The sequence below is a fragment of the Carcharodon carcharias genome, chromosome 22, assembly GCF_017639515.1.
Source record: "Carcharodon carcharias isolate sCarCar2 chromosome 22, sCarCar2.pri, whole genome shotgun sequence".
Lineage (NCBI taxonomy): Eukaryota > Metazoa > Chordata > Chondrichthyes > Lamniformes > Lamnidae > Carcharodon > Carcharodon carcharias.
The window spans coordinates 3154567-3226655 of NC_054488.1; the positions used below are offsets into that span (position 1 = coordinate 3154567).

Genomic DNA, 72089 nt, shown 5'->3' on the forward strand with positions numbered 1-72089 from the left:
TGAACCCACCCAGATTACAGGTATCTCCGGGACATAAAACGTTTCTCGGACTGCTGTTCCCGTCACATTCTGAAATCCACACTCAGAGCCATGCGCCGCCATATGAACACACTCAACCTCTCCCTCCAGCAGCACCGCCGTACCCTTTTTCAAAGCTGCGCGTGCCCCCATTTCATTTTATCCTTCGGCTCATCCCGACGCCTCAACAAGAAACTTTTCTCTTTCTCTCAAGTGCTAAGGAACGCAAGCTGCAACAACTCATCGACACCAACACCCATCTAGGACCCTCCACCCCTGCCTGTCCCTCTGTCCCCACCCCATCTTCCAATCCCAACCCCAGCCGTGTATTCACTATACCCCCTGACCTTCCCCTCTCCGATGCTGAACGTTCAGTGCTCAGCAAAGGACTTAGCTTCATACCCTACGCCCTCACCTCAATGAATTTCGGGCTCGGCATGATACTGAACTCTTCTTCCGCCGTCTTCGTCTCTGGGCTCACTTCTTTGGGCAGGAGTCCTCTCCCAGTTCAACGGATCCTTTTACCCATCTCCAATATTCTCCCTCCACCTGGACCCTTCCCTCTGGATTCTTACCTTCTCTCGATCTTTTCATTGAGAACTGTCGGCGCGACATTAGTCGTCTCAATTTCTCTGCTCCTCTCACCCATTCTAACCTGTCTCTCTCTGAACTTACTGCACTCCATTCTCTCAGGTCCAACCCTGACATTGTCATCAAACCCGCTGACAAGGGTGGTGCTGTTGTTGTCTGGCGCACTGACCTCTACCTTGCGGAGGCTGAGCGTCAACTCGCAGACACTTCCTCCTACCTCTCCCTGGACCATGACCCCACCACTGAACATCAAGCCATTGTTTCCAGGACTGTCACTGACCTCATCTCCTCTGGGATCTCCCTCCCACAGCTTCCAACCTGATAGTCGCCCAACCTCGGACGGCCCGCTTCTATCTCCTACCCAAATCCACAAACAGAACTGCCCCAGTAGACCGATCGTCTCAGCTTGCTCCTGCCCCACAGAACTCATTTCTCGTTATCTTGACTCCCTTCTCTCTCCCCTTGTCCAGTCCCTTCCCACCTACATCTGTGATTCCTCTGACACCTTACGTCACATCAACAATTTCCAGTTCCCTGGCCCCAACCGCTTCCTCTTCACCATGGACGTCCAATCCCTCTACACCTCCATCCCCCACCAGGATGGTCTGAGGGCCCTTAGCTTCTTCCTCGAACAGAGGGCCGAACAATCCCCATCCACCACTACTCTCCTCCGTCTGGCTGAACTTGTTCTCACGCTGAACAATTTCTCCTTCAACTCCTCTCTCTTCCTCCAAATAAAAGGTGTGGCTATGGGTACCTGCATGGGCCCCAGCTATGCCTGTCTCTTTATGGGTATGTGGAACATTCCTTGTTGCAGTCCTACTCCAGCCCCCTTCCACAACTCTTTCTCCGGTACATCGATGATTACTTCGGTGCTGCTTCATGCTCTCGTCGGGACTTGGAAAAATCTATTAATTTTGCTTCCAATCTCCACCCCTCCATCATTTTCACGTGGTCCATCTCTGACACTTCCCTTCCTTCTTTGACCTCTCTGTCTCAATCTCTGATGATAGACTGTCCACCAATATCCATTACAAACCCACCGACTCCCACAGCTATCTCGACTACAGCTCCTCACACCCCCCTTCCTGTAATGACTCCATCCCGTTCACTCAGTTCCTTCGCCTCCGTCGCATCTGTTCCAATGATGCTACCTTCAAAAACAGTTCCTCTGACATGTCCTCCTTCTTCCTTAACCGAGGTTTTCCACCCACGGTCGTTGACAGGGCCCTCAACCGTGTCCGGCCCATCTCCCGCTCATCCGCCCTCACGCCTTCTCCTCCCTCCCAGAAACATGATATGGTCCCCCTTGTCCTCACTTATCACCCCACCAGCCTCCGCATTCAAAGGATCATCCTCCTCCATTTCCGCCAACTCCAGCATGATGCCACCACCAAACACATCTTCCCTTCACCCCCCTTATTGGCATTCCGTAGGGATCGCTCCCTCCGGGACACCCTGGTCCACTCCTCCATCACCCCCTACTCCTCAACCCCCTCCTATGGCACCACCCCATGCCCACGCAAAAGATGCAACACCTGCCCCTTCACTTCCTCTCTCCTCACCGTCCAAGGACCCAAACACTCCTTTCAAGTGAAGCAGCATTTCACTTGCATTTCCCCCAACTTAGTCTATTGCATTCGTTGCTCCCAATGTGGTCTCCTCTCCATTGGAGAGACCAAACGTAAACTGGGCGACTGCTTTGCAGAACACGTGCGGTCTGTCCGCAAGAATGACCCAAACCTCCCTGTCGCTTGCCATTTTAACACTCCACCCTGCTCTCTTGCCCACATGTCTGTCCTTGGCTTGCTGCATTGTTCCAGTGAAGCCCAACGCAAACTGGAGGAACAACACCTCATCTTCCGACTGGGGACTTTACAGCCTTCTGGACTGAATATTGAATTCAACAACTTTAGGTCATGAGCTCCCTCCCCCACCCCCACCCCCTTTCTGTTTCCCCCTTCCCTTTTTTTTCCAATAAATTATAAATATTTTCCTTTTCCCACCTATTTCCATTATAAAAAAAAATAAATAAAAAAAAAACACCCCCACTAGAGCTATACCTTGAGTGCCCTACCATCCATTCTTAATTAGCACATTCGTTTAGATAATATCACCAACTTTAACACCTATGTGTTCTATTGTACTATTGTCGTTGACATCTTTTGATGATCTGCTTCTATCACTGCTTGTTTGTCCCTACAACCACACCCCCCCCCCCACCTCTCTCTCTCTCTATCTCTCCGACCCCCACACACACACCTTAAACCAGCTTATATTTCAACTCTTTCTTGACTCGAACTCAAGTTCTGTCGAAGGGTCACGAGGACTCGAAACGTCAACTCTTTTCTTCTCCGCCGATGCTGCCAGACCTGCTGAGTTTTTCCAGGTAATTCTGTTATTGTTAAAATGTTTGCCTGTCATTAAGTCTTTTCAGTCAATCCCACTCCCTTCAGTCATTCCTATGTGCTGTGATTGATGCTTGCAAAGGTGAACAGATAGAGGTGAAACTGACCAGACTCTGAAACTCAGTCTAGTTCAACAGATGAAAACAATCCCTCAGTGGTCAAGGACTTGTTGATTGCAATCCACTTTGTCTCCGGCATTCTTATGTAAGCCATGGCTTGAGCCAATTTCAACTGACTACAAACTTCCTTAAAGAATAGTTGCACTGGATACTTTTTGGATTCCATGTTGAAAATAGAATCTGTTCCACTCTGGTTTGTACTGCATGCAGGGATAGCATGAGGAAAAATCAAGTTGATGCAGTGAATTAATGATTCAGGATGTACACAACCATAAATAATAATCACTGATATAAGAAGCCCTGATGCGGGGCCATGTTCAAGGTGTAAGCTGGTCCCAGGCACCAGCTTCCTTCTCAACAACATCAAATCCACTAAAACGCTAAATACAGGAATTGAAACTCACCAAATGTTAAAGATTGCAACCCAGAATCTGCCATCTGCAGGAACAGAGGGACCTCGGTGTACATAGGTCATTGAAGATGGCAGGACATGTTGAAGAGCAGTGAATAAAGCACATAACATCTTAGGCTTTATTAATAGGGACATTGAGTACAAGAGTAAGGAGGTCATGTTGAACTTGTATAAGACATTAGTTAGGTCTCATCTGGAGTACTGCATCCAGTTCTGGGTGCCATACTTGAGTAAGGATGTGAAGGCATTGGAGAGAGTACAGAGTAGATTCACAAGAATGATTCCTGGGATGAAGAACTGTAGCTTTGAGGAAAGATTGGAGAGGTTGGGACTGTTTTCCTTGGAGAAAAAAGGCTGAGAGGAGACTTGATAGAGGTATTCAAGATCCTGAGGGATACGGACATGGTAAACAGTGACAAACTGTTCCCATTCAACAGAACCTCAAGAACTAGAGGGCACAGTTTCAAAATAATTGGCAAAAGGAGTAAATGTGATGTGAGGAAAAATTTTTCACCCAGAGGGTGGTTGGAATCTGGAACAAGCTTCCAGAGAGGGTGGTGGAGGCAGGTTCGATCGAGGTATTCAAAAAGTAATTGGATTGCTACCTGAAAAGAGAGAATGTTCAAGGTTACGGGGATAAGGCAGGGGAGTGGGACCAGGTGGAATGCTCTTTCAGAAAGCCAGTGCAGACTTGATGGGCTGAATGGCCTCCTCCTGCACTGTAAAGATTCTGTGATCTTGTTGTACTGCTCCGTTACTGTAGTTAAATAGCTGTCCTGAGTTGAAATGACTTGCCTTCACTGGCCACCACACATAGCAGGTAAGCTGCATTGTGGCTAGAGAGCTGTGACATTAGTGGTAGTGTGCAAATGAGCAGCTATGGTTATACTGCTGCCTTGCACTCTATTGATTAGTGTGAAGTCTGATTGAAATCCGTACACTGAGCTCTCCTCATTCACCTGCCTCTGTCACTGAGGTTCTGATTTTAAATCAATGATGGAAATTTCATTCCATGGATCAGCTGAGATATTTATTAAAAGTTAGATGTGGTTTGAAATGTGAGTTGAGGTACTGGAGGTCTATTGGGCCATGTAAACATTGTCTTGTTCTTAAATGTTTTTGAATTGAACTTTGTTTTTGAAAGGTCAAAGCACAGGAGCTGGCCACACTCAGCTAATCGAGCCTAAGCTGGCCATCTGCAAGAACAATTTAGCGAGTCCCACTCCCCTGCCCTGTCTCTGTAGCCCTGCCCATTTTTCCCCCCTTCAGGTGCTTATCCAATTGTTTTGAAACCCAAGATTGAATCTGCTTCCATCGCACTTTCAGGCAGTGCATTCAGTTACTAACCACTCACTGCGTATGAAAGATTTTTCCTCATGTTGCCATTAATTCTTTTGCCAATCACCTTAAATCGTTGTCCTCTGGTTCTTGACCTTTCTGCCAATGGGAACAGTTTCTCTCTCAATCTACTCTGTCTAGACCCCTGACAATTTTGAACACCACATCAAATCTCCTCTTAACCTTTTTCAAGGAGAACAACCCCAGCTTCACCAATCTAATCATGTAACTAACATCTCCCATCACTGGAACCAATCTTTTCTGCACCCTCACTAAAGCTTCTACATCCTTCCTAAAGTGCCCAGAATTGGACACAATACTCCAGTTGGGGCTGCACCAATGTTTTATAAAGTTTCAACATTGCTTCCTTTCTTTATAAAGCACAGAATCCTGTGTGCCTTTTTAACCTCAATGTGCCATGCCAGTGTACACATGTATCCCCAGGTCCCTCTGCCCCTGCAGCCCCTTTGAAATTGTATCCTTTAGTCTATATTGCCTCTCACTCTTCTTCCTACCAAAATGTATCATTTCATGCATCAAATTTCATTTGCATTGATGTAGCGACGCTCCTGTCTCTCACAGCTATGTATCAGGGAATGTGGAATGCAAAATGTACATATCCTGTTTGCAAGCTGTGTATTCCTGGTAAAATTCTCAATACTTTCTTTTCAGCAATTTTGAAAGGCTTGAAGAAGAAGGGGATTTTACACCCGACACCCATTCAGATCCAGGGAATTCCAACTGTGTGAGTACTGGAATTTTACACCTGACACCTATTCAGATCCATGGATTTCCAGCAGAGGGAGCACTGTAGCCCCTGTCGTGTGTAGACACTATTGCTGGGCTGTCTGCTAGTACAAGAGCTGATGGAGGTAATGGATTGGAAATTTGAATTTATGGTGTTAACTTGCTTCTGAATCTGTAAATCTCAGCAGGGAGCCTTATACTGGGAACCTGTTTCAATGATGAAGTGAACTTTCTTGGTAAATGTTTTAACTCTTAATGTTCCCACAATCTTAAGCTCTTGGGATAGGTGCTAGAAAATGAGGCAGATCCTGAGTGCCCTCCAGCAGCTCCTGATAAGAAGGATGTGTAAATATTGGCTGCAGAGGGCACTAGGCTTTGTCTCATTGTAGTACATGATATGGAAATCAAAGGGGAAAGAATTAGCATTTGAAAACATATAATGCTGCACACATATATTGTTCTGTAACCATTTGATCTCATTCATATTCTCTGCACTCTGAGTCCAGCCCTCTGCTGTTTGAATACTGGGTAGGAATGTAACAAAACCTCGCCTTTACTTTTGTACTTTTGTTAGCCTTTGTGCTTAATGCTTATAGTGGTAACTAGCTCTCAGAGGTACCCATCCATGTTTACTGCCTGATGAACAGTATTGACTATAGGGTCAACTCTTTTCTTCTCCGCCAATGCTGCCAGACCTGCTGAGTTTTTCCAGGTAATTCTGTTTTTGTTTTGATTTCCAGCATCCGCAGTTTTTTTGTTTTTATTTTTGACTATAGGGTGTTGTTTGCGATTAGTAAAGGGCACATCGCAGGGGTATTTCCATGATCTTAGCTGGCATAGTGAGAGCTGCAAATGTCCTGCAGCTCCCTTACTCTGCAGTGTTGGATGTTCTCACACCTGCCTGTCTGTTGCAGTTTGGCTGGCAGGGATATGATCGGGATTGCGTTCTCTGGCTCTGGTAAGACACTGGTATTCACTTGTGCCAATGATCATGTTCTGCCAGGAGCAGGAGAAAAGGGCTGCCATTTTCCAAGAGAGAAGGTCCCTATGGACTCATCATCTGCCCATCTGTAAGTACCACTCTGCTGTTCCCAGAGAGCACCTAACTCCCCTACCGGGATTTATTTTTAGAGGATCATCAAGTGGAGGGAATTCACATTGGGATATATTTCAAATCGTCACCAGGAGCATGTAACCATAAATTAGAGGGAGGCGGGTGGCATTGTGGTAATGTCACTGGACTAATATTCCAGAGACCCAAGGTAATGCTCAGGGGCCCAGGGTTCGAATCCACCACGGCAGATGGTGGAAGTTTAAATTCAATATAAAATCTGTAATTAAAAGCTTGATGATGACCATTGGAACCTTGTCGATTGTCACAAAAACTCAATCTGGTCACCAATGCCCTTTAGAGAAGGAAATCTGCTGTCCTTAACTGCTCTGGCCTACATGTGACTCCAAACCCATGTGGTTAACTCTTAAATGCCCTCTGAACGTAGGACAACTAAGGATGGGCAATAAATGCTGCCTAGCCAGTGATTGCCCACATCCCATGAACGAATAAAAAAAAAAGAATAAAATTGGATGAGTTTCGAATTAACTTCTCTATGAAAAGGCTGGTGAATGTGTGGGAGCAGTGGGGGCTAACTTCACAGTATTACATACAGCACAGAAATAGGCCCCACTATTCTGCACTGGTATTTATAATGCTATGTGAGTCTCCTCCTATTCTGTCTCCCTCAGCTCAGCCTTCAGCATATCTTCTATCCTCTCTTTCTTTCATATATTTGCCTCAGGCCTGTTTTCTGTCTTGACCAAATTTGATATTCTGACCATTCTCTTGTATGAAGAAACTCTTCCTTAATTCCCTACTAGATTTTATTAGTGACAATCTTGTAATTATGGTCCCTTGTTTTAGATTCTCCACTAATAGAAACATTCTCTCCATGTTTACCCAGCCCAACCCATTGATAATTTTCAAGCTCTCAATGGGTCTTCGTGTTTAACTAATCTGTTAGAGTTTTTTGATGAACTAACATTCAAGGTGGCTAAAGGGAACTGGTAGATGTGGTGTAGTTGGATTTCCAAAAGGCATTTGATGAGGTACTACATCAAAGGTTACTACACAAGATAAGAGTGTAGGGGGTAACGTATTAGCATGGGTAGAGGATTGGTTGGCTAACAGGAAGCAAAGTGTGGGGATGCATGGGTCTTTTTCAGATTAGCAAGCTGTAACTAGTGGAGTGCCACAGGTATCAGTGCTGGGCCCTCAGCTATTTACAATCTAAATCAATGACATGGATGGAGGCAGTGAATGTATGATAGCTAAATTTGCTGATGACACCAAGATAGGTAGGAAAGTAAGCTGTCAGAGGAGATAGACAGCCTTCAAAGGGGCTATAGGGCAGGTTAAGTGAGTGGCAAAAATTTGGCAGATAGAGTTATAACATGGGTAAATGTGAACTTGTTCACTTTGGCAGGAAGAATAGAAAAGCAGTGTACTATTTAAGTGAAGCAAGATTGCTGAAGCCAGTGGTACAGAGGGATCTAGGTATCCTGGTACATGAATCACATGAAGTTAGGAGGCAGGTTCAGCAAGTGGATTAAGAAGGAGAATGGAACGTTGGTGTTTATTGTAAGAGGAAAGGAATATACAAGTAGGGAAGTTTTACTACAGCTGTCCAGGGCCTTGATGAGACCACATCTGGAGTACTGTGTGAACCTTTGATCTTCTTAATTAAAAACAGATAAAATTGCTTTAGAAGCTGCGCAGAGAAGGCTCAGATGACCTATTCCTGAGATGAAGGGGTTGTCTTATGAAGAAAGATTGAACAGGTTAGGTCTATACCCATTGGAGTTCAGAAGAATGAGAGATGATCTTATTGAAACATATAAGATCCTGTGGGGACTTGATAGGGTGCTACCAGATGATGTTTCCTCTTGTGGGGGAGACTAAAACTAGAGGACACAGTTTAAAAATAAGAGGTCTCCCTCTTTAAGACAGAGATGAGGAGAGGGCTTTTCTTTCCAAAGGGTCATTGGTGGTGTGGATTTCTTTTCTCCAGTAAGTATTGGAGGCTGCGTCTTTGAATGTATTTAAGGGAGATCTAGACAGATTTTTGTTAGGTAAGGGAACAAGGACTGTGAGGGGCAGACAGGAAGGTGGAGCTGAGGTCACAACCAGATCAGCCATGATTGGTGGTGGAGCAAGCTTGAAGGGGCCAAATGGCCTACTCCTGCTCCTATGTTCCTATGTCGTCTCCGTTTTCTCTTTCTAAAGACGTGTTCAGTTGCTCTTGATAGCTGTAACCTTTTGAGTTCTAGTACCGTACTTGTAAACCTCTGGTGTACTTTCTCCAAGGCTCCTATCTTTTTCGTAATAATATGGTGACCAAAACTGTACGTTCGACATACGAATTTGGAGCAGGAAAAAGACCCCTTGGCCTCTTGAGCCTGCTCCTCATTCAATAAGATGGTGGCTGACCTGATGGTAATCTCAACTCCACTTTCTTGCCTACCCCCTGAAAACTTTCATCCCCTTGCTTATCAAGAATCTATCTACTTCTGCCTTAAAAATATTCAAAGACCCTGCTTCCACTGCCTTTTGAGGATGAAGGTTCCTTTGAGAGAAAAATTTTCTCCTCATCTCTGTCTTAAATGGGCAGCCCCTTATTTTTAAACTGTGATCCCCTAGTTCTAGATTCTCCCATAAGAGGAAACACCCTCTCCACATCCACCCCGTCAAGGCTCCTCAGGATCTTATATGTTTCAATCAAGTTGCCTCTCAATCTTCTAAACTCAAGCGGATACAAGCCCAGCTTGTCCAACCCTTTCCTCATCAGACAACCCGTTCCAGTATTAGTCCAGGTAAACCTTCTCTGAACTCCTTCCAACGCATTTACATCCTTAAATAATGAGACCAATACTGTACAAGTACTCTCCTGATCTGCCTCACCATGTCCTGTATAACTGAAGCACAACCTCCACTGCTTTTGTATTCAATTTCCCTTGCAATATAGCATTCTCTTAGCTTTCCTAATTACTTGCGGTGCCTGCATATCCCTCTGCACCTCAGAGCTGCACACCGTATTCTCGCAATCCTACTAGAGTCCCTAATACAAGTTTAACATGCTTCACTACTTTGTAAATCATATCACTCAGAAAATAATCCCCACTGCCTTGTTAACATTTTTAATTGCTTTGCTGACCTACAATGCTGCTTCTAATAGTATATGTTCACATTGCATTCTCCTAAATCGCTTTACTCTTCTATTCCATTCAGTTTCTTATATTTCTAAGATGTAAGTGATGTTTCTATTTCTCCCTATCAAATACATCACTTCACTAATATACTGACATATAAGTTTCTTTGCCACTCAAATGTCCAGTCCTGCAAATTTTCCTCATGCTGCCCTTGTTTGGTGTTAGTGTTAGCTATATCCCCTGCAAAATTTGATAAGGAGTTCATTTTCATAAATCCAAATTATGATTGCAGATGAATGAATAACAGTGCTCCCAGTACTGATCCTGAAGGAACTTATAACATTTCTACCTTCTCCTCTAATCTGAGTAACTACCTATTTCCTGCAGCCCTCAGCTTTCTGGTTCCCGATCAACTTGTACCAGCCAATACCAGAGGTTAAATCCAGCAAATCCCTGGGATGGCCACACCCCTCATGTTCTAAAAGAGATAGTGGGGTGTGCTAGCCATGATTTTCCAAATTTCTTAGATTCAGTAATGGTCCAATTAGATTGGAAGTTGGCAAATGGTTACAGCACTTTTGTAGAAAGGAGGGCAGAGAAAATGGTGAACTACAGACCAGTTAGCCGAACATCAGTTGTTGGTAAAATGCTAGAAGCTATTGTTAAGGAAGTCTTAACAATGTACTTAGAAAAGCATAGTATGATTAGAACAAGTCAAATATGGTTTTACAAATTGAATGAAATTGCTGACCTTAAGGATAGTTAGACAATAAAGACCCATCAGCAACAAGAACTGAATGAGGACCCTTACAGCAAATTGACAGAGACTTCTGTCTCCATCAGGTGCAGCTTGAATTCAAACAAGAGCCAAAACCCACGATGTCACAGGGCCTACCCTGGTGTTGCCAGTGACTACACCTCCCTTGCCACAGTAGCCTGGCTGTGAAAATCAGTACACATGATTTTAATTTTGTGTTGCTCAGCAGAGTTTATACTGACATTACTGAGGTGACATTGCTGTATTTTTTGTGACGAGAAATGTGATATAGATATTAGGTGTGTGCACATGGGCTGAAGGAAATGTTGCCTTTCTTCCCATACAGAGAGAATTAGCGAGACAGACCCATGGATTATCGATTATTACTGCCGTCTGCTGGAAGAGGATGGCTTCTTTCCCCAGCTTCGTTGCGCACTCTGCATTGGTGGCATGTCCATTAAGGAGCAGATGGAAGTTGTCAAACGGTACATGCAATTTTTTGATTGTCTGATATCAACTCTTCCTGTTCCTGCCTTTCCCAAATGCAGAACGACAACATCACTGGATCGCTGCCTTGTGGCCCGTGTCATTCTCCTCTATGAATCAATAGGGAAAGGTAGACTGATAGATCCCTGTGAAAGAGTGCAACTCAGCTGTGCATTTTGTAGATGGCCCCTGAGGGAAACCTGGCAGCTAATTGTACACAGCAAGATCCCACCAACGCCCTGAGATAAATGGCCAGATAATGTGTTTTCAGTGATGTTGATTGAGGGATGAATATTGGTCACAAATGCTGAATCACAGTTTAAGGAGAATACTGTTTTCTTTTTCTATTATTGCTGTTCTTTACTTTGTGAACATTTATGCGTACTGTGAATTTTTGTTGATTCTCCGGGTCACTAATAATAGTATAAACATGTTGCAAAAAATGCACCAATTTCTGGAAGGAATGCAATGAATAATGGGAATGAATAATGAATGTAAAGAGACTGAAAAACATGAGCATGGGAGACGTATTGGGATAAGAGTACTTCTGAGGATAATAGTATATCAAACCATCAAAAACGGCAGGAGAATTTTAGAGCTTTTAATAGAGCCATTGGATGCCAGAGTAAAAACATTGATCAAGTTGCAGAGCAGGTTGGTGAGGTCACATTGAGAGTACTGTGTACAGCTTTAGGTGCCTCATTATAAAAATGACATTAAATCCAGAGAGAGTGTATGGCGTACATTCTTCAGGATAGTACCAGGGTTGGGAATCTACAGTTATTTGAAAACACTTGGATACTGGATTGTTTCCATTGGAGCCTAGGAGTCAATTTAGATAAAGGTTTTAAAATGATGAAGGGTGTTGATAGAGTGAATAAGGAAAGATAATTTCCTTTGTTTTGAGAGGAATCGTCAATTTAAAGCTGTCACTACTAGAGTCAGGAGAGAGGTTTAAGGAGATCTCCTTACATGGAGGGTTGCTTTGATTGGAATGATTGTCATGGAGCAGGTGACCAAGGATCATTACATCAGGATAAATATAACAAATATTTGGAGCAGACAAAAATTGCCGCAGCTAGACACACGTGCCAAATGACCACTCTGGACTGTAATCTGGCATGATCCTAACTGGTAGCTGTCTCAAATTCAAAGGCAAAGGACTTTTGTAGGGGACTAGAGTTTAAATAAATTAACCCTGTGTTTTCATCAAAGCTGCTGCCTAGACATTGGGTGGGGTAAGAGGGTGAAGGGTCCTCAATCTCAGCCAGTGATCTGGGCAAGGGCAAATAGAGTGGGTCAGCTACCTCAAGTGAAGGGCCAAATAGTCACTGCTGGATCACACTTCCTGCAGTGATGGTTGCAGGAAACTGACTTGGATTTGGTCCTGGTGAAGAAGTATCTCAATACAAATATCTATAGGTGTAATATTTTAAAACCAACCATCTGTCATTCCTCAGGGGTGTGCACATGATGGTCGCCACTCCCTGGTCGTCTGATGGATCTCCTACAGAAAAAAATGATTGGTTTGGACATCTGTCGGTACCTGGCATTGGATGAAGCAGATAGGATGATTGACATGGGTTTTGAAGAGGACATTCGCACCATCTTCTCCTACTTTAAGGTGACCATTGACTGCAGCACTTTCTCCAACTATCTTTGAGAAAGGGTGTTGTGGCACTGGGATTAGTTCAGGTAGAGATCACAGTCTTCCTGATCTGGAACTGGCTGAATGAAGTGAACCAGGAGAAACCTGCAAACATTGTAATTAAATCAAAACAGGAGCGCTGAGTTATACCTACCCTCCCACGCCCTCCAAATCCTCAATCCATTCCTCAACCGAGACCTGGTGGTGTCAGTGAAGTATCTCTTTTCCCTCTGCTTGCTCTCCCCTTCCTTCCCCCTACACTTACCGGTGCTGGTTAACACCTATTGCCTGAGCCTAGGTGGATGATGTTGGCAGATTATTCGACCAGGTGAGGGAATCAGAACAGTATTTGACCATGCTCTCACTTTATGCTTTCTCGGGGGGAGTTGCTAGATATTCATCAGGAGTGGCATCCTTGATAATTTCCCCTCTCAGTTATTAAGTCCTCCATTACCCAGGGCCCTGGAACAGGTCTTCTCCCCCCCCCCCCCCCCCCCGCCCCCCACAGCCCTGCCATTGCTTGGGGTATTGCCCCCAGTCCTGACCCCTGACTGGGTTGGTTATGGGAGTGAGTTTAATTATCTAGTCAAGGATTATTGTCCTTTGCCCCTGGGAGAGGGAAAATTAGAGCAAAAAATTCCCCTCGACTTCCCAGAACAGGTCTTATGGACATAACGGCAATGAATATGGGTCAGTTGCTGCTGGAGTTACAAGGCTCAAACCCTGAAAGGAGATGTTGATATTCAGTTGGAGTGGGAGGGGAGTTCCAATCTGTGCCCAGAGATGGAAAGCTTTGACTTTCTATTTGCCTCTGTGTGAGGGCTCTGTCCAGTTTGATGTTTTTTATGGCTCATATTCACCGAACTTTACATTTTCCCACAGGGCCAACGCCAGACTCTGCTTTTCAGTGCTACCATGCCGAAAAAGATTCAGAACTTTGCCAAGAGTGCCCTAGTGAAGCCCATCACCATCAACGTAGGCCGAGCAGGAGCTGCCAGCCTAGATGTGATCCAGGTGAGATGGAAAGAATAAAATTCATCGAGATACTCTGAGATATATTGAACCCATGGACAACCAAGGGCTTCAAAGTAATTTTTCAACATAAGACTAAAAAACAGCTTTATCCTGAGCTCCAGCTGAAAAATTTTGATTAACAAACACTTACACAGTCCCTTATTGCTTTCTGTACAACTCCAAATTGTGTATATGAACATACGGATTCAGAGTAGGCCACTCGCACTTTGAACCTGCACCACCACCCACTAAGATCATGGCTGATCTGATTGTAATCTCAACTCCATATTCCCATCTACCCCTGATAACCTTTCACCCTCTTTCTTATCATGAATCTATCTACCTCTGCCTTGAAAATATTCAAAGACTCTGCTTTGCTGTCTTTTGAGGAAGAGAGTTCCAAAGACTCAACCCTCAGAGAAAAGAATTTCTCCTCATCTCTGTCCTAAATGATCGACCCCTTATTTTTAAACAGTGGCCTCAAGTACTAGATTCGCTCAAGAGGAAACATCCTCTTCAGATCTACCTTGTCAAGACTCCTCAGGATCCTGCATGTTTTCACCAAGTCACTTACTCCACTAAACTCCAGCGGATACAAGCCCAGTCTGTCCAACCTTTACCCATAAAACAACCCGCCCAATCCAGGTATTAGTCTAGTAAACCTTCTCTGAACTGCTTCTAACGCATCTACATCCTTCCTCAAATAAAGAGACCAATACTGTACACAGCACTCCAGATGTGATCTCACCAATGCCCTGTATAACTGAGGATTAACCTCCCTACTTTTGTAATCAATTCCCCTTGCAATAAATGATAACATTCTGTTAGCTTTGCTAATTACTTGCTGTACCTGCATACTAGCCTTTTGCGAGTCATGCACTAGGACCATAAGCCCATAAGTCATAGGAGCAGAAATTAGGCCATTCGGCCCATCGAGTTTCCTCCACCATTCAATCATGGCTGATAAGCTTCTCAACCCCATTCTCCTGCCTTCTCCCCGTAACCATTGATCCCCTTACCAATCAAGAACCTGTCTATCTCGGTCTTAAATACACTCAATGACCTGGCCTCCACAGCCTTCTGTGGCAATGAATTCCATAGATTCACCACTCTCTGGCTAAAGAAGTTTCTCCTCATCTCTGTTCTAAAAGGTCTTCCCTTTACTCTGAGACTGTGCCCTCGGGTCCTAGTCTCTCCTACTAATGGAAACATCTTCCCCAAGTCCACTCTATCCAGGCCTTTCAGTATTCTGTAAGTTTCAATCAGATCCCCCCTCATCCTTCTAAACTCCATTGAGTATAGACCCAGAGTCTCAAACGTTCCTCATATGTTAAGCCTTTCATTCCTGGGATCGTTCTCGTGAACCTCCTCTGGACCCTCTCCAGGGCCAGCACATCCTTCCTGAGATACGGGGCCCAAAATTGCTCATAATATTCTAAATGTGGTCTGACCAGAGCCTTATAAAGCCTCAGCAGCACATCCCTGCTTTTATATTCTAGTCCTCTCGAAATAAATGCCAACATTGCATTTGCCTTCCTAACTACCGACTCAACCTGCAAGTTAACCTTAAGAGAATCCTGGACTAAGACTCCCATGTCCCTTTGCACACCAGATTTCTGAATTCTCTCCCCATTTAGAAAATAGTCTATGCCTCTATTCTTCCTACCAAAGTGCATGACCTCACACTTCCTCCTGTTGTATTCCATCTGCCACTTCTTTGCCCATTCTCCTAACCTGTCCAAATCCTTCTGCAGCCTCCCTGCCTACTCAATACTACCTGTCCCTCCACCTATCTTTGTATCATCTGCAAACTTAGCCAGGATGCCCTCAGTTCCTTCATCTAGATCATTAATGTATAAAATGAAAAGTTGTGGTCCCAACACTGACCCCTGCGGAACTCCACTAGTCACCGGCCGCCAAGACCTTAGATCCCTCTGCATCTCAGAGCTCTGCAATCTCTCTCCATTTACACGCTTCTTTCTTATTTTCCTTGCCAAGATGGACAATTTCACACTTTCCCACATTATACTCCTTTTGCCAGGTCTTTGCCCACTCACTTTAAATCCCTTTGTAGCCCTCCTTGAGTTTCTTCACATCTTACTATCCTACCTAGCTTTGTGCCATCAGCAGATTTACCTACCATAACTTTGGTCCCATTATCCAAGTCATTTATCTAAAACGTAAAATGTTGAGGCTCCTGCACTGACTTCTGTAGCACACCACTCATTACACCTTGCCAATCAGTAAAAGACCTATTTATACTTACTCTCTTACTATTTCACAAGCCAATCTTCTATCCATGCCAATATGTTACCCTCTACACCATGAGCTTTTATTTTTTCAATAACCTTTGATGTGGTAACATCCTTCTCGAAATCTAAATACCATACATCCCCGGTTCCCCTTTATCTACAGCATATGTTACTTCAAAGAACTCCAATAAATTGTTTAAGCATGATTTCCCTTTCACAAGACCATTTTGACTCTGCCTGATTCCTCTGAATTTTTTCCAACTGCCCTCCCATGACATGTTTAATGATAGCTTCTAACATTTTCCCTGTGACGGATGTTACGCTAACTGGCCTGTAGTTTTCCGCTTTCTGTCTTTCACCCTTTTTGGACAATCGCTATTTTCCGATCTAATGGAACTGTCCCCGAATCTAAAGAGTTTTGGAAAATTAAAGCCAATGCATCAACCATCTCTCTAGCCACTCAGTCCATTAGGCCCCAGGACTTGTCAGCCTGCACCTCCAACAATTTTCTCAGTACCACTTGCCTGGTGATTGTAATTTTTTCGAGTTCCTCCCTCCCTTCCATTTCCTGATTTACAACTGATTCTGGGATGTTATTTGTATCCTCTTATAGTGAAGACTGATGCAAAATACTGGCTGAATTCATCTGCCACCTCCTTATTTTCCATTATTAATTCCCCAGACTCACTTTGTATAGGATCAACACTCACTTTGTTAACTCTTCCTTTTTTTAAAATTTCTGTAGAAACTCTTACTATCTGCCTTTATATTTCTAGTTGTCCATTGTGCTCTAATTCTTCTTTCCTTATCAATCTTTTGGTCATTCTTTGCTGTTATTAATATTCTGTCCAATTTTCTGACCTGCCACCCACTATCACATGCTTTTTCTTTAAGTTTGATACTATCCTTCGTTTTTTTAGTTACCATGTAAGTGGCCAAAGAAGGTTCCAATAGTTTGTAAAGCAGAGTCCTGCAGATGCTGGAAATCTGTAATAAAAACAGAAAGTGCTGGAAATACTCAGCAGGTCAGCAGAGGAGAGTCTAATGAAAGCTCCTTGATGTGAAATATTAATTCTGTTTCTATCTCCATAAATGCTGCGTGACCTGCTGAGTGTCTCTTGTATTATCTGTTTTAATTGCAGAAAATCCTCCTGTTTTCATCCCAGTGTAATTTGAAAAATAAAAGGAGAATTATATTATTTGAGTGCTAGTTGTGTCCATTGTATCAATAGGCTTTTAATTTTACCTCTTCTGACAATAACATCCTTTGATTCCACCAATTTTATTAGTAATGAAGACAAAAAATAAACACTATTGCTTGGCGTCTTCTAGCCGGTGTAAGATTTCACCCATTCTTTTGAATGGTTTATTTAAAAATGCAAATTTCCCCCTTGACACCCGTGTTTCTGAACTTCCCCATGTTTATCCAATTACCATTTCAAACCTACTTCTTTCTATACATCAAAGCCTCCAGACCACTGGCTTTAATCCAGTTAAGGTGCACCCACAGACACCACTACACTCTATTTTAAAATATAATCTCCAATAACATTATAGACATTAATATCTGTTCATGACAGGTATGAACCCATGACGTTTTACACTCATCCTGAGTCTGAAGATCATGGGATCAAGCTCCATTCCAGAGTCTTGAGCACTAGGTCTAGACAGCCATCCCTAGTATCGTGGAGTGCTGCACTGTCAAGAGTGCTGTCATATGGATAACATATTAAACCTACAGCTGTCTTCTCTCAAATGACCATGAAAGATCCCTTGGCACTATTTCAGAGTAGTCCAGGCCAAATTTTATTCCACAATCAACATCACTGAAATAGATTGTCTAATCATATATCTAATTGATGTGTATAAGTTGCCTTTTGCACTCATTTACAAAACAAGAGTAACTACATTTTGAGAGTCATTCCTTGAATCTTTTCCATTCTTTTTTCTTTCATTCTTTGCTGTTCTTTCCACATCCTCTTTCTTTCCTGTCCCACACTCCCCATTTTTATTCATTTATTGGATGTGGGTGTTGCTGGCCTGGCCAGCATTTATTGCCCATTCATAATTGCCCTTGGGAAGATGGAGGTGAGCTGCCTTCTTGAACCATTGCAGTCCCTGTGGTTTACGTACACCCACAGTGCTGTTGGGAGGGAGTTCCAGGATTTTGAACCAGCGATAGTGAAGGAACAGCGATATAGTCCTAAGTCAGGATGGTGAGCAGCTTGGAGGGGAACTTGTATGTGTTCCCATTTGCCTGCTACCCTTGATCCTTCTAGATGGTAGCAGTTGTGGGTTTGGAAGGTGCTGCCTAATGAGCCTTGGTGAACTTCTGCAGTGCATCTTGTAGATGGTACACACTGTTGCCACTGTTCGTTGGTGGTAGAGGGAGTGAATGTTTGTGAAAGAGGTGTCAGTCAAGCGGGCAGCTTTGTCCTGAATGGTGTCAAGCTTCTTGAATGTTGTGGGAGCTGCACTCATCCAGACAACTGTGGAGTATTCCATCACGCTCCTGACTTGTGCCTTGTAGGTGGTGGATAGGCTTTGGGGAGGTCAGGAGGTGAGTTACTCTCTGCAGGATTCCTAGCCTCTGACCTGCTCTTGTAGCCACAGTATTTATATGGCTAGACCAGTTCAGTTTCTGGTCAATGGTAACCCTCCCTGCCCCCCAGGATGTTGATCGTGGGGTATTCAGCGATGGTAATGCCATTGAATGTCATGGGGCGATGGTTAGATTCTCTCTTGTTGGAGATGGTCATTGCCTGGCACTTGTGTGGTGTGAATGTTACTTGCCACTTGTCAGCCCAAGCCTGGATATTGTCCATGTCTTGCTGCATTTGGACATGGACTGCTTCAGTATCTGAGAAGCCACAAATGGTGCTGAACATTGTGCAATCATCAGCGAACATCCCCACATCTGACCTTATAATGGAAGGAAGGTCATTGATGAAGCAGCTGAAGATGGTTGGGCCAAGGACTCATAGGTATGACTCCAACTAACAGAGTTTTCCCCCTGATTCCCATTGAATCCAGTTTAGCTGGGGCTCCTTGATGCACACTTGGTAAAATGCTGCCTTGATGTCAAGGGCAGTCACTCTCACTTCCCACTCCCTTCCCCCTGTCCTTCATCCTCTTTGTTGTCCAGCGCACTGCACACCCTCATCTTGCGCTACCCCCCCCCACCCCATACACTCCCAGATTCCGCACGTTCTCCCCTTTGTCCTCCATCACCCCCCAAGCCCCATCATTTTTGTCTTTGTTACCTTCTGTCTGCCCTTGCGTGTACTTTGCTACCTTTTGATTGTAATGTCTGGTTGTTCCTCAGCTATGTGTTTCTGTTTTCGAATCTCCATCCCACGACTTTGCCAGCCTCTTACAGGTCATTGTTTGATAGACCTTGCCTTTCTCTGGTCATTTCTTCAAGTATATCCTTTTACAGTGTGGCTCTGTAACCAGTCCCTGAAGGTGACCCCCCTCCCATCCCTAACCACGTAATTCACACCTATACATTCCCTGAAGCCACTGTGATTACTTGTGTTCACTCTAAGATTGTTGAAAGGATTTATATTGCTGTATGTGAGATTAACTGAGCTCTTTGAGCAACCTGTGGTTCTGCAATGTTGTACATAACATGGGTTGGTGCTAAAGGTTTCTCCTTTTTGAGTTGATGGTGGGACTCAAAAGATTGTGAGTGAATTGGATGGTGTGATGTTCATGCTGAAAACTTTAAGCAATTTTGATGTGTCACCCCTTCCCTCAGAGGATGTTTTTAGAGTGTTGATCAACATGAATGAAATGCTAATTTTCTCTTATGTTTAGGAAGTGGAATATGTGAAGGAAGAAGCTAAGATGGTGTACTTGCTGGAATGCCTGCAGAAGACTCCACCTCCGGTAAAGAACTTCACTTCAGTCTAGTCCAGTTTGACTGTTTGGCCACTTTGTGTAATGAGGCAATACACCCAGTACATGATGGACTTTATGGGACATTACACAAACTGTCCTTTTGTACATAGTGTGAGAACGTCAGTCATCTCTCAGGTGTGTGACGAGTATGTTGCTGACCCATGGTCTTCAGTATCCAACCTGTGCTGTACCTGTCCTGGGAGTATTTGACATGACAGTGTAGAGGGATCTTTACTCTGTATCTATGCTGTGTTGTACCTGTCCTTGGAGTGTTTGATGGGACAGTGTAGGGGGAGCTTTACTCTGTACTTAACATATGCTTCTGCACCTGCCCAAGGAGTGCCACCGACAGTTAGGAACAGGGACAGAGAGACCTGGGGGGTTCATGTGCCTAGTCCTTTGAAAGTGGCAGGACACTTTGAGAAAGTGGTTAGCAAAACATATGGGATCTTGAACTTCATAAATAGAGGTATTGATACAAAAGCAGAGAAGTTATGCTGAACCTTTACAAAGCTCTGGTTAGGCCACAAGTAGACCATTGCATCCAATTCTGGTTAACACATTCTAGGAAAAGATGTGAAGGTCCTTGAAAGGGTGCAGAGCAGATTTACCGGAATGGTTCCAGGGATGGGAGATTTTATCTACAAGGTTAGGCTGGAGAAGCTGGTGTTGTTCTCCTTGGAACAAGGAAAGTTGAGGGGAGATTTGGTAGAGGTATAGAAGATTATGACCGGTTTAGATAAGGTAGACAAAGAAAGGCTGTTCCCATTTACCAATGGCACAAGGACTAGGGAACCCAGATTAAAGGTTTTGGGCAAGAGATGTTGGGCAGTTGATGGGGATGTGAGGAAGAATTTTTTTAACGTAGTAAATGATAATGACCTGGAACTCGATGCCTATGAAAGTGATGGAAGCAGAGACAATCAGTGATTTTAAAAGAAAATTGGATGGCACTTGAAGGAAAGAAACCTGCAAAGCTGTGGGGATAGAGCTGGGGAATGGGATTGATTGCTCTTCAGAGAGGCAGCATGGACTCGATGGGCTGAATGGCCTTCTGTTCTGTATGACTCCCTGGCCCTACCCTATAAAATCTTTTAAACATCTTAAAAACTTTAATTAAGCATCTCAGCTTAGTCTTTAAGGCAATGCCAGCCTTATATGAGCAACCTGTTCTCATAATCTAACCCTTTTAGCTTTGGCATCCTTCTGGTGAATCTGCCCTGCAGCCCCTTAACATTTAGCATATTCCTCCAGCACAGTGACCAGAATTGAGTGTAGATGCCTCAATCGGGTCTAACTGTAGCTTTATACATTTGCAGTCATATATTGTAGGATATGTTTCAATATACTTAGTAGGTTTTCAACTAAAATAAATAAATAAATAGTATTTTTAGGCTTGTAAAGTGCTTCCAAAAGATTTGTGTAACCTGTGTTTTGTGGGCCTATAATTCACACATGTGGATGAGATAACCATTGTGCTCTGAAACCTGCCTCCAAAGGGTCATTGTGAGCAGTGGGGGAAGAGTTTTACACTACCCAATCCCTCTTTATGGAGACCAGCTTCTGATCAGTAATTGTGCATGTGTTTGTGCTGTGCCTTCGCTTGCGTGTGCCCAAAGCTCTGGAATTCTCTCCCTAACCTCTCCACCTCTTTACCTCTGTTCTTTTAAGGCACTTTTTAAAACCTATTTCTTTGACTCAGCTTTATGGCAAATTTTAGAAAATCCTCCATACATGGCTCGGTGCCATATTTTGTTTGACAGCGCCTGTGAAGCTCCTTGTGGTGTTTTACTATGTTAAAGGTGTTACAAAATGCAATGCATGCACCTGTTTGTGTAAATATGCGCATTGGTCTGGTCTGTGTCATTTCTATGTGCAGACGTGTTGTTTGTGCACACGAGCTTGTACTTGCGTGCATGTTTGTATGCACCCTTATGTATTTGCGTGTTTTTTTATGTGTATGGGCCTGTGTTTGCGCATGTATTTTTTTGATTCATCCTTTGGATATAGGTGTCACAGGGCAAGGCCAGCATTTATCGCCCATCCCTAATTACTCTTGAGGAGGTGGTGATGAGCTACTTTCTTGTACCTCTGCAGACCATGTGGTACATATACAGTGCTGTTAGGAAGGGGAGTTCCAGGATTTTGACCCAGCGACGGTAAAGGGGCAGGAGGTTTAGGGGGGATGTGAGGAAAAACTTTTTTTACCCAGAGGATGGTGAGTCTGGAATGCGCTGTCTGGGAGGGTGGTGGAGGCAGGTTGCCTCACATCCTTTAAAAAATACCTGGATGAGCACTTGGCACATCATAACATTCAAGGCTATGGGCCAAGTGCTGGTAAATGGGATTAGGTAGGTAGGTCAGGTGTTTCTCACGTGTCGGTGCAGACTCGATGGGACAAAGGGCCTCTTCTGCACTTTGTGATTCTGTGATAAAGGAGCGATGATATAATTTGATAGCATCGGATGGTATGTAACTTGGAGGTTGGTGGTGTTTCCAGGCACCAGCTGCCCTTGTCCTTCTAGGCTGTAGAGGTCATGGGTTTGAAAGGTGCTGTTGAAGGAGGCTTAGCTAGTTGCTGCAGCACACCTTATAGATGTGTGTGTGTGTGTTTGTACTTACTTGTGTGCACTTGGATGTGCACATATGTGGTTATCTGTTTCTTTGTATGTTCGTGTGTGGGCATATGTGTTTGTGTGTCCCATGTATGTGTATTTGTGAAAATGTGTGTGGATGGGTGTGTGTATATGCACTTGTGTGCGCAAGCTTCTGACACCGTATGAGATGTGACCATTGCCTTCTGGGAGTGGAGCAGTGAAGGTTTCAGATAGTGAGCAGTTCATGTACCCTAACCAGTAGTCTGAGGTTTCTCTCAATGACAGAGAGTGTCTGAGAAGCCTCTGTTTCTGATTAGGAAATTTCTCTTCTGCTTTTAGCTGAGAAGGGGCTTTTGTAGGCTGTGAAACTCAACTATAAGATTGGTATCTAATGGCCAGCCTTGATATACCTTTCAGGTGTTAATATTTGCAGAGAAGAAAGCTGATGTAGATGCAATCCATGAATACCTGCTCTTGAAGGGTGTGGAGGCTGTTGCCATACACGGGGGGAAAGGTAAGCTGCAACACAAACTGTCAGCCCTCACATCTGTACCCTTACCACCTGGCATCACCTTCAGGAGAGATGGGGAGAACGATGAGTAGGTTTAGCCCATACTGCCAAATAAGGAGACTCTGCCTGGGAGTGTAACATCTTGCTTAAATAAGAGAGATTCTTGACTCTTAAATACTTTGATGTATGTGTGTGTGTTGTATAAAGGGTGTACGTTATACAGGGGTGAGAAATTTCCATTATGCGGTGGAATCCTGACTTTTAGATAAGGAAATTCCACCCTTTTAATTTTTTTGTGACCTCTGCCTTTCCTTAACTGCTGTCTCCAACCAGGCCAAAGCCAGGAGGAGAGAATCTCAGAAAGACTGGAAAATCTCTTCCAATAATGAGGCCAGGAGCTCATCCCACTGGGAGGCCAGGCTCTGCTGCTGGCTACTTGGTGGAACTGTGGGGCTCGGCAGAGGGAGAGGGGAAGAGAGGCGGGGCTCAGCTGGCTGGGGAAGGGGGCTGGGGAACAAGGCTGCTGAGTGAGTGAGGTGGGTTGGAGAGAGGGGTGTGTGTGTGTGTGTGTGTGTGTGTGTGTGTGTGTGTGTGTGTGTGTGTGTGTGTGTGTGTGTGTGTGTGTGTGTGTGTGTGTGTGTGTGTGTGTGTGTGTGTGTGTGTGTGTGTGTGTGTGTGTGTGTGTGGTTAGGGGGAGAGGGGCTGATTACAATGTGTGTGTGAGGGGCTCAGGGAGAGGGGCTTCACTTCTGTCAATATGGAGAACCTGGCTGAAACCTACATGAGCATGTGAAATACTATTTTTACAAAGTACTTTAAAAACACTGACTTTCATATTTACATGATGTATTTTTATTTGTTCATCTAGAATATGTTAACTCTAACAATTATCTACTGAATGCTGTTTTATTGCTGTTTTGTTTTTGCTGGCATCTGGAGTCCTGTTAATTTTCAAGAGTTTTTCTTTATATGTTCCTTCATGGGATGGGGGGACATCGCTGGCAAGGCTAGTATTTGTTGCATATCCCTAATGGCCCTTGAGATGGTGGTGGTGAGTTAAAATGGGGTCACATTGGAAAATAGTTTACTAAGCACTGCCATAGTCCTTTGCTTCACCTTGCATGTACATAATCTGCATGGTCACGTTCTGTTGTTATTTTGGACTTCATTCTGTAATACATGCACTAACAGCATTGAATGCTGAAATACTGAGGTCACTGGTGATTTGGTCCACATTCTTGATGGTACCGGAAGGCAAACAAAGGGAAAGCTACTACTTCTACCCACTTGAAGTCTAATAATTCCACCCATTTGAAGTCGCCTGGAAGTATTTGCATTCATTGCAGAGCATAGAAAGTGCAATAACTTCATTCCTTGTAACAAAAATCTTCAGAACTTCTTGTCTTTGGCCACCCTTATCCCTGGTTATAGGTATTGTATAGTATGCTATCTATACATGACTATCTGATAATGTACATTTATATTATAAATTTATGGTCATATTCTAAATAATGTAATATATATTATCAATATTGTAGTTATGCTATCGACAGTAGTTGTATGTTATGAATGATGGTTGGAAATTTCCTGGGGTTCTTTCGATAGCCCTCTGTAACTTCAAAGGAAGATGGTTGGAAGTTCCGTTTACACATCTATCTGGGGTTTCTGTGGTGATTGTGCATATTACAGATAGTGTGTAAAATAGTGACCATGTGTGGATATTATAGAAGAAGATATATTATAAGTAGTGTGTATAATGTGACACTCAGTGAAGATTGAACCTATTGTTTTCGACTTCCACTACAGACTCCAATCTTTTTTCTTCTCCCTGGCCACTGTTTGAGACTGAACCTTACTGCTTGCAACTGTGGCATTCTATTTGACCCTGAGCTGAGTTTAAATCCCATATTCTCTCAATCCCCAAGGCCACCTACTCCCCTTTCTGTATTATCACCCATCTCCACTCCAGTCCCGTCTCAGCTTTTTGGCTGCTGAAACCCTCATGCCTTTGTTACCTCTAGACTTGATTATTTCAATGCTTTTCTGGCCAGATCTTCCACCTTTTATAAACTTGCGTTAAAAAAAGTCCTGCTACTGGTAACCTAACTTTCACTAAATAAAAACAAAAAAACTGCGGATGCTGGAAGTCCAAAACAAAAACAGAATTACCTGGAAAAACTCAGCAGGTCTGGCAGCATCGGCGGAGAAGAAAAGAGTTGACGTTTCGAGTCCTCATGACCCTTCGACAGAACTTGAGTTCGAGTCCAGGAAAGAGCTGAAATATAAGCTGGTTTAAGGTGTGTGTGTGGGGGGCGGAGAGATAGAGAGACAGAGAGGTGGAGGGGGTTGGTGTGGTTGTAGGGACAAACAAGCAGTGATAGAAGCAGATCATCAAAAGGTGTCAACCACAATAGTACAATAGAACACATAGGTGTTAAAGTTAAAGTTGGTGATATTATCTAAACGAATGTGCTAATTAAGAATGGATGGTAGGGCACTCAAGGTATAGCTCTAGTGGGTTTTTTTTTAATATTTTTTTTTTATTTTTTTTATATAATGGAAATAGGTGGGAAAAGGAAAATCTTTATAATTTATTGGGGAAAAAAAAGAGGAAGGGGGAAACAGAAAGGGGGTGGGGATGGGGGAGGGAGCTCACGACCTAAAGTTGTTGAATTCAATATTCAGTCCGGAAGGCTGTAAAGTCCCTAGTCGGAAGATGAGGTGTTGTTCCTCCAGTTTGCGTTGGGCTTCACTGGAACAATGCAGCAAGCCAAGGACAGACATGTGGGCAAGAGAGCAGGGTGGAGTGTTAAAATGGCAAGCGACAGGGAGGTTTGGGTCATTCTTGCGGACAGACCGCAGGTGTTCTGCAAAGCGGTCGCCCAGTTTACGTTTGGTCTCTCCAATGTAGAGGAGACCACATTGGGAGCAACGAATACAGTAGACTAAGTTGGGGGAAATGCAAGTGAAATGCTGCTTCACTTGAAAGGAGTGTTTGGGTCCTTGGACGGTGAGGAGAGAGGAAGTGAAGGGGCAGGTGTTGCATCTTTTGCGTGGGCAAGGGGTTGTGCCATAGGAGGGGGTTGAGGAGTAGGGGGTGATGGAGGAGTGGACCAGGGTGTCCCGGAGGGAGCGATCCCTACGGAATGCCGATAAGGGGGGTGAAGGGAAGATGTGTTTGGTAGTGGCATCATGCTGAAGTTGGCGGAAATGGCGGAGGATGATCCTTTGAATGCGGAGGCTGGTGGGGTGATAAGTGAGGACAAGGGGGACCCTATCATGTTTCATGTTTCAATATTGTTTGATAACACATCTTGGGATTAAAAAAAATTCATTCATGGATTGTGGGTGGACAGCATTTATTGACCATCCCTAATGATTTTCTATGTTACAAATGCAAGTTGTTGTGGCTGAGTGTGAAAATCTTCCATTTCTCAACCCAGTGGAGCTTAGGGTTTGATTTATTTTTATTCTTGTTGAAGGAAGTTTGGATTGTGTCGGATAAAATGTGCTACTGAAGGTTGGTGTTTAGTATGAGTTGATCCTAATACCACAGCTTTGTACCAATCAGTTGAACAGTTTAATGTGATTTGTTCCTATTCTGGTTCATTGCAGACCAGGAGGAGCGAACTAAAGCCATTGAGGCATTCCGAGAGGGAAAGAAGGATGTACTTGTGGCAACTGATGTAGCATCAAAAGGCTTGGACTTCCCAAATATCCAGCATGTTATTAACTATGATATGCCTGAAGAGATTGAGAATTACGGTAAGAAAAGTCCCTTCATCTGTAGGTGTATCAGTGAACACGAGGTATGGGCCCCTTTGAATCTGGTGTTGATCTGGTTGACTGCATCAGTGTATGGTCTACTCTTCAATTGTACCTTAGGAACAGGAAGAGGCCATTTGGCCCCTCGGACCTGTTCCATCATTTGGTTACATCATGGTTGCACCACAATTCAATTTTCCTGCCTTTGCTCCGTATCTCTTGATACCCTTACCAAACAAAACCTATCGAGCTCAGTCTGAAAATTTAATTCATCCAGTATCAAATTGATAAATGAAGGAAATGGAATCTGAGAGTAACTAGCTAGCAATAAAAAAGCAGATTGCAAGAGCTTCTATCAGTAAAAAGGAAGAGATTAGCAAAAGAAAGTGTGGTCCTTAAAGGCAAAGACAGGAGAAATGGTAATGGGGAATAAGAAAATGGCAGGACATGGAACAGTGTAGGAGACACAAAGAAGGAGTGGGTGAACCAAGGGTCTAATGAGACCGAGGAACTTAAAGCAGTTAATATTATTAAAGAAAAGGTACTGGAGAAGTTAAAGGGATTAAAAGCTGACAAACCGCCTTGGATCTTTTAGAAAAACTTGAGCAAACATTCCCACAGTGCAGCACTCAAGGAGAGCTGCACTGTTGGAGCAGCTGCCTTTCAGATGAAATGTTATAACAAGATCCGTCTGCTCTCTCATGTTGGTGTATAAGATTCCATTGAACTTTTTCAAAGAAGAGCAGAGAAGCTCTGCTGTCCTGGGTAACATTTACCCCTTAGTCAATGTCAGTAAAAAGATTTTCTAGTCATATCACATTGCTGACTGTGGGAACAAATTAGCTGCCCTCTTTCCTACAACAATGATTATACTTCAACAAGTACTTTATTGACTGTCAAGTGCTTGGGGCGTTGGGAGATCACAAAAGGCACTATGTAAATGCAAGTCTTTATTGCATTTAAAATTGGCGGCTGGAGAGATGTAATGACTTTGATCTTCTGGAACTGCCTCTGTGACTCTAGAAACCCTCTGTGGATTGGGAGATAGCAAGTGTAAACTCTCTGTTCAAGAAGGAAGAGAGAGAGAAAACAAGGAACTACAGGCCAGCTCGATATCAGTAGTAGGGAAAATGACAGAATCTTTAGTAAGAATATGGTAATAGGGCAGATGGAAAATCACAGTGTGGTTAAACTGAGTCAACATGGCTTATGAAAAGGAAATCATGTTTGAAAAATCTGTTAGAGTATTTTGAAGTTGTAACTTGTAGGATGGAAAAAGAGGAACCAGTGGACATTGTATATTTGGACATTCAGAAGTCATTCAATGAATTGCAACACAAGAGGTTTGTCATACTCATGGGATTGTGGGATAATATTAAGATTGCTTAATATCAGAAAACAGAGTAGAAATTATCAAGTCATTTTCAGGAAGACAGGGTGTAATTAGTAGAGTGCCACAGGGATTGGTGCATGGGTCTCAAGTAATTATAATCTATATCATTGATTTAGATGAGGGGACCAAGTGTAATGTATCCAAGTTTGCTGATGATATAAAGGTGGGAAGCTGTGAGGAGGACACTAGTAGTATCAAAGGGTTATAGACAATTGAGTGGACAAGAAGGTAGCAGATGGACTATAATGTGGAGAAGTGTGAATTTATTCACATAAATAAAAGCAAAATGCTGCAGATACTAGAAATCTGAAATTATAATAGAAAGCGCTGGAAAACTCAGCAGATCTGGCAGCATCTGTGGAGAGAGAAACAGAGTTGACATTTCGAGTTGAATATGACTCTTGTTTGGACTGTTCCAAGAATAAGGATGTCTTGCTGCAATTATATAGGGCTTTGGTGAGACCACACTTGGAATAGCATATACAGTTTTAGCTCTGTACCTAAGGAAGGGTACACTTGCCTCACAGGAGTTGCAGTGAAGGTTCACTAGGTTGATTTCTGTGATTAGAGAGCTGTCCAATGAGGGAAGGTTGAATAGAATGGACATATAGTTTTTGGAGTTGAGAAGAATGAAAGATTATTTTATTGAACCATGCAAAATTCTTAAGAGGGCTTGACAGGGTAACCATTGTGAGACTTTCTCCTGGCTGGGAAATCTGGAACATGGAGTGACAATCTCAGGAAAAGGGACCTCCTTCTTGTGGGTCTTTGGAATTCTCTATCATGGAGAACTCCGGATGATCAGTCATTGAGTATATCCATGGTGGAGAAAGATTTTTAGGGCAAAGGAATCAAGGGCTTTGGGGATTGGGCAGGGAAGTGAAGTTGAGGTTGAAGATCAGCCATAATCCTAGTTAACAGTGCTCCCATTTCCTATGTTCTTAGGTCTTGGGGTTTTGTCTATCTTAAGTCCCATTATTTCCTCCATTGACATTTTTTAAACTTGCATTAAAATCGATAAATTCTTCCCTTGACTTATTTTTAGATTTCCTTGTACTATCCATTCCAGGAGTGTATCTACTCTTTTTTTTCTTAATATTTATAAAAACTTTAATGTTAGCTTTGATAACCCTTTTCTTTAGATTCACTTTCTGCACCTCTTATTACTTCATTTTTTAACCCTTTTTTGCATTTTATAACTCTTTCAGTCTCTTGGATTTCAGTTTTTGCTTTTATTCGTGTAAAGCGTTTAACTTGATACTGTCTGTTGTCTTATTTGTTGACCATGGTTACTTACCGCATGTGCTGGTTTGGTATTCTGTCAGTTACTTCCTCAAATACTCCCCGCTGTCTGTATGATTGCACGTTAACAGCTCAGCTCAATTTACTGTTAGCAATTCATTTCTCATCTCTTCGAAGTTTGCCTTGCTTAAATTTAAAGTTGTTGTTTTCTCACTTCTTCTCAAACCTAATATCAAATGTAGTCACCTCTGGTTTTTGTTCAGGAACAGGGGAAAATTGAAGAGCAGAAGATCATTGTGTTTAGTGGTTTAAGTTGAGCTTGATGCACATCTCCATGAAGTTACAGCTCAACCAGTCCCTGAATTAATAGACGTGTATTCAAAATATAATGCCCTAGACTCCAGTGTGTGGCAAGTCAAATCCATGTAAATCCTTTCCTTTACTCAGTTCACTTTCCCAGTATGATACCTGGTCTTTGTGTTGCTGATGAATTTGGCTACTGTCTGCGGGGCTCTGTTTCTGCAAGTCCCTTAAATCTGAGCACTTTCTCTATGTTCAGTTCACAGAATTGGACGTACCGGTCGATCAGGGAAAACAGGGATAGCCACAACATTCATCAACAAAGCTTGTGGTAAGTTTTTTTTTTTAATTCCTTCATGGAATGTGGACATGGCTGGCAAGCCCAGTATTTGTTGCCCATCCCTAACTGCCCTTGAGAAGGTGGCGGCGAACTGCCTTCTTAAGTCCATGTGATGCCGCTACATCCACAGTGCTGTTATGGAGGGAGTTCCAGGACTTTGATCTAGTGACAGTGAAGGAACAGCGATATAGTTCCAAGTCAGGATGATGTGTGGCTTGGAGGGCAACTTGCAGTTGGTGGTGTTCTCATGTGTCTACTACCCTTGTCCTGTATGTGTTAGGGATTGTTGGATTGGAAGGTGCTGTTGAAGGAGTCTTGGTGAATTGCTGCAGTGCATCTTGTAGATGGTACACACACAGCTGCCATTGCATCATAGGAACATATGACTTGGGAGCAGGCCATTCAGCTCTTTGAGCTGTTCCACCATTCAGTAAGATCATGGCTGATCTGATTGTGGTCTCAACTCCACCTCCTGTCTCCACCCATAACCCTTGACTCCCTTGTCAATTAAAAATCTGTCTAACTCTGCCTTGAATAAATTCAATGACCCAGCCTCCCCAGCTTTCTGTGCAAGAGAATTCCACAGACCAAAGACACTATGAGGGAAAATATTTGTCCTCATCTCAGTCTTAAAAAGATCTCTTATTCTTAAGCTGTGTCCCCTAGTTCTAGTCTCTCCCACAAGTGGAAACATCCTCCCAGTATTTATCCTATCAGGTGCCCTCAGGATCTTGTATGTTTCAATAAAATCACCTCTCATTCTTCTAAATTGCAGTGGGTATAAGCCCAACCTGTTTGACCTTTTTTTCATAGGATAAACCCTTCATCCCAGGGTTGAGTTGAGTGAGCCTTCTCTGCACTGCTAATGAAACTTTTCAAATAGAGGCCAAAACTGTGCACAGAATTCCAGATGTGGTCTCACTGAAACCCTGCCCAGTTGCAGTAAAACTTCTCTACTTTTATATTCCATTCCTGTAATAAATGGCAACATTCCATTTGCCTTTCTAGCCAATGCTGTACCTCCATTCAAACTTTTTGTGATTCATGTACCAGGGCACCCTCTGTACCATCAAGTTCTGCAGTCACTCTCCATTTAAATAGTACACTGCTCTTCTATTCTTCCTGCCAAAGTGAACAAGTTCACATTTACCTACATTATACTCCATCTGCCAAATCTTTGCCCACTCACTTAACCTGTCTATATGCCTTTGCAGACTCTCTAGCTTCTCTTGACAACACACTTTCCTACCTATCTTGGTGTCATTGGCAAACTTAGCTATCATACATTCAGTCCTTTCATCCAAATCATTGATGTAGATTGTAAATAGTTGAGAAATCAGTGATGGAGGCGATGAATGTTTAAGTTGGTGGATGGGTTGCCAATCAAACAGACTGCTTTGTCCTGGATGGTGACTAGTGGAGTTCTGCAAGGGTCAGTGTTGGGACTACAACTTTTCATTTTATACATTAATGATCTAGATGAAGAAACTGAGGGCATTCTGGCTAAGTTTGTAGATGATACAAAGATAGGTGGCAGGACAGGTGGTATTGAGGAGGCAGGGAGGCTGCAGAAGGATTTGGACAGGTTAGGAGAATGGGCAAAGAAGTAGCAGATGGAATACAATGTGGGGAAGTGTGAGGTCAGGCACTTTGGTAGGAAGAATAGAGGCAGAGACTATTTTCTAAATGGGGAGAGAATTCAGAAATCTGGAGTGCAATGGGACTTGGGAGTCCTAGTCCAGGATTCTCTTAAGGTTAACTTGCAGGATGAGTCAGTAGTTAGGAAGGCAAATGCAATGTTGGCATTTATTTCGAGAGGACTAGAATATAAAAGCAGGGATGTGCTGCTGAGGCTTTATAAGGCTCTGGTCAGACCACATTTAGAATATTGTAAGCAATTTTGGGCCCCGTATCTCAGGAAGGATGTGCTGGCCCTGGAGAGGGTCCAGAGGAGGTTCATGAGAATGATCCCAGCAATGAAAGGCTTAACATATGAGGAACGTTTGAGACTCTGGGTCTATACTCGATGGAGTTTAGAAGGATGAGGAGGGATCTGATTGAAGCTTACAGAATACTGAAAGGCCTGGATAGAGTGGACGTGGGGAAGATGTTTTCATTAGTAGGAGAGACTAGGGGATCAAAGGTTACGGGGAGAAGGCGGGAGAATTGGGTTGAGAAACTTATCAGCCATGATTGAATGGCAGAGCAGACTCGATGGGCCGAATGGCCTAATTTCTGCTCCTATGTCTTATGGATGGTGTTGAGCTTCTTAAGTGTTGTTGGAATTGCACTCACCCAGTCAAGTGGAGAATATTCCATCACACTCCTGACTTGTTCCTTATAGATGGTGGACATGCTTTGGGGAGTCAGGGGTGGGTTACTCTCCTCAGAATTTCCAGCCTTGGACCTGCTCTTGTAGCCACAGTATTTATGTGGCTGGTTCAGTTCAGTTTCTGGTGAATGGTAACCCCCAGGATGTTGATAGTTGGGAATTCAGCAGTGGTAATGCCATTCAATATCATGGGGCGATGGTTAGATTTTCACTTGTTGGAGATGGTCATTGCCTGGCACTTGTGTTGGGTGAATGTTATCAGCTGAAGCCTGAATGTTGTCCATGCCTTGCTGTATTTCAACACAGACTGCAAATTATAGGGAACTGGAAGACTGTAGTAAACTGGCTTATGAATTTACAGTAGATGTTATGGTGACTGCATCTTTGAGTTCCTAACTGAAACAGGGTGAGAGGAACTTTATTTGGCAACAACTACAAATCAAGGTGCTGTTAAATGGGTGTTTTCCTTCCCCCTGTTCCCCATCTCTATTTCTGTGAATATCTGAGTCTGAGTTTAGGACAGAATTTTGCTGTCAGTGAGCAGGAGGTGGGGCCCGCTCGCTGATGTGTAAAATGATGCGGGATGATGTCGGGTGGAACCCCCAACCTCACCGCTCACCATTTAAATTTTCAGGAAGATGGGGGCGCAGCAAAATCAGCTGTGGTCCCGCCGACCTGTCAATGGCCAGTTGAGGCCATTGACAGGATCATTGAAACAATTAAAGGAACTGCCCATCCGACCTTAAGGCCAGGAGCCCCAGCAGTGAATAGAGAACCCCGGCAGGATGAGGTTTCATGCAGGGGTCTAAAAAGTTTAATAAAGTTTTACTGTAATTTATAACATGTGCCATCTCATGTGACAGGGGGACATGTTAGGGAATTTTTTTTCTTCTATTTTTAATTTTTTTAAAAGTGTAAGTGATCTCCCTGAGGCAGCACTTAGCCTCGGGGAGATGTGCGTTCTGTCGTGCACATGCCTGAAAGAGCGCACTCTCACTTTTGGGGAATCCCCCCCGCTTGCACAGGGAGTGCATAGCGCTTCCTGCCAAACTTCACGCTGGACGGGCCTTAATTAGCCCACCCACTTAATAAGGTGGCGAGGACCCACTTGTCTGGCGGGGATCGGCTCCCCACCGGAGACTGGGTTGGGCCGCCCGCCCAGCCGGCAGAACATTCTGCCCTCAGAGTTACTCTGGGCAATAAACACACACTCTGGGCTGTACGGCTAACAGGATGTGGGTGAACACGGCACTTGGAAACGATTGAACGTACTTAACTTGGCTCTCACGGAAGGTAGAATTGTGTATTTTATTTGAAACCCTTCTTTCATTTAATCGTGGTTCTCCTTAGTGAATTTTCTCTCTGAGCTGAGTTATCTGACCTTGGTCTGGCTGGTAGGCGGGGAACTTCCATTAGATGCAATATCCTTAGGCTCAGGAAGGAAAAGATTTCTACTCTGGCCCTTTGTGCCATGTCTCGCATTGCAAAGTGCGTGTGTGAATACTAGGCATGGACAGAATCAATTTTGGTTGGGATGTGAGCCAGGATCAGGTAGCCTGCAGACACTCGTATCCAGATTGATGGGAAGAATGGTCACTTGTGAAAAATGCTTGTTGCTGGACCTCAGCCAGTTTCTGTGAAGCTGTTCTATGGCCAAGAGTAACCGGCTTCAGGTGTGGGTGTGCAAATATGTAAAAATCTGTGGGTAGCACATACTGTTGCTTTGTTCAATTGCTGCTAGGGCTATTGTGTTGGACAGACTTGTATTCATATTTGGTACTTTAAATGTAAACTATGAGAAATAAACTGTTGCATTGCATTTTAGTGTTTTTGAGGTTCACTAACGCATGTTTCCCTTACAGACGAATCGGTGTTGATGGATTTGAAGGCTCTGTTACTGGAAGCTAAGCAGAAAGTCCCACCTGTTCTCCAGGTCCTCCAGACAGGAGATGAGACAATGCTGGATATTGGAGGTACACTGACAATGGCCATCAGCTTAACCCTTCTACTTTCAGATGCCTGACTTTGAAAAGCGGAATAGGAAGCCTTGTGCCATACCACACCTCACATCTGTCGAAGTGCAGGGAAATAAAGCAGTCATTCTGTGCATAGCAAGATTACAAGAAGGGCTGGGCTTTGGGTGGTGCAGTGTTAGGCTGCACTGAGACCAGCTTATTTCTGGATGATATGTAGCATTTTTGTTTAACGCTTCAGAAGATCACTGAGTTTTTCAAAATTAAATTTCTCCCCGATATCTACACTTCTCCACACACCTGACAGTGAGGTGCACAGGTGACTGACTGCCTGGTTTGTGTTAATGTCAGTGAAACCAGGTTTAAAAGATTGCTTGTTTCTTTTGTTTTCCTCTGTCTCTCTTGCAGAAAGCACCTAGGCCTCTGCTCTAAGGATTTCCCTGCACCCCTCACCTAAAACCAGGCTAAAACTGGGAACACTATTGTAGGCCTTCATAAATGCTGGCACTGTTTGAAACAGTGCATTCTCTGCAGACTGGGTGGGTTTAATGCTATACTCTCTACCTGGTTGATGAGATATATTCTGCCTGTACAAGCAAATTCACAGACTTATCTACCTTATAATGTTTATTTAACTTGATTTCCCTCTCTTGACCTGGTGGACTGGGAACAAACGATGAGATGTTCCATATATTTGTTTTCATAAAAGCATGTTTCAGCTGTGCATTTTTCCTCTGCTTGTGTGATCATGCCCGCTGGATATGTTGGGGTCTGTACTCTGTAGTAGACATGCATCAGTGAGAAACCTTATTTATACAAGAGCTGCTAATAAATCCCTCCCATACAACCACACCCCTCCACCCTATGTCCTCTCCAACCCCACCTTTGCATGCACTCCCAATCTCTGCAGCCCCTCCCAGCCCGCTGCACTACCACCGGCTGCTCTTCCTGCTTCTCCCCTCTCCCACCAGTATGCTCTTCCTTATGTCCTCCCCCTGGCTCCCCTCACTGCATGCTCTGCTCCCCAGCCCAACCCAGCTGTTTAGTTTGCTTGGGGCCTCATACAATTTGAGTTTGTTGGATAAATGTTGGCATTGATCATTGAATGACTTATTCAGCAAAGTGGGTAAAGGGCCTGATGGTTGTTTGTAACAACTGTATTACTTAAACAGCTAGTGGCAAGTATCCCTGTGAAGGGCTTTGTGATGTAGGCACTGCAAGAACTGAGGCCACCTGAGGTCTGGTGGAAATGTGTTTGCTATTTTGTGTGTAATTCTGGTTCTTTGTGCAGGTGAAAGAGGCTGCACCTTTTGTGGTGGTTTGGGCCATCGTATCACAGACTGTCCGAAACTGGAGGCCATGCAGACGAAGCAGGTCAGCAACATCGGGCGCAAGGACTACCTGGCTCACAGCTCAATGGACTTCTAACCTCACACCTCCCCAGTGGAACCAGCAGCTCCTGGACCAAATGTGTGCACCACAGAGAGAGAGAGAGAGAGAGAAACCAGGTGTGAGATTCTGTGGTCAGCTCCATGCATTTCCCAAAGTTCATGTTTTCTTGACCAGCTGAAAGCACTTTTACCTATAATTTTAGAAAGGAGCATCTCATTGTTGCAGAAAACTCCAGCTTGTAATGCAGTTTGCTACCTTATTTGGATGTTAAGAGCCTGATGAACAAGCGTCGGCTTTTGTCAACCTGCATCTCAACAGTGGACTTCAGTAAATGGAATATATCCTTGCACAATCCTCAATATTTGATGAATGTTCTTGGTTTGGTGATCTTCATTGATGTGTCCAACGCTCAACTGACCAAGAAAGTAATTGTATTTGTTGAAAATAAAGTATTATTTCTGAAGCAATTTGTTTAGTGCCTCTCTCTACCCTTCCCACGTCTTATAAAATTGCTCCTGACTCCAGGATCCTCCTGAAATGCAAAGGTGACCCCAACTTCTCCATTAGCCACCCCCATTGCACATACATTCATAGGCAGAGACCCGTCCTTTGCAGGCAAAAGGAACATGTCCAGGCATTGTGTCTTTTGAATTAACAAAACTTTGGGGGACAATAGCTCCCTGGTGCAATCTCCATGGCAGTGCCTCAACCAAAGTCAACTTCCAACCATTCAGTACTCTTTCCTCATGCAGTAGAAATTGTTGCTCGCTTTGGAATTTGGCATTTTTGTGTCTCCCCTTGTGTGCAAGATGAAAAGCTTTGAAAACATGCCTCTTTTTTCAGCAATATCAGAATTACATAAATGGTTACGGAAGGAAAAGTAAATTAAACAGCCTTATTTGAAAGTATTGATAATTCTGTGGCCAACACAGAAAATAACAAAGTAAACAGAGGAACTGGAGGGTGAGAAAGCATGAGGCAGAATAAGAGTAGGTTGTGTGAGGTTGAATAGAAGTCAGAGGACACAAAGCAGCTTTGAGAGTCTCTGTCTGAATCAATATCTTATTTACAGCCTGAGAATAGTGATAAAATCAGAAAGGTGAGGCAGAGCTGGGAGAATGGATCTTGTGTATAGAATAGTACCAAAGTAAAACTGATGAACTGGGTGCTGCCCAAGGGGTGTTCTTAAGCAGTAAATGGAAGACCAGAAAACTGCTAGAAAGGGAAGCAATCACAAGATGTATAAAGACCAGATACAGGAACTGAAACAAGAGCAAATGGATGCTGGAAACCTGAAATAAAAACAGAAAATGCTGGAGATACTCCGCAGGTCAGGCAGCATCTTTGGAAAGAGAAACAGAATTAACGTTTCAGGCCTGTGACCTTTCATCAGAACTGGGTAAAGTTAGAAATGTAATGTTTTGAGCAAGTGAAAGGAGGGGTGGGAAGAAGAACAAAAGGAAAGGTCTGTGATAAGATGCAAAAACCAAAGGTAGAGGGAACAAGACAAGCAAAGACACAAAAGATGTGTCTAGAGGAAGTGTGATTGGCAAGATAGCAGCTGTCTGAAGCAGAGAGAAGAAAAAAATAACCAGCAAAGAAACACAAAACAAAATGGGGACAGAGGTCACAATGTAAAATTGAGACTCAATATTGAGTTCAAAAGTCTGCAAAGTGCCTATCTGAAAGATGAAATGCTGTTCTTCAGGCTTGTGTTGAGTTTCATTGGAACACTGTAGCAGGGTAAGGACAGAAAGGTCAGAATGTGAGCAAGGTTGAGAATTAAAATGACAGGTGAGTAGAAGCTCAATGTTATGCTTACGGACTGAATGGAGGTGTTCTGCAAAGCAATCACATTGTGCGTTGATCTCCCCACATCATAAACAGTGACACATGTAAATGCTAAGTTGAAAGAAGTACAATCACAGTTCCACTTCGAAGGGGCGTTTGGGGCCTTGAACTGAGAGAAGGGAGGAGGTAAAGGGATTGATAGATCATTTTAAGATTAACGTTCATTAGGAGGGAATTTGCTTTGAGTTCTAGCAAAGTTAATCACATGAACACAAGGATTTGTATTAACATCGAAGGTTAGCTGGGACAATGGAATTTCCTCAGCCAGTCATAACATTATCTATCTGGGTTGCCCAGGACATCTGTCCCTTTTTGAATTTGTTCTTGGGAAGTGGGCTTCACTAGCAAGGCCAGCATTTATTGACCATCCCTAATTTCCCTTGAGAAGGTGGCAGTGAGGTGCCACCTTAACCCCTGCAATCCATGTGGTGTTGGTACATCATCGGTGCTATTAGGAAGAGAGTTACAGGATTTTGGCACAGTGATGGTGAAGGAACAGTGACATAGTTCCAGCTCAGGATGGTATGTGGCTTAGAGGGGAACTTGCAATTGGTGGTGTTCCCATATATCTGTTGCCTTTGTCCTTCTAAGTGTTAGAGGTCGCAGGTTTAGAAGGTGCTGTTGAATCCAAAACTAGGGCCCTGAATCTAAAGAGAACTACGAGGGTGAGGTGCGAGTTGGCAATGATGGGTTGGGGAACCTTACTAAAAGGGTTGACAGTGGAAAGGCAATGGCTAATATTTAAGAAAGCATGCATGAATTACAACAATTATTCATTCCTGTCTGGTGCAAAAATATAACAGGAAAGGTGGCTCAACCATAGCTTACAAAAGAAGTTAGGGATAGCATTAAATCCAAAGAGGAGACATAAAATTGACAGAAAAAGCAGCAAGCCTGAGGATTGGGAGCAGTTTAGAATTCAGCAAAAGTGGACTAAAAGATTGATCAAGAAGGGGAAAATGGAGCACGAGAGTAAACTTGCAAGGAACATAAAAAATGACTGTAAAAGCTTCTACAAATATGTGAAGAGAAAAAGATTAGTGAAGACAAACGTAGGTCCCTTACAGTCAGAAACGGGGAAATTATAATGGGGAACAAAGAAGTGGCAGAAGAATTGAACACATATTTGGGTTCTGTCTTCCCAAAAGAGGACACATACAATTTGTCAGAAATGTTAGGGAGCCAATGGCCTAGTGAGAGGGAGAAATTGAAGAAAATCAGTATTAGTAAAAAAATTGTGCTAGAGAAATAGTGCTGGGGGTGCCGTTCCTTTGCTGTCGCTGGTTCCAAATCCTGGAACTCGCTAACAGCACTGTGGGTGTATCTACATCACATGGACTGCAGTGGTTCAAGAAGGCAGCTCACCACCATCTTCTCAAGGGCAATTAGGGATGGACAATAAATGCTGGCCCAGCCAGCCAAGCCCACATCCCGTGAACGAATAAAACAAATAATGGGGTTAAAGGCTGATTATCCCCAGGGCCTGATAATCTACATCCCAAAGTACTAAAGGAAATGGCCCTGGGAATATTGGATGCAATGGTGATCGTCTTTCAAAATTCTATAGCTTCTGGAGCAGTTCCTACAGACTGGAGGGTGGCAAATGTAACCCCACTATATAAAAAAGGAGGGAGAGAAAGAACAGAGAATCACAGACCAGTTAGCCTAACATCAATAGTGGGGAAAATGCTTGTGTCTATTATAAAAGACGTGGTAACAGAACACTTGGAAAGCATTAACAGGATTAGACAAAGTCAGCATGGGTTTATGAAAGGGAAATCATGCTTAACCAATCTACTGGAGCTTTTTGAGGATGTAACTAGTAGAATAGATAAGGGGCAACCAGTGGATGTGATGTATTTGGATTTCAAGTAGGCTTTACATTATTAGGTCTACATCTGAACTTGAGTGGGACTAACATCCTTGCGAGCAGGTTTGCTGGTGCTGTTGGGAGTTTAAACTAATTCAGCAGGGGGACGCGACACAGAATGTTAGCAGAATAGGGACACATCATAATACAGTAGAACAATCAAGTCAGAGGGAGTACAGCTGCATTAAGTTTCAAGGGAGTAAGGCAAGGCTGGATGGCCTCTACTTTAATGCCAGGAGTATTACAGGTAAAACGGATGAGTTAAGGCTGAGGATTGACATGTGGAATTGTGATATAGTAGCCATCACAGAGACGTGGTTGAGGGAGGAGCAGGATTGGCAGTTCAACATTCCAGGATATAGAATCCTCAGGCGATGCAGGAGAGTGGGTAAAAGAGGAGGAGGCATTGTGTTATTAGTTAAGGAGTCAGTTACTGCAGTAAGGAGAGATGATATCTTGGAGGGGGCATCGAATGAAGCTTTGTGGGTAGAGTTTAGGAATCAAAAAGGGGCAACCACATTGTTAGGTGTTTATTATAGGCCCCCAGATCATCAGCGGGGAATTGAGGAGCAAATATGTGCACAATTTGCAGAGGTGTGTAAAAACAATAACAGGGTAATTATATTAGGTGATTTCAACTTTCCAACATTAATTGGGATATACATAGTGTTAAGGGCTTGGATGGAGTGGATTTCTTGAAATGTGTACAGGAGAACTTTTTAGGTCAATATGTAGAGGGTTCAACAAGGGACAGTGCATTGCTGGATCTAATTCTGGGGAATGAAGCCGGACAGGTGGCTGAGGTGGTGGTGGGGGAGCATTTTATTGATAGTGACCACAACATGGTACAGTTTAAGTTTGTCATGGACAAAGAAATAGACAAGTTGTAAAAAAATGTTTTGGATTGGGGGAGAGTGGATTTTAGCAAAATAAGGCAGGATCTGGCCAAGGTAAAGTGGGAACAGCTACTTGTGGGGAAATCTACAGAGGAGCAGTGGGGGACGTTCAGAATGGAAATGGGGAGGGTACAGGTTCAACATGTTCCCTCTAGTGTGATAGGAAGGAGTAACAGGCCCAGAGAACCATGGATAACCAGAGATATTCAGGTTACGATGAGAAGGAAAAGAGAGGCTTTTAGCAGGTACAAGGGAAGCAAATCAGCGGGGGCATTAGTGGAGTACAGACAGTGCAGGGTGGAGCTTAAGAAAGCAATTAGGAAGGCAAAGAGGGGATATGAGAAAGCTCTGGCTGGTAAAAGGAGGGAAAATCCCAAGATATCCTATAAGTATATCAGTGGGAAGAGGCTAACCAGGGAAAGAGTAGGACCCATAAGGGACCAAGGGGACAATCTATGGGTGAAGCCAGAGGACATCGCTAGAGTGTTGAATGAATACTTCACATCCATCTTCACCCAAGAGAATGAGAATGAAGGTATCGAACTCAGGGAGAGAGACTGTGAGGTTCTTAAGCAAATTGATATAGGGAGTGACAAGCTATTGATGGTATTGGCAGGCTTAAAAGTGGACAAATCTCCAGGTCCAGATGATTTGTGTCCCAGACTGCTGAGGGAGGCAAGGGAGGAGATTGCAGGAGCTATGACCCAAATTTTTAATTCCTCTCTGGCCACGGGGGAGGTGCTAATATGGTTCCGCTATTTAAGAAGGGTTGTAGAGAGAAGCCAGGGAACTACAGGCCAGTGAGTCTCACGTCAGTGGTAGGGAAACTATTGGAAAAAATTCTGAAGGAGAGAATCTATCTCCACCTGGAGAGGCAAGGTTTGATCAGGGATAGTCAGCATGGCTTTGTCAGAGGGAAGTCATGCCTAACAAATTTGATTGAATTTTTTCAGGAGGTGACCAGGTGTGTAGATGAGGGAGTGCAGTTGATGTAGTTGATATGGATTTCAGCAAAGCCTTTGACAAGGTCCCACATGGGAGACTTATAAAGAAGGCAAATGCACATGGAATACAGGGTAATTTGATAAGGTGGATTCAAAATTGGCTTAGTTGTAGGAGATAGAGGGTGATGACAGAAGGATGCTTTAGTGACTGGAAGCCAGTGTCCAGTGGCGTACTTCAGGGATCTCTGCTCGGTCCCCTACTATTTGTCATTTATATAAACGACATAGATGACTATGTGGGGGGTAGGATTAGTAAGTTTGTGGATGACATAAAGATTGGCCGGGTGGTTAACAGTGATGTTAAGTGTCTTGGGCTACAGGAAGATATAGACGGGTTGGTAAAATGGGCAGATAAGTGGCAGATGGAATTTAACCCTAAAAAGTGTGAGATGATACACTTTGGAAGGAGTAATTTGACAAGGAAGTATTCAATGAATGGCATGAGACTAGGAAGTTCTGAGGAACAAAGGGACCTTGGCGTGTGTGTCTATAGATTCCTGAAGACAGAGGAGCATGTTAGTGGGGTGATGAAAAAGGCATATGGGACATTTGCTTTTATCAATCGAGGCATAGATTACAAAAGTAGGGAGGTCATGTTGGAGTTGTATAGAACCTTGGTGAGGCCACAGCTGGAGTACTGTGTGCAGTTCTGCTCCCCACATTATAGGAAGGATGTGATTGCACTGGAGGGGGTGCAGAAGAGATTCACCAGGATGTTGCCCGGGATGAAACATTTAAGTTATGAAGAGAGGTTGGATAGACGTGGGTTATTTTCGTTGGAGCAGAGAAGACTGAGGGGTGACCTGATCGAGGTGTACAAGATTATGAGGGACATGGACAGGGTGGATAGGGAGCAGCTGTTCCCCTTAGTTGAAGGGTCAGTCACAAGGGGGCATAAGTTCAAGGTGAGGGGCAGGAGGTTTAGGGGGGATGTGAGGAAAAACTTTTTTTACCCAGAAGGTGGTGATGGTCTGGAATGCGCTGCCTGGGAGGGTGGTGGAGGTGGGTTGCCTCACATCCTTTAAAAAGTACCTGGATGAGCACTTGGCACATCATAACATTCAAGGCTATGGGCCAAGTGCTGGTAAATGGGATTAGGTAGGTAGGTCAGGTGTTTCTCATGTGTCGGTGCAGACTCGATGGGCTGAAGGGCCTCTTCTGCACTGTGATTCTGTGATTTTGATAAGGTCTCACATAAGACACTAGTGGGCAAAATTAAAGCTCATGGGATTGGGGGTAATATACTGGAATGGATTGAGAATTGGTTGACAGGCTGGAAACAGAAAGTGGGAATAAATGGGTCTTTTTCCGGGTGGCAGGCAGTGACTAGTGGTGTACTGCAGGGATCAGTGCTTGGGGCCCCAGCTATTCATGATATATATAAATTACTTGGATGAGGGAACCAAATGCAGTATTTCCAAGTTTGGTGATGACACAAAATTGGGTGGGGTTGTGAGGAGGAAGCAAGGAGGCTTCAGGGTGATTTAGACAAGTTGTGTGTGTGAGCAAACACATGGCAGATGCTGTATAACGTGGATAAATGTGAAGTTATATGCTTCAGTGTGAAAAATAAAAAGGCAGAGTATTATTTAAATGGTGATATATTGGGAAATGTGGATGTACAAAGGGATCTGGGTGTCCTTGTACACCAGTCACTGGAAGTAAATAGACAGGTACAGCAAGTAATTAGGAAGGCAAATGGTATGTTGACCTTCATTGCGAGAGGATTTAAGTTCAGAAGTAGGGATGTCTCACTGCAGTTGTACAGGGCCTTGGTGAGACCACACCTGGAGGATTGTGCACAGTTTTGGTCTCCCTACCTAAGAAAGGATATACTTGCCATAGAGGGAGTGCAGCAAAGGGTCACTAGGCTGATATCAGGGATGGCAGGACTGTTGTATGAGGAGAGATTGGTTCGACTGGGTCTGTATTCACTAGAGTTTAGAAGAATGAGAGGGGATCAGATGGAAACGTATAAAATTCTAACAGGACTACACAGACTGGATGCAGGAAGGATGTTTCCCCTGGTTGGGGAGTCTAGAACCAGGGGCCACAGTCTCAGGATACAGGGCAGGACATGTAGGATTAAGATGAGGAAACATTTCTTCACTCAGAGGGTGGTCAACCACAGAGGCTGTGGAGGCCGGGTCACTTGAGTATATTCAAGAAAGAAATTGATAATTTTTTGGCTATTAGCGGCGTCAAGGAGTATGGAGAGAAAGCGGGAATATGGCGTTGAGATAGAGGATCAGCCATGATCATATTGAATGGCGGAGCAGACTTGAGGGGTTGAATGGCCTACTCCTGCTCCTAGTTTCTATGTTCAGTGTAGGAGCCTTGGTGAGTTGCTGCAGTGCATTCCTGCATGGTGTACACTGTTGCACAGAGTTGCCAGTGGTGGAGGGAGTGAATGTTTAAGGTGGTGGATGGATGTTGATCAAATGAGCTGCTTGAGTGTTGTTGGAGCTGCACTTATCCAGGAAAGTGGAGTGTATTGCATCACACACCTTATTTGTGTCTTATAGATGGTAGATAAACTTTGGGGAATCAGGTGAGTTACTTGATGCAAAATTCGCCCTGCTCTTGGAGCTACAGTATTTATATAGCTAGTCCAGTTCAGTTTCTGGTTAATGGTAACCCCCAGGATGTTGATAATGGGGGAATTCAGGATGGAAGAACCATTGACTGTCAAGGTTAGATGGTTAGATTCTCTCGCTGGAGATGGTCATTGCCTGGGACTTGTGTGGCACGAATGTCACTTATCAGTCCAAGCCTCAATGTTGTCCAGGTCTTGCTGTTTGCAGGCATAAACTGCTTCAGTAATTTCAGTAACTGAGGAGTTGTGAATGGTGTTGAACATTGTGCAATCATCAGTGAACACCCTCACTTCTGGCCTTCTGGACAGAGTCAAATGGGAAAAAAACTAAGATCAAGAACAAGAGGGCACAGATTTAAGGCAAATGGCAAAAGAAGCATTGCAGACATAAGAAGAAACTTTTTCATGCAGCCAGTGGTTAAGATCCGGAATGTACTGCCGGACAGTGTGGTGGAGGCAGGTTCAATCGAGGCATTCAAGATAGAAATAGATTATCGGAAAAGGAAAAAAAAATGTGCTGGGTTATGGGGAGAAGAGAGGGGGATGGCACTGGGTGAATTGCTCGTTTGGAAAGCAGGTGCAGGCACGATGGGCCGAATGGCCTCCTTTAATGCTGGAACAGTTCTGTGATTCTGATGGAGGGAAGGTCATGGATGAAGCAGCTGAAAATGGTTGGGCTGGGGAGACTACCCTGATGATCTCCTGCAGCGCTGGCCTGGGACTAAGATGATTGGCGTCCCACAATCACAATCATCTCGGTTCGTGCGGACTATGACTCCAGCAGAGCAGGGGAGATTCCCCCAACAGTGGGGTGCAACATCAGGGGCTGGATCTGATACAGGGTAGGGGTTGCAGTGGAATTCTGACTGACAGTCTGGAGCGGTGATGTTTGCAATAATCTGTGCTTTGCAATGCAAAAGAAAAGGCTTCTGACACTAGGGTAGCTTTTTGCAAACTTCCGGGATTGTGCTTTGCTTTCCCGGACGCTGTTGTATTACGGTTGGCGGAGTTTCTTTTCGCATCGTTCTGACCACAGCTTTTCCCAAAACTCCCGCGCGGCTGGGCTTGCGAGGCTATTCCGCTGATTTAATACAGTGCTTTCATTGGCGCTGTGCATTATGGGTACACGGAGGCACCATTTCCTCCTCACATTTTTTGATATAGATGGAGATTCATCCATAGGGAGGGTGTTCAGTTCGATGTTCATTGTCAGCTCTGGTGCAGCGGATACCACTGACATCTGAGTCAGTAGGTTGTGGGTTTGAATCCTACTTCAAGGACTTAAGCACAAAAATTTAGGCTAACAATCTAGTGTCTTAAGGGAGTTCAATACTATTGTAGTTGCCCTCTATTAGATGAGACATCAAACCGAGGTTCTGCCTGCCCTGATTGAAGAAGACCAGTTTAATTCCCTGGTCAATATTTATCCTTCAACCAACATCACTAAAGCAGATTATCTAGTCATTTTATCTTTGCTGATGTGGAATTGACCAATTTGTTCTTTCTGCTGTTGACATCCTTTCTATGCTGAGAGCTGGCCTTTTATTGCAACCTCACTCTATCTTAATTCTATCATTACTGCTGTTTGGCCTGCACACTTTCTTCACTGGCATTGTATTTCTCAGAATTTCTCATAATATAACTGCTGGTAAAGAACTGCAGACAGATACTGAACCACAGGAAATCCAATCTTCAAACAACATTTACCAAGAGTGAACAAGTATCCTCTGAGTAGACACCACATGACCAGACACCAGAAACATGTTTGAGAATTGGCAAACTCTAGTAGAGGGATGCCTTGGGTCTTGTGTAAAGTTAAGATACTGTGTTGGTAGTGAGAAGAGTTGTTTGAGGCCAGATTCAAGGAAGAAAGTTATCATGGGGAGAACAGTAGGCATACTGAGCTGGGAAGAATAGTAGCAGATCAATATTTCCATAAGCTGTGGCAATTAATGTTTCAGGGCAAGAACCAGGATATGAGAAGAAAAGTTAAGAAGTCATTAAATGATAAAACAAATCAGCTGATGTTCTCACAGGTAGAGGCAGAACATAGTAGCTCAGATTTTGTGGCCTGTGGCCAACTGGCACTTGCTGCTGACCTCAAAGAAAGCTGTCAAGAAAAATCAAGCAATCTTGGGGATGTGGATTTCACCTTTCCTGATGTAATTTTGATTCTGATGCCATGTCAAGGGAATCTCCAGCTGCCTAAAAATCATGATTTATCAAGCACAATAAATAACCAATGTCATTGAAGCATTCACAAAGACAGCAAACAAGGAAGTAAAATGTGCTGATTGGCCTTAATTTCTTACAAATTTTACAGAGCATAATGAATGATTGAAACATACGCATTAGAAGCTGAAAAGCATAAACTTTAAAAAATATATTAGAAATCTTGGAATTTATATCAGAATAGAAAAAAAATGACAATACAAAAATATAAAATTTGTTTTGCAGGGCCAGAGAGTTTCTTCAACAGGATTATAAATTAATATGCTGTTAATATGTTGTTAAAGAACTTGTTACACGTCATTTAAAAAGATGCAACTTTTTGGGGTTTTAACATGATAAAAGGGAAGTTGTCAGTGATTTCTAATTATCTTTTTCATTCATGGGCTGTGGGCTTCGCTGCCTGGGCCAGCATTTATTGCCCATCCCAAGTTGCCCTTGAGAAGGTGGTGGTGAGCTGCCTTCTTGAACAGCTACAGTCCATGTGGTGCAGGTACACCCACAGTGCTGTTAGGAAGGGAGTTCCAGGGTTTTGACCCAGTGACAGTGAGGGAACAGCTATATATTTCCAAGTTAGGATGGTGAGCAACTTGGAGGGGAACTTCCAAGTGGCGGTGTTCCCATCTTTCTGCTGACCTTGACCTTCTAGATGGTGGTGGTCATGGGTTTGGAAACTGTTGTCTAAGGAGCCTTGGTGAATTCCTGCAGTGCATCTTGTAGATGGTACACACTGCTGCTACTGTGTGTCAGTGGTGGAGGGAGTGAATGTTAGTAGATGTGGTGCCAATCAAGTAGGCTGTTTTGTCCTGGACAGTGTCAAGCTTCTTAAGTGTTTTTGGAGCTGCACTCATCCAGGCAAGTGGGGAGTATTCCATCACACTCCTGACTTGTGCCTTGTAGATGGTGGACAGGCTTTGGGGAGTCAGGAGGTGAGTTGCTCGTCGCACTATTCCTAACCTCTGATCTGCTCTTGTAGTCACAGTATTTATGTGGGCTAGTCCAGTTCAGTTTCTGGTCAATGGTAACCCCAAGATGTTGATAAGTGGGGTATTCAGTGATGGTAATGCCATTGAACATCAAGGGGCAATGTTTAGATTCTCTCTTGTTGGAGATGGTCATTGCCTGATACTTGTGTGGCACGAATGTTACTTGCCACTTGTCAGCGCAAGTCTGGATATTGTCCAGGGTTTGCTGCATTTGGACATGGACTGATTCAGTATCTGAGCAGCCATGAATGATGCTGAATGATGCAATCATCAGTGAACATCCCCACTTCTGACCTAATGATGGAAGGAAGACCATTGATGAAGCAGTTGAAGATGGTTGGGCTGAGGACATTACCCTGAGGAACTCGGAACAATTGATTGCAGACTGGGGTAACTTCAACAATGCACTCGATGGCGAAGTGTCATCACTGACATCAACTCCTGGATATGTGTATTGAGCTGCAGGAAGTTGCTGCTGGTTTCAGAGAGGTGATGAGAGTGAGTGCTGGCAGTAAACTGGTAATTCCCGCCCCAAGATTTGCCTCAGCAACTTCCATGAAAAACCCAAGCCCATTGTCATATGTGCTAATATACATTTATGTACAAATTACTTGGTTGTGTTCATTTCTGTTACATATTGATATATATAGTACAAATTATATATATGTCTCTCTCTATATTTAAATCTGTATAGTGTATGTGTGTCCTGTACAAATTATATATATGGCTCTATATTTATTACTGTATAGTGTATATGTGTCCTGCACAAATTATATATATGTCTCTATATTTATACCTGTATAGTGTAAGTGTGTCCTGTACAAATTATATATATGTCTCTCTCTATATTTATATCTGTATAGTGTATATGTGTCCTGTACAAATTATATATATGTCTCTCTCTATATTTATATCTGTATAGTGTATGTGTGTTCTGTACAAATTATATATATGTCTCTATATTTATATCTGTACATTGTCTGTGTCCAGCTCAAATTATATATATGTATCTCTCTATATTTATATCTGTATAGTGTGTGTGTGTGTGTCCTGTACAAATTATATATATGTCTCTATATTTATATCTGTATAGTGTATGTGTGTCCTGTACAAATTATATATCTGTCTCTATATTTATATCTGTATAATGTATGTGTGTCCTGTACGAATTATATATATGTCTCCATATTTATATCTGTATAGTGTATGTGTGTCCTGTACAAATTATATATATGTATCTCTCTATATTTATATCTGTATAGTGTACGTGTGTTCTGTACAAATTATATACATGTCTCTATATTTATATCTGTATAGTGTCTGTGTCCAGCACAAATTATATATATGTATCTCTCTATATTTATATCTGTATAGTATGCGTGTGTCCTGTACAAATTATATATATGTCTCTATATTTATATCTGTATAGTGTGTGTGTGTGTCCTGTACAAATTATATATATGTCTCTATATTTATATCTGTATAGTGTATGTGTGTCCTTTACAAATTATATATATATCTCTATATTTAAAACTGTATAGTGGGTGTGTGTCCTGTACAAATTATATATATGTGTGTATATTTATATCTATATAGTGTGTGTGTGTCCTGTACAAATTATATACATGTATCTATATTTATATCTGTATAGTGTATGTGTGTCCCGTACAAATTATATATATGTATATATATTTGTATCTGTATAGTGTATGTGTGTCCTGTACAAATTATATATATATCTCTATATTTATATCTGTATAGTGCGTGTGTGTGTCCTGTACAAATTATATATATATCTCTATATTTATATCTGTATAGTGTATGTGTGTCCTGTACAAATTATATATATATATCTCTATATTTATAACTGTATAGTGTGTGTGTGTCCTGTACAAGTTATATATATGTCTCTATATTTATATCTGTATAGTGTATGTGAGTCCCGTACAAATTATATATATGTATCTAAATTTATATCTGTATAGAGTTTGCGTGTCCCGTACAAATTATATATATGTCTCTATATTTATTTCTGCATAGCGTGTGTGTTTCCTGTACAAAAGATATATATGTCACTAAATTTATATCTGTATAGCGTGTGTGTGTCCTGTACAAATTATATATATGTCTCTATATTTATATCTGTATAGTGTGTGTGTGTCCTTTACAAATTATATATATGTCTCTATATTTATATCTGTATAGTGTGTGTGTGTCCTGTACAAATTATATATATGTCTCTATATTTATATCTGTATAGTGTGTGTGTGTCCTTTACAAATTATATATACGTCTCTATATTTATATCTATATAGCGTGTGTGTGTCCTGTACAAATTATATATATGTCTCTATATTTATATCTGTATAGTGTATGTGTGTCCCGTACAAATTATATATATGTCTGTATATTTATATCTGTATAGTGTGTGTGTCCTGTACAAATTATATATATGTCTGTATATTTATATCTGTATAGTGTATGTGTGTGTCCTGTACAAATTATATATATGTATCTATATTTATATCTGTATAGTGTGTGTGTGTCCTGTACAAATTATATATATGTATCTATACTTATATCTGTATAGTGTATGTGTGTCCTGTACAAATTATATATATGTCTGTATATTAATATCTGTATAGTGTGTGTGTCCTGTACAAATTATATATATGTCTGTATATTTATATCTGTATAGTGTGTGTGTGTCCTTTACAAATTATATATATGTCTGTATATTAATATCTGTATAGTGTGTGTGTGTCCTTTACAAATTATATATATGTATCTATATTTATATCTGTATAGTGTATGTGTGTCCTGTACAAATTATATATATGTCTGTATATTAATATCTGTATAGTGTATGTGCGTCCTGTACAAATTATATATATGTATCTATATTTATATCTGTATAGTGTATGTGTGTCCTGTATAAATTATATATATGTATCTATATTTATATCTGTATAGTGTATGTGTGTCCTGTACAAATTATATATATATGTCTGTATATTTATATCTGTATAGTGTGTGTGTGTCCTGTACAAATTATATATATGTCTGTATATTTATATCTGTATAATGTATGTGTGTCCTGTACAAATTATATATATGTCTATATATTTATATCTGTATAGAGTTTGCGTGTCCCGTACAAATTATATATATGTCTCTATATTTATTTCTGCATAGCGTGTGTGTTTCCTGTACAAAAGATATATATGTCACTGAATTTATATCTGTATAGCGTGTGTGTGTCCTGTACAAATTATATATATGTCTCTATATTTATATCTGTATAGTGTGTGTGTGTGTCCTTTACAAATTATATATATGTCTCTATATTTATATCTGTATAGTGTGTGTGTGTCCTGTACAAATTATATATATGTCTCTATATTTATATCTGTATAGTGTGTGTGTGTCCTTTACAAATTATATATACGTCTCTATATTTATATCTGTATAGCGTGTGTGTGTCCTGTACAAATTATATATATGTCTCTATATTTATATCTGTATAGTGTATGTGCGTCCTGTACAAATTATATATATGTCTGTATATTTATATCTGTATAGTGTGTGTGTCCTGTACAAATTATATATATGTCTGTATATTTATATCTGTATAGTGTATGTGTGTGTCCTGTACAAATTATATATATGTATCTATATTTATATCTGTATAGTGTATGTGTGTCCTGTACAAATTATATATATGTCTGTATATTAATATCTGTATAGTGTATGTGTGTCCTGTACAAATTATATATATGTATCTATATTTATATCTGTATAGTGTATGTGTGTCCTGTACAAATTATATATATGTCTGTATATTTATATCTGTATAGTGTGTGTGTGTCCCGTACAAATTATACATATGTCCCTATATTTATATCTGTATAGTGTGTGTGTGTCCTGTACAAATTATATATATGTATCTATACTTATATCTGTATAGTGTATGTGTGTCCTGTACAAATTATATATATGTCTGTATATTAATATCTGTATAGTGTGTGTGTCCTGTACAAATTATATATATGTCTGTATATTTATATCTGTATAGTGTGTGTGTGTCCTTTACAAATTATATATATGTCTGTATATTAATATCTGTATAGTGTGTGTGTGTCCTTTACAAATTATATATATGTATCTATATTTATATCTGTATAGTGTATGTGTGTCCTGTACAAATTATATATATGTCTGTATATTAATATCTGTATAGTGTATGTGTGTCCTGTACAAATTATATATATGTATCTATATTTATATCTGTATAGTGTATGTGTGTCCTGTATAAATTATATATATGTATCTATATTTATATCTGTATAGTGTACGTGTGTCCTGTACAAATTATATATATATGTCTGTATATTTATATCTGTATAGTGTGTGTGTGTCCTGTACAAATTATATATATGTCTGTATATTTATATCTGTATAATGTATGTGTGTCCTGTACAAATTATATATATGTCTATATATTTATATCTGTATAGTGTGTGTGCGTCCTGATCAAGTTATATATATGTCTTTATATTTATATCTGTATAGTGTGTGTGTTCTGTACAAATTACATATACGTCCCTATATTTATATCTGTATAGTGTATGTGTGTCCTGTACAGATTATATATATGTCCCTATATTTATATATGTATAGTGTATGTGTGTCCTGTACAAATTATATATATGTGTGCATATTTATATCTGTATAGTGTATGTGTGTCCTGTACAAATTATATATATGTCCCTATATTTATATCTGCATAGTGTATGTGTGTCCTGTACAAATTATATATATGTGTGCATATTTATATCTGTATAGTGTATGTGTTCTGTACAAATTATATATATGTCTGTATATTTATATCTGTATAGTGCGTGTGTCCTGTACAAATTATATATATGTCCCTATATTTATATCTGTATAGTGTATGTGTGTTCTTACAAATTATATATATGTCTCTATATTTATATCTGTATAGTGTGTGTGTCCTGTACAAATATATATGTCCCTATATTTATATCTGTATAGTGTATGTGTGTCCTGTAGAAATTATATATATGTGTGTATATTTATATCTGTATAGTGTGTGTGTGTCCTGCACAAACTATATATATGTCTGTATATTTATATCTGTATAATGTATGTGTGTCCCGTACGAATTATATATATGTCTGTATATTTATATTTGCATAGTGTATGTGTGTGCTGTACAAATTATATATATGTCTCTATATTATATCTGTATAGTGTATGTGTGTCCTGTACAAATTATATATATGTCTCTATATTTATATCTGTATAGTGTGTGTGTGTGCTGTACAAATTATATATATGTGTGTATATTTATATCTGTATAGTGTCTGTGTCCTGTACAAATTATATATATGTCTGTATATTTATATCTGTATAGTGTGTGTGTGTCCTTTACAAATTATATATATGTCTGTATATTTATATCTGTATAGTGTGTGTGTGTCCTTTACAAATTATATATATGTCTGTATATTTATATCTGTATAGTGTGTGTGTGTCCTGTACAAATTATATATATGTCTGTATATTTATATCTGTATAATGTATGTGTGTCCTGTACAAATTATATATATGTCTATATATTTATATCTGTATAGTGTGTGTGTGTCCTGTACAAGTTATATATATGTCTTTATATTTATATCTGTATAGTGTGTGTGTTCTGTACAAATTACATATACGTCCCTATATTTATATCTGTATAGTGTATGTGTGTCCTGTACAAATTATATATATGTCCCTATATTTATATATGTATAGTGTATGTGTGTCCTGTACAAATTATATATATGTGTGCATATTTATATCTGTATAATGTATGTGTTCTGTACAAATTATATATATGTCTGTATATTTATACCTGTATAGTGTGTGTGTCCTGTGCAAATTATGTATATGTCCCTATATTTATATCTGTACAGTGTATGTGTGTTCTGTACAAATTATATATATGTGTGTATATTTATATCTGTATAGTGTGTGTGTCCTGTACAAATTATATATATGTATCTATATTTATATCTGTATAGTGTATGTGTGTCCCGTACGAATTATATATATGTTTTTATATTTATATCTGTATAGTGTATGTGTGTGTGTCTTGTACAAATTATATATATGTCTGTATATTTATATCTGTATAGAGTGTGTGTGTGCTGTACAAATTATATATAGGTCTGCATATTTATATCTGTATAGTGTGTGTGTGTCCTGCACAAATTATATATATGTCTCTATATTTATATCTGTAGAGTGTGTGTGTGTCCTGCACAAATTATATATATGTCTGTATATTAATATCTGTATAGTGTGTGTGTCCTGTACAAATTATATATATGTCCCTATATTTATAACTGTATAGTGTATGTGTGTTCTGTACAAATTATATATATGTCTCTATATTTATATCTGTATAGTGTGTGTGTGTCCTGCACAAATTATATATATGTCTCTATATTTATATCTGTATAGTGTGTGTGTGCTGTACAAATTATATATATGTATCTAAATTTATATCTGTATAATGTATGTGTGTCCCGTATGAATTATATATATGTCTGTATATTTATATTTGTATAGTGTATGTGTGTGCTGTACAAATTATATATATGTGTATATATTTTTATCTGTATAGTGTATGTGTGTCCTGTACCAATTATATATATGTCTATATATTTATATCTGTATAGTGTGTGTGTGTGTATTGTACAAATTATATATATGTCTTTATATTTATATCTGTATTGTGCGTGTGTTCCGTCCAAATTACATATATGTCCCTATATTTTTATCTGTATAGTGTATGTGTGTCCTGTACAAATTCTATATATGTCCCTATATTTATATCTGTATAGTGTGTGTGTCCTGTACAAATTATATATATGTCTCTATATTTATATCTGTATAGTGTATGTGTGTTCTGTACAAATTATACATATGTGTGTATATTTATATCTGTATAGTGTGTGTGTGTCCTGTACAAATAATATATATGTATTTATATTTATATCTGTATAATGTATGTGTGTCCCGTACAAATTATATATATGTCTGTATATTTATATCTGTATAGTGTATGTGTGTGCTGTACAAATTATATATATGTCTCTATATTATATCTGTATAGAGTATGTGTGTCCTGTAAAAATTATATATATGTCTTTATATTTATATCTGTATAGTGTGTGTGTGTCCTGTACAAATTATGTATATGTGTGTATATGTATATCTGTATAGTGTGTGTGTGTCCTGTACAAATTATATATATGTATCTATATTTATATCTGTATAGTGTACGTGTGTCCTGTACAAATTATATATATATGTCTGTATATTTATATCTGTATAGTGTGTGTGTGTCCTGTACAAATTATATATATGTCTGTATATTTATATCTGTATAATGTATGTGTGTCCTGTACAAATTATATATATGTCTATATATTTATATCTGTATAGTGTGTGTGCGTCCTGATCAAGTTATATATATGTCTTTATATTTATATCTGTATAGTGTGTGTGTTCTGTACAAATTACATATACGTCCCTATATTTATATCTGTATAGTGTATGTGTGTCCTGTACAGATTATATATATGTCCCTATATTTATATATGTATAGTGTATGTGTGTCCTGTACAAATTATATATATGTGTGCATATTTATATCTGTATAGTGTATGTGTGTCCTGTACAAATTATATATATGTCCCTATATTTATATCTGCATAGTGTATGTGTGTCCTGTACAAATTATATATATGTGTGCATATTTATATCTGTATAGTGTATGTGTTCTGTACAAATTATATATATGTCGGTATATTTATATCTGTATAGTGCGTGTGTCCTGTACAAATTATATATATGTCCCTATATTTATATCTGTATAGTGTATGTGTGTTCTTACAAATTATATATATGTCTCTATATTTATATCTGTATAGTGTGTGTGTCCTGTACAAATATATATGTCCCTATATTTATATCTGTATAGTGTATGTGTGTCCTGTAGAAATTATATATATGTGTGTATATTTATATCTGTATAGTGTGTGTGTGTCCTGCACAAACTATATATATGTCTGTATATTTATATCTGTATAATGTATGTGTGTCCCGTATGAATTATATATATGTCTGTATATTTATATTTGCATAGTGTATGTGTGTGCTGTACAAATTATATATATGTCTCTATATTATATCTGTATAGTGTATGTGTGTCCTGTACAAATTATATATATGTCTCTATATTTATATCTGTATAGTGTGTGTGTGTGCTGTACAAATTATATATATGTGTGTATATTTATATCTGTATAGTGTCTGTGTCCTGTACAAATTATATATATGTCTGTATATTTATATCTGTATAGTGTGTGTGTGTCCTTTACAAATTATATATATGTCTGTATATTTATATCTGTATAGTGTGTGTGTGTCCTTTACAAATTATATATATGTCTGTATATTTATATCTGTATAGTGTGTGTGTGTCCTGTACAAATTATATATATGTCTGTATATTTATATCTGTATAATGTATGTGTGTCCCGTCCAAATTATATATATGTCTATACATTTATATCTGTATAGTGTGTGTGTGTCCTGTACAAGTTATATATATGTCTTTATATTTATATCTGTATAGTGTGTGTGTTCTGTACAAATTACATATACGTCCCTATATTTATATCTGTATAGTGTATGTGTGTCCTGTACAAATTATATATATGTCCCTATATTTATATATGTATAGTGTATGTGTGTCCTGTACAAATTATATATATGTGTGCATATTTATATCTGTATAATGTATGTGTTCTGTACAAATTATATATATGTCTGTATATTTATACCTGTATAGTGTGTGTGTCCTGTGCAAATTATGTATATGTCCCTATATTTATATCTGTACAGTGTATGTGTGTTCTGTACAAATTATATATATGTGTGTATATTTATATCTGTATAGTGTGTGTGTCCTGTACAAATTATATATATGTATCTATATTTATATCTGTATAGTGTATGTGTGTCCCGTACGAATTATATATATGTTTTTATATTTATATCTGTATAGTGTATGTGTGTGTGTCTTGTACAAATTATATATATGTCTGTATATTTATATCTGTATAGAGTGTGTGTGTGCTGTACAAATTATATATAGGTCTGCATATTTATATCTGTATAGTGTGTGTGTGTCCTGCACAAATTATATATATGTCCCTATATTTATATCTGTAGAGTGTGTGTGTGTCCTGCACAAATTATATATATGTCTGTATATTAATATCTGTATAGTGTGTGTGTCCTGTACAAATTATATATATGTCCCTATATTTATAACTGTATAGTGTATGTGTGTTCTGTACAAATTATATATATGTCTCTATATTTATATCTGTATAGTGTGTGTGTGTCCTGCACAAATTATATATATGTCTCTATATTTATATCTGTATAGTGTGTGTGTGCTGTACAAATTATATATATGTATCTAAATTTATATCTGTATAATGTATGTGTGTCCCGTATGAATTATATATATGTCTGTATATTTATATTTGTATAGTGTATGTGTGTGCTGTACAAATTATATATATGTCTCTATATTATATCTGTATAGTGTATGTGTGTCCTGTACAAATTATATATATGTCTCTATATTTATATCTGTATAGTGTGTGTGTGTGCTGTACAAATTATATATATGTCTTTATATTTATATCTGTATAGTGTGTGTGTCCTGTACAACTTCTATATATGTCCCTATATTTATATCTGTATAGTGTATGTGTGTTCTGTACAAATGATATATATATATCTATATTTATATCTGTATAGAGTGTGTGTCCTGTACAAATTATATATATGTCCCTATATTTATATGTGTACAGTGTATATGTGTTCTGTACAAATTATACATATGTGTGTATATTTATATCTGTATAGTGTGTGTGTGTCCTGTACAAATAATATATATGTATTTATATTTATATCTGTATAATGTATGTGTGTCCCGTACAAATTATATATATGTCTGTATATTTATATCTGTATAGTGTATGTGTGTGCTGTACAAATTATATATATGTCTCTATATTATATCAGTATAGAGTATGTGTGTCCTGTAAAAATTATATATATGTCTTTATATTTATATCTGTATAGTGTGTGTGTGTCCTGTACAAATTATGTATATGTGTGTATATGTATATCTGTATAGTGTGTGTGTGTCCTGTACAAATTATATATATGTCTGTATATTAATATCTGTATAGTGTATGTGTGTCCTGTACAAATTATATATATGTATCTATATTTATATCTGTATAGTGTATGTGTGTCCTGTATAAATTATATATATGTATCTATATTTATATCTGTATAGTGTATGTGTGTCCTGTACAAATTATATATATATGTCTGTATATTTATATCTGTATAGTGTGTGTGTGTCCTGTACAAATTATATATATGTCTGTATATTTATATCTGTATAATGTATGTGTGTCCTGTACAAATTATATATATGTCTATATATTTATATCTGTATAGAGTTTGCGTGTCCCGTACAAATTATATATATGTCTCTATATTTATTTCTGCATAGCGTGTGTGTTTCCTGTACAAAAGATATATATGTCACTAAATTTATATCTGTATAGCGTGTGTGTGTCCTGTACAAATTATATATATGTCTCTATATTTATATCTGTATATTATGTGTGTGTCCTGTACAAATTATATATATGTCTCTTCATTTATAGCTGTATACTGTGTGTGCGTCCTGTACAAATTATATATATGTCTCTATATTTATATCTGTATAGTGTGTGTGTGTCCTGTACAAATTATATATACGTCTCTATATTTATATCTGTATAGCGTGTGTGTGTCCTGTACGAATTATATATGTGTCTCTATATTTATATCTGTATAGTGTATGTGCGTCCTGTACAAATTATATATATGTCTGTATATTTATATCTGTATAGTGTGTGTGTCCTGTACAAATTATATATATGTCTGTATATTTATATCTGTATAGTGTATGTGTGTGTCCTGTACAAATTATATATATGTATCTATATTTATATCTGTATAGTGTATGTGTGTCCTGTACAAATTATATATATGTCTGTATATTAATATCTGTATAGTGTATGTGTGTCCTGTACAAATTATATATATGTATCTATATTTATATCTGTATAGTGTATGTGTGTCCTGTATAAATTATATATATGTATCTATATTTATATCTGTATAGTGTATGTGTGTCCTGTGCAATTTATATATATGTCTGTATATTTATATCTGTATAGTGTGTGTGTGTCCCGTACAAATTATACATATGTCCCTATATTTATATCTGTATAGTGTGTGTGTGTCCTGTACAAATTATATATATGTATCTATACTTATATCTGTATAGTGTATGTGTGTCCTGTACAAATTATATATATCTCTGTATATTAATATCTGTATAGTGTGTGTGTCCTGTACAAATTATATATATGTCTGTATATTTATATCTGTATAGTGTGTGTGTGTCCTTTACAAATTATATATATGTCTGTATATTAATATCTGTATAGTGGTTGTGTGTCCTTTACAAATTATATATATGTATCTATATTTATATCTGTATAGTGTATGTGTGTCCTGTACAAATTATATATATGTCTGTATATTAATATCTGTATAGTGTATGTGTGTCCTGTACAAATTATATATATGTATCTATATTTATATCTGTATAGTGTATGTGTGTCCTGTACAAATTATATATATATGTCTGTATATTTATATCTGTATAGTGTGTGTGTGTCCTGTACAAATTATATATATGTCTGTATATTTATATCTGTATAATGTATGTGTGTCCTGTACAAATTATATATATGTCTATATATTTATATCTGTATAGTGTGTGTGCGTCCTGATCAAGTTATATATATGTCTTTATATTTATATCTGTATAGTGTGTGTGTTCTGTACAAATTACATATACGTCCCTATATTTATATCTGTATAGTGTATGTGTGTCCTGTACAGATTATATATATGTCCCTATATTTATATATGTATAGTGTATGTGTGTCCTGTACAAATTATATATATGTGTGCATATTTATATCTGTATAGTGTATGTGTGTCCTGTACAAATTATATATATGTCCCTATATTTATATCTGCATAGTGTATGTGTGTCCTGTACAAATTATATATATGTGTGCATATTTATATCTGTATAGTGTATGTGTTCTGTACAAATTATATATATGTCTGTATATTTATATCTGTATATTGCGTGTGTCCTGTACAAATTATATATATGTCCCTATATTTATATCTGTATAGTGTATGTGTGTCCTGTAGAAATTATATATATGTGTGTATATTTATATCTGTATAGTGTGTGTGTGTCCTTCACAAACTATATATATGTATCTATATTTATATCTGTATAATGTATGTGTGTCCCGTACGAATTATATATATGTCTGTATATTTATATTTGCATAGTGTATGTGTGTGCTGTACAAATTATATATATGTCTCTATATTATATCTGTATAGTGTATGTGTGTCCTGTACAAATTATATATATGTCTCTATATTTATATCTGTATAGTGTGTGTGTGTGCTGTACAAATTATATATATGTGTGTATATTTATATCTGTATAGTGTCTGTGTCCTGTACAAATTATATATATGTCTGTATATTTATATCTGTATAGTGTGTGTGTGTCCTTTACAAATTATATATATGTCTGTATATTTATATCTGTATAGTGTGTGTGTGTCCTGTACAAATTATATATATGTCTGTATATTTATATCTGTATAATGTATGTGTGTCCCGTCCAAATTATATATATGTCTATATATTTATATCTGAATAGTGTGTGTGTGTCCTGTACAAGTTATATATATGTCTTTATATTTATATCTGTATAGTGTGTGTGTTCTGTACAAATTACATATACGTCCCTATATTTATATCTCTATAGTGTATGTGTGTCCTGTACAAATTATATATATGTCCCTATATTTATATATGTATAGTGTATGTGTGTCCTGTACAAATTATATATATGTGTGCATATTTATATCTGTATAACGTATGTGTTCTGTACAAATTATATACATGTCTGTATATTTATACCTGTATAGTGTGTGTGTCCTGTGCAAATTATGTATATGTCCCTATATTTATATCTGTACAGTGTATGTGTGTTCTGTACAAATTATATATATGTGTGTATATTTATATCTGTATAGTGTGTGTGTCCTGTACAAATTATATATATGTATCTATATTTTTATCTGTATAATGTATGTGTGTCCCGTACGAATTATATATATGTTTTTATATTTATATCTGTATAGTGTATGTGTGTGTGTCTTGTACAAATTATATATATGTCTGTATATTTATATCTGTATAGAGTGTGTGTGTGCTGTACAAATTATATATAGGTCTGCATATTTATATCTGTATAGTGTGTGTGTGTCCTGCACAAATTATATATATGTCTCTATATTTATATCTGTAGAGTGTGTGTGTGTCCTGCACAAATTATATATATGTCTGTATATTAATATCTGTATAGTGTGTGTGTCCTGTACAAATTATATATATGTCCCTATATTTATAACTGTATAGTGTATGTGTGTTCTGTACAAATTATATATATGTCTCTATATTTATATCTGTATAGTGTGTGTGTGTCCTGCACAAATTATATATATGACTCTATATTTATATCTGTATAGTGTGTGTGTGCTGTACAAATTATATATATGTATCTAAATTTATATCTGTATAATGTATGTGTGTCCCGTACGAATTATATATATGTCTGTATATTTATATTTGTATAGTGTATGTGTGTGCTGTACAAATTATATATATGTCTCTATATTATATCTGTATAGTGTATGTGTGTCCTGTACAAATTATATATATGTCTCTATATTTATATCTGTATAGTGTGTGTGTGTGCTGTACAAATTATATATATGTCTTTATATTTATATCTGTATAGTGTGTGTGTCCTGTACAACTTCTATATATGTCCCTATATTAATATCTGTATAGTGTATGTGTGTTCTGTACAAATGATATATATATATCTATATTTATATCTGTATAGAGTGTGTGTCCTGTACAAATTATATATATGTCCCTATACTTATATCTGTACAGTGTATGTGTGTTCTGTACAAATTATACATATGTGTGTATATTTATATCTGTATAGTGTGTGTGTGTCCTGTACAAATAATATATATGTATCTATATTTATATCTGTATAATGTATGTGTGTCCCGTACAAATTATATATATGTCTGTATATTTATATCTGTATAGTGTATGTGTGTGCTGTACAAATTATATATATGTCTCTATATTATATCAGTATAGAGTATGTGTGTCCTGTACAAATTATATATATGTCTTTATATTTATATCTGTATAGTGTGTGTGTGTCCTGTACAAATTATGTATATGTGTGTATATGTATATCTGTATAGTGTGTGTGTGTCCTGTACAAATTATATATATGTCTCTATATTTATATCTGTATAGTGTATGTGTGTCCTGTACAAATTATATATATGTGTGTATATTTATATCTGTATAGTGTATGTTTATCCTGTACAAATTATATATATGTCTGTATATTTATATCTGTATAGTGTGTGTGTGTCCCGTACAAATTATATATATGTGTGTATATTTATATCTGTATAGTGTGTGTGTGTCCTGTACAAATTATATATATGTCTCTATATTTATATCTGTATAGTGTATGTGTGTCCTGTACAAATTATATATATGTCTCTATATTTATATCTGTATAGTGTATGTGTGTCCTGTACAAATTATATATATGTGTGTATATTTATATCTGTATAGTGTGTGTGTGTCCTGTACAAATTATATATATGTATCTATATTTATATCTGTATAGTGTATGTGTGTCCCCTACAAATTATATATATGTCTGTATATTTATATCTGTATAGTGTATGTGTGTCCTGTACAAATTATATATATGTCTGTATATTTATATCTGTATAGTGTGTGTGTGTCCTGTACAAATTATATATATGTCTTTATATTTATATCTGTATAGTGTGTGTGTGTCCTGTACAAATTATATATATGTCTCTATATTTATATCTGTATAGTGTATGTGTGTCCTTTACAAATTATACATATGTGTGTATATTTATATCTGTATAGTGTATGTGTGTCCTGTACAAATTATATATGTGTCTGTATATTTATATCTGTATAGTGTGTGTGTGTCCTGTACAAATTATATATATGTCTGTATATTTATATCTGTACAGTGTGTGTGTCCTGTACAAATTATATATACGTGTGTATATTTATATCTGTATAGTGTGTGTGTGTGTCCTGTACAAATTATATATATGTGTGTATATTTATATCTGTATAGTGTGTGTGTGTCCTGTACAAATTATATATATGTCTTTATATTTATATCTGTATAGTGTGTGTGTGTCCTGTACAAATTATGTATATGTGTGTATATGTATATCTGTATAGTGTGTGTGTGTCCTGTACAAATTATATATATGTCTCTATATTTATATCTGTATAGTGTATGTGTGTCCTGTACAAATTATATATATGTGTGTATATTTATATCTGTATAGTGTATGTGTATCCTGTACAAATTATATATATATCTGTATATATATATCTGTATAGTGTGTGTGTGTCCCGTACAAATCATATGTATGTGTGTATATTTATATCTGTATAGTGTGTGTGTGTCCTGTACAAACTATATATATGTGTGTATATTTATATCTGTATTGTGTGTGTGTGTCCTGTGCAAATTATATATATGTCTGTATATTAAAATCTGTATAGTGTATGTGTGTCCTGTACAAATTATATATATGTATCTATATTTATATCTGTATAGTGTATGTGTGTCCTGTACAAATTATATATATGTATCTATATTTATATCTGTATAGTGTGTGTGTGTCCTGTACAAATTATATATATGTCTGTATATTAATATCTGTATAGTGTATGTGTGTCCTGTACAAATTATATATATGTCTGTATATTAAAATCTGTATAATGTATGTGTGTCCTGTACAAATTATATATATGTATCTATATTTATATCTGTATAGTTTATGCGTGTCCTGTACATATTAGATATATGTCTCTATATTATATCTGTATAATGTATGTGTGTCCTCTACAAATTATATATATGTATCTATATTTATATCTGTATAGTGTGTGTGTGTCCTGTAGAAATTATATATATGTCTGTATATTAATATCTGTATAGTGTGTGTGTCCTGTACAAATTATATATATGTCTGTATATTTATATCTGTATAGTGTATGTGTGTGTCCTGTACAAATTATATATATGTATCTATATTTATATCTGTATAGTGTATGTGTGTCCTGTACAAATTATATATATGTCTGTATATTAATATCTGTATAGCGTATGTGTGTCCTGTACAAATTATATATATGTATCTATATTTATATCTGTATAGTGTATGCGTGTCCTGTATAAATTATATATATGTATCTATATTTATATCTGTATAGTGTATGTGTGTCCTGTACAAATTAAATATATGTCTGTATATTTATATCTGTATAGTGTGTGTGTGTCCCGTACAAATTATACGTATGTCCCTATATTTATATCTGTATAGTGTGTGTGTGTCCTGTACAAATTTTATATATGTATCTATACTTATATCTGTATAGTGTATGTGTGTCCTGTTCAAATTATATATATGTCTGTATATTAATATCTGTATAGTGTGTGTGTCCTGTACAAATTATATATATGTCTGTATATTTATATCTGTATAGTGTGTGTGTGTCCTTTACAAATTATATATATGTCTGTATATTAATATCTGTATAGTGTGTGTGTGTGTCCTTTACAAATTATATATATGTATCTATATTTATATCTGTATAGTGTATATGTGTCCTGTACAAATTATATATATGTCTGTATATTAATATCTGTATAGTGTATGTGTGTCCTGTACAAATTATATATATGTATCTATATTTATATCTGTATAGTTTATGTGTGTCCTGTATAAATTATATATATGTATCTATATTTATATCTGTATAGTGTATGTGTGTCCTGTACAAATTATATATATATGTCTGTATATTTATATCTGTATAGTGTGTGTGTGTCCTGTACAAATTATATATATGTCTGTATATTTATATCTGTATAATGTATGTGTGTCCTGTACAAATTATATATATGTCTATATATTTATATCTGTATAGTGTGTGTGCGTCCTGATCAAGTTATATATATGTCTTTATATTTATATCTGTATAGAGTGTGTGTTCTGTACAAATTACCTATACGTCCCTATATTTATATCTGTATAGTGTATGTGTGTCCTGTACAGATTATATATATGTCCCTATATTTATATATGTATAGTGTATGTGTGTCCTGTACAAATTATATATATGTGTGCATATTTATATCTGTAGAGTGTATGTGTGTCCTGTACAAATTATATATATGTCCCTATATTTATATCTGCATAGTGTATGTGTGTCCTGTACAAATTATATATATGTGTGCATATTTATATCTGTATAGTGTATGTGTTCTGTACAAATTATATATATGTCTGTATATTTATATCTGTATAGTGCGTGTGTCCTGTACAAATTATATATATGTCGCTATATTTATATCTGTATAGTGTATGTGTGTTCTTACAAATTATATATATGTCTCTATATTTATATCTGTATAGTGTGTGTGTCCTGTACAAATTATATATATGTCCCTATATTTATATCTGTATAGTGTATGTGTGTCCTGTAGAAATTATATATATGTGTGTATATTTATATCTGTATAGTGTGTGTGTGTCCTGCACAAACTATATATATGTCTGTATATTTATATCTGTATAATGTATGTGTGTCCCGTACGAATTATATATATGTCTGTATATTTATATTTGCATAGTGTATGTGTGTGCTGTACAAATTATATATATGTCTCTATATTATATCTGTATAGTGTATGTGTGTCCTGTACAAATTATATATATGTCTCTATGTTTATATCTGTATAGTGTGTGTGTGTGCTGTACAAATTATATATATGTGTGTATATTTATATCTGTATAGTGTCTGTGTCCTGTACAAATTATATATATGTCTGTATATTTATATCTGTATAGTGTGTGTGTGTCCTTTACAAATTATATATATGTCTGTATATTTATATCTGTATAGTGTGTGTGTGTCCTTTACAAATTATATACATGTCTGTATATTTATATCTGTATAGTGTGTGTGTGTCCTGTACAAATTATATATATGTCTGTATAATTATATCTGTATAATGTATGTGTGTCCCGTCCAAATTATATATATGTCTATATATTCATATCTGTATAGTGTGTGTGTGTCCTGTACAAGTTATATATATGTCTTTACATTTATATCTGTATAGTGTGTGTGTTCTGTACAAATTACATATACGTCCCTATATTTATATCTGAATAGTGTATGTGTGTCCTGTACAAATTATATATATGTCCCTATATTTATATATGTATAGTGTATGTGTGTCCTGTACAAATTATATATATGTGTGCATATTTATATCTGTATAATGTATGTGTTCTGTACAAATTATATATATGTCTGTATATTTATACCTGTATAGTTTGTGTGTCCTGTGCAAATTATGTATATGTCCCTATATTTATATCTGTACCGTGTATGTGTGTTCTGTACAAATTATATATATGTGTGTATATTTATATCTGTATAGTGTGTGTGTCCCGTACGAATTATATATATGTTTTTATATTTATATCTGTATAGTGTATGTGTGTGTGTCTTGTACAAATTATATATATGTCTGTATATTTATATCTGTATAGAGTGTGTGTGTGCTGTACAAATTATATATAGGTCTGCATATTTATATCTGTATAGTGTGTGTATGTCCTGCACAAATTATATATATGTCTCTATATTTATATCTGTAGAGTGTGTGTGTGTCCTGCACAAATTATATATATGTCTGTATATTAATATATGTATAGTGTGTGTGTCCTGTACAAATTATATATATGTCCCTATATTTATAACTGTATAGTGTATGTGTGTTCTGTACAAATTATATATATGTCTCTATATTTATATCTGTATAGTGTGTGTGTGTCCTGCACAAATTATATATATGTCTCTATATTTATATCTGTATAGTGTGTGTGTGCTGTACAAATTATATATATGTATCTAAATTTATATCTGTATAATGTATGTGTGTCCCGTACGAATTATATATATGTCTGTATATTTATATTTGTATAGTGTATGTGTGTGCTGTACAAATTATATATATGTCTCTATATTATATCTGTATAGTGTATGTGTGTCCTGTACAAATTATATATATGTCTCTATATTTATATCTGTATAGTGTGTGTGTGTGCTGTACAAATTATATATATGTCTTTATATTTATATCTGTATAGTGTGTGTGTCCTGTACAACTTCTATATATGTCCCTATATTTATATCTGTATAGTGTATGTGTGTTCTGTACAAATGATATATATATCTCTATATTTATATCTGTATAGAGTGTGTGTCCTGTACAAATTATATATATGTCCCTATATTTATATGTGTACAGTGTATGTGTGTTCTGTACAAATTATACATATGTGTGTATATTTATATCTGTATAGTGTGTGTGTGTCCTGTACAAATAATATATATGTATCTATATTTATATCTGTATAATGTATGTGTGTCCCGTACAAATTATATATATGTCTGTATATTTATATCTGTATAGTGTATGTGTGTGCTGTACAAATTATATATATGTCTCTATATTATATCAGTATAGAGTATGTGTGTCCTGTACAAATTATATATATGTCTTTATATTTATATCTGTATAGTGTGTGTGTGTCCTGTACAAATTATGTATATGTGTGTGTATGTATATCTGTATAGTGTGTGTGTGTCCTGTACAAATTATATATATGTCTGTATATTAATATCTGTATAGTGTATGTGTGTCCTGTACAAATTATATATATGTATCTATATTTATATCTGTATAGTGTATGTGTGTCCTGTACAAATTATATATATGTATCTATATTTATATCTGTATAGTGTATGTGTGTCCTGTACAAATTATATATATATGTCTGTATATTTATATCTGTATAGTGTGTGTGTGTCCTGTACAAATTATATATATGTCTGTATATTTATATCTGTATAATGTATGTGTGTCCTGTACCAATTATATATATGTCTATATATTTATATCTGTATAGTGTATGTGTGTCCTGTACAAATTATATATATGTCACTATATTTATATCTGTATAGTGTGTGTGTGTCCTGTAGAAATTATATATATGTCTTTATATTTATATCTGTATAGCGTGTGTGTGTCCTGTACAAATTATATATATGTCTCTATATTTATATCTGTATAGTGTGTGTGTGTGTCCTGTACAAATTATATATATGTTTCTATATTTATATCTGTATATTGTGTGTGTGTCCTGTACAAATTATATATATGTCTCTATATTTATATCTGTATAGTGTGTGTGTGTCCTGTACAAATTATATATACGTCTCTATATTTATATCTGTATAGTGTGTGTGTGTCCTGTACGAATTATATATATGTCTCTATATTTATATCTGTATAGTGTATGTGCGTCCTGTACAAATTATATATATGTCTGTATATTTATATCTGTATAGTGTGTGTGTCCTGTACAAATTATATATATGTCTGTATATTTATATCTGTATAGTGTATGTGTGTCCTGTACAAATTATATATATGTATCTATATTTATATCTGTATAGTGTATGTGTGTCCTGTACAAATTATATATATGTCTGTATATTTATATCTGTATAGTGTGTGTGTGTCCTGTACAAATTATATATATGTCTGTATATTTATATCTGTATAATGTATGTGTGTCCTGTACAAATTATATATATGTCTATATATTTATATCTGTATAGTGTGTGTGTGTCCTGTACAAGTTATATATATGTCTTTATATTTATATCTGTATAGTGTGTGTGTTCTGTACAAATTACATATACGTCCCTATATTTATATCTGTATAGTGTATGTGTGTCCTGTACAGATTATATATATGTCCCTATATTTATATATGTATAGTGTAGGTGTGTCCTGTACAAATTATATATATGTGTGCATATTTATATCTGTATAGTGTATGTGTGTCCTGTAGAAATTATATATATGTCCCTATATTTATATCTGCATAGTGTATGTGTGTCCTGTACAAATTATATATATGTGTGCATATTTATATCTGTATAGTGTATGTGTTCTGTACAAATTATATATATGTCGGTATATTTATATCTGTATAGTGCGTGTGTCCTGTACAAATTATATATATGTCCCTATATTTATATCTGTATAGTGTATGTGTGTTCTTACAAATTATATATATGTCTCTATATTTATATCTGTATAGTGTGTGTGTCCTGTACAAATTATATATATGTCCCTATATTTATATCTGTATAGTGTATGTGTGTCCTGTACAAATTATATATATGTGTGTATATTTATATCTGTATAGTGTGTGTGTGTCCTGTACAAATTATATATATGTATCTATATTTATATCTGTATAGTGTATGTGTGTCCTGTACAAATTATATATATGTCTGTATATTTATATCTGTATAGTGTATGTGTGTGCTGTACAAATTATATATATGTCTCTATATTATATCTGTATAGTGTATGTGTGTCCTGTACAAATTATATATATGTGTGTATATTTATATCTGTATAGTGTGTGTGTGTCCTGTACAAATTATATATATGTGTGTATATTTATATCTGTATAGTGTCTGTGTCCTGTACAAATTATATATATGTCTGTATATTTATATTTGCATAGTTTATGTGTGTGCTGTACAAATTATATATATGTCTCTATATTATATCTGTATAGTGTATGTGTGTCCTGTACAAATTATATATATGTCTTTATATTTATATCTGTATAGTGTGTGTGTGTCCTGTACAAATTATATATATGTGTGTATATTTATATCTGTATAGTGTATGTGTTCTGTACAAATTATATATATGTCTGTATATTTATATCTGTATAGTGTATGTGTGTCCTGTACAAATTATATATATGTCTCTATATTATATCTGTATAGTGTATGTGTGTCCTGTACAAATTATATATATGTCTCTATATTTATATCTGTATAGTGTGTGTGTGTCCTGTACAAATTATATATATGTCTGTATATTTATATCTGTATAGTGTGTGTGTCCTGTACAAATTATATATATGTGTGTATATTTATATCTGTATAGTGTGTGTGTGTCCTGTACAAATTATATATATGTCTGTATATTTATATCTGTATAGTGTGTGTGTGTCCTGTACAAATTATATATATGTCTGTATATTTATATCTGTATAGTGTGTGTGTGTCCTGTACAAATTATATATATGTCTGTATATTTATATCTGTATAGTGTATGTGTGTCCTGTACAAATTATATATATGTCTATATATTTATATCTGTATAGTGTGTGTGTGTCCTGTACAATTTATATGTATGTCTTTATATTTATATCTGTATAGTGTGTGTGTTCTGTACAAATTACATATACGTCCCTATATTTATATCTGTATAGTGTATGTGTGTCCTGTACAAATTATATATATGTCCCTATATTTATATATGTATAGTGTATGTGTGTCCTGTACAAATTATATATATGTGTGCATGTTTATATCTGTATAATGTATGTGTTCTGTACAAATTATATACATGTCTGTATATTTATACCTGTATAGTGTGTGTGTCCTGTGCAAATTATGTATATGTCCCTATATTTATATCTGTACAGTGTATGTGTGTTCTGTACAAATTATATATATGTGTGTATATTTATATCTGTATAGTGTGTGTGTCCTGTACAAATTATATATATGTATCTATATTTATATCTGTATAGTGTATGTGTGTCCCGTACGAATTATATATATGTCTTTATATTTATATCTGTATAGTGTGTGTGGGTGTGTCCTGTACAAATTACATATATGTCTGTATATTTATATCTGTATAGTGTGTGTGTGTGCTGTACAAATTATATATATGTCTGTATATTTATATCTGTATAGTGTGTGTGTGTCCTGTACAAATTATATATATGTCTCTATATTTATATCTGTATAGTGTGTGTGTGTCCTGTACAAATTATATATATGTCTGTATATTAATATCTGTATAGTGTGTGTGTCCTGTACAAATTATATATATGTCCCTATATTTATAACTGTATAGTGTATGTGTGTTCTGTACAAATTATATATATGTCTCTATATTTATATCTGTATAGTGTGTGTGTGTCCTGCACAAATTATATATATATCTGTATATTTATATCTGTATAGTGTGTGTGTGTCCTGTACAATTATATATATGTGTGTATATTTATATCTGTATAGTGTGTGTGTGTCCTGTACAAATTATATATATGTGTGTATATTTATATCTGTATAGTGTGTGTGTGTCCTGTACAAATTATATATATGTCCCTATATTTATAACTGTATAGTGTATGTGTGTCCTGTACAAATTATATATATGTCTCTATATTTATATCTGTATAGTGTGTGTGTGTCCTGTACAAATTATATATATGTCTCTATATTTATATCTGTATAGTGTGTGTGTCCTGTACAAATTATATATAGTTCTGTATATTAATATCTGTTTAGTGTATGTGTGTCCTGTACAAATTATATATATGTCTGTATATTTATATCTGTATAGTGTATGTGTGTCCTGTACAAATTATATATATGTCTCTATATTATATCTGTATAGTGTATGTGTGTCCTGTACAAATTATATATATGTCTCTATATTTATATCTGTATAGTGTGTGTGTGTGCTGTACAAATTATATATATGTCTTTATATTTATATCTGTATAGTGTGTGTGTCCTGTACAACTTCTATATATGTCCCTATATTTATATCTGTATAGTGTATGTGTGTTCTGTACAAATGATATATATATATCTATATTTATATCTGTATAGAGTGTGTGTCCTGTACAAATTATATATATGTCCCTATATTTATATCTGTACAGTGTATGTGTGTTCTGTACAAATTATACATATGTGTGTATATTTATATCTGTATAGTGTGTGTGTGTCCTGTACAAATAATATATATGTATCTATATTTATATCTGTATAATGTATGTGTGTCCCGTACAAATTATATATATGTCTGTATATTTATATCTGTATAGTGTATGTGTGTGCTGTACAAATTATATATATGTCTCTATATTATATCAGGAGAGTATGTGTGTCCTGTACAAATTATATATATGTCTTTATATTTATATCTGTATAGTGTGTGTGTGTCCTGTACAAATTATGTATATGTGTGTATATGTATATCTGTATAGTGTGTGTGTGTCCTGTACAAATTATATATATGTCTCTATATTTATATCTGTATAGTGTATGTGTGTCCTGTACAAATTATATATATGTGTGTATATTTATATCTGTATAGTGTATGTTTATCCTGTACAAATTATATATATGTCTGTATATATATATCTGTATAGTGTGTGTGTGTCCCGTACAAATTATATATATGTGTGTATATTTATATCTGTATAGTGTGTGTGTGTCCTGT

The 72089-nt window shown here is 37.9% G+C and overlaps 1 pseudogene; it reads left to right on the forward strand.

Annotated features, from left to right (window-relative positions):
• Positions 1–4334: 4334 nt before the first annotated feature.
• LOC121293945 lies at positions 4335–36204 on the forward strand (annotated as a pseudogene).
• Positions 36205–72089: the final 35885 nt, after the last annotated feature.